This window comes from Ictalurus punctatus, unplaced genomic scaffold, assembly GCF_001660625.3.
Source record: "Ictalurus punctatus breed USDA103 unplaced genomic scaffold, Coco_2.0 tig00064117, whole genome shotgun sequence".
Taxonomy (NCBI): Eukaryota; Metazoa; Chordata; class Actinopteri; order Siluriformes; family Ictaluridae; genus Ictalurus; species Ictalurus punctatus.
The window spans coordinates 61,135-125,770 of NW_026521159.1; the positions used below are offsets into that span (position 1 = coordinate 61,135).

The following is a 64,636-nucleotide window of genomic DNA, read 5'->3' on the forward strand; positions in this document are numbered from 1 at the left end:
AGTCTTCTCCAGAATGGGCCAGTGTGGTTGCAGGTTGTCATTCTAACCAAGCAGAAGCCACACTTTAGTCTATTGAAAGCCAAGATCAGCGGAGCCAACAATTGGAATCAGGTGTGGCTCCTGCTAGATTGGAACCAAAAGCTGAAGATTGGACAACGCTGCTTAAGACCAATCAGCATATAGACATATTTGCTTATTAAATATAAAACATTGACTATATAGATGGCTGATCGCGGAAAATGGACACCTCTCATCACAGTTTGCATGCTAGCTTGTCGCTAACAAGAGACAGACACGGAGAGACCGCATGTTCTCACCTTTTCGCCCCTGTTCACGGGTCAAACGTGCCCTGTTGCATAATGACGTGTTTACAAACAGCAAAGAGAGCACTAAGAACTCAAGTGGGAAGCAGAAAGAGTCGTAGGAGGCCTGCAGAGAAGCCTATGGCACATTCTGTTGACCAACTCATTCTCAGGTAGGTGATTCCTTCCTTTTGTGCCAACTACCATAAAGTACCTGGAGAAGCTCCAAGCCGTGGACGGGCCAAGAATTGGAGCCGGGTCAACTGCTTGGACTGGAGCTATGCTCACCACTATACCACCAATGCCACGCTGCACCATTCAGCTCTGGTGAACAAAGTGTACGTATGTGCACCACCAAAGTGCCACCGCACCGTGGTTTCTGTAGTGTAGTGGTTATCACGTTTGCCTCACACGCAAAAGGTCCCTGGTTCGAGACCGGGCAGAAACAAGCTAGAAATTCTGAACTTTGCTTTAATGACTGAGCGGTTGTCATCACTGTAGGATCAGGTCCTCTAGGAACAGCCAGAAAGCGAGACCTCCTTTACAGAGGAGATTTCCTTCTTTTGTAGCAAAGCAGTTAATATTTGCTTACCAAATGAAAGGGAGTCTCTGGTTTTCCCCAGAAAGTGGAAGCCTGGCTCTTTCGTTGCTCAACAAGACTCTGTGCGTGACTGGAAAATTTTCCGTAAAGTACTGCTCGCCGAGTTCACCTCGAGAGGTCTGCAAGAGGTCTGCGGCCGAAAAAGGCTGGGAGCGGTTTCCCTTCCATTGAGCTTTTGTAGCAAGGCAGATAACAGTTGCTTGCAAAATCACGGGCAGTCTCTGCTTTTCCACTGAATGTGGAAGCCTGGCTCTTTCCTTCATCAAGAAGACAAGAGTAATGATGCGCTTGACTCGAGGTTGCGACTTGTAATTCCCCACCCCAAGCGGGAAAACGCAAAGCAAACGTACCCTCAACCTGAAATTGCCATTCCTCAACCGTGGGAAGTCTTCTCATCTCCGGGTTCCTTCCCTGTTCATCGAGTGACGTCGAGCCGGCATGACGGATTCAGAACTCACAAAGTGGCACTTACCTCGGTGGTTATTTGCTTTAGATCAGGGTTGTCCAGTCTTCTCCAGAATGGGCCAGTGTGGTTGCAGGTTGTCATTCTAACCAAGCAGAAGCCACACTTTAGTCTATTGAAAGCCAAGATCAGCGGAGCCAACAATTGGAATCAGGTGTGGCTCCTGCTAGATTGGAACCAAAAGCTGAAGATTGGACAACGCTGCTTAAGACCAATCAGCATATAGACATATTTGCTTATAAAATATAAAACATTGACTATATAGATGGCTGATCGCGGAAAATGTACACCTCTCATCACAGTTTGCATGCTAGCTTGTCGCTAACAAGAGACAGACACGGAGAGACCGCATGTTCTCACCTTTTCGCCCCTGTTCACGGGTCAAACGTGCCCTGTTGCATAATGACGTGTTTACAAACAGCAAAGAGAGCACTAAGAACTCAAGTGGGAAGCAGAAAGAGTCGTAGGAGGCCTGCAGAGAAGCCCATGGCACATTCTGTTGACCAACTCATTCTCAGGCAGGTGATTCCTTCCTTATCCGCCAACTACCATGAAATACCACGAGACGCTCCAAGTTACAATCGGTGCATTGGCCGGGAATCGAACCCAGGTCAACTGGGAGCGGTTTCCCTTCCATTGAGCTTTTGTAGCAAGGCAGATAACAGTTGCTTGCAAAATCACGGGCAGTCTCTGCTTTTCCACTGAATGTGGAAGCCTGGCTCTTTCCTTCATCAAGAAGACAAGAGTAATGATGCGCTTGACTCGAGGTTGCGACTTGTAATTCCCCACCTCCAAGCGGGAAAACGCAAAGCAAACGTACCCTCAACCTGAAATTGCCATTCCTCAACCGTGGGAAGTCTTCTCATCTCCCGGTTCCTTCCCTGTTCATCGAGTGACGTCGAGCCGGCATGACGGATTCAGAACTCACAAAGTGGCACTTACCTCGGTGGTTATTTGCTTTAGATCAGGGTTGTCCAGTCTTCTCCAGAATGGGCCAGTGTGGTTGCAGGTTGTCATTCTAACCAAGCAGAAGCCACACTTTAGTCTATTGAAAGCCAAGATCAGCGGAGCCAACAATTGGAATCAGGTGTGGCTCCTGCTAGATTGGAACCAAAAGCTGAAGATTGGACAACGCTGCTTAAGACCAATCAGCATATAGACATATTTGCTTATAAAATATAAAACATTGACTATATAGATGGCTGATCGCGGAAAATGTACACCTCTCATCACAGTTTGCATGCTAGCTTGTCGCTAACAAGAGACAGACACGGAGAGACCGCATGTTCTCACCTTTTCGCCCCTGTTCACGGGTCAAACGTGCCCTGTTGCATAATGACGTGTTTACAAACAGCAAAGAGAGCACTAAGAACTCAAGTGGGAAGCAGAAAGAGTCGTAGGAGGCCTGCAGAGAAGCCCATGGCACATTCTGTTGACCAACTCATTCTCAGGCAGGTGATTCCTTCCTTATCCGCCAACTACCATGAAATACCACGAGACGCTCCAAGTTACAATCGGTGCATTGGCCGGGAATCGAACCCAGGTCAACTGGGAGCGGTTTCCCTTCCATTGAGCTTTTGTAGCAAGGCAGATAACAGTTGCTTGCAAAATCACGGGCAGTCTCTGCTTTTCCACTGAATGTGGAAGCCTGGCTCTTTCCTTCATCAAGAAGACAAGAGTAATGATGCGCTTGACTCGAGGTTGCGACTTGTAATTCCCCACCTCCAAGCGGGAAAACGCAAAGCAAACGTACCCTCAACCTGAAATTGCCATTCCTCAACCGTGGGAAGTCTTCTCATCTCCGGGTTCCTTCCCTGTTCATCGAGTGACGTCGAGCCGGCATGACGGATTCAGAACTCACAAAGTGGCACTTACCTCGGTGGTTATTTGCTTTAGATCAGGGTTGTCCAGTCTTCTCCAGAATGGGCCAGTGTGGTTGCAGGTTGTCATTCTAACCAAGCAGAAGCCACACTTTAGTCTATTGAAAGCCAAGATCAGCGGAGCCAACAATTGGAATCAGGTGTGGCTCCTGCTAGATTGGAACCAAAAGCTGAAGATTGGACAACGCTGCTTAAGACCAATCAGCATATAGACATATTTGCTTATAAAATATAAAACATTGACTATATAGATGGCTGATCGCGGAAAATGTACACCTCTCATCACAGTTTGCATGCTAGCTTGTCGCTAACAAGAGACAGACACGGAGAGACCGCATGTTCTCACCTTTTCGCCCCTGTTCACGGGTCAAACGTGCCCTGTTGCATAATGACGTGTTTACAAACAGCAAAGAGAGCACTAAGAACTCAAGTGGGAAGCAGAAAGAGTCGTAGGAGGCCTGCAGAGAAGCCCATGGCACATTCTGTTGACCAACTCATTCTCAGGCAGGTGATTCCTTCCTTATCCGCCAACTACCATGAAATACCACGAGACGCTCCAAGTTACAATCGGTGCATTGGCCGGGAATCGAACCCAGGTCAACTGGGAGCGGTTTCCCTTCCATTGAGCTTTTGTAGCAAGGCAGATAACAGTTGCTTGCAAAATCACGGGCAGTCTCTGCTTTTCCACTGAATGTGGAAGCCTGGCTCTTTCCTTCATCAAGAAGACAAGAGTAATGATGCGCTTGACTCGAGGTTGCGACTTGTAATTCCCCACCTCCAAGCGGGAAAACGCAAAGCAAACGTACCCTCAACCTGAAATTGCCATTCCTCAACCGTGGGAAGTCTTCTCATCTCCCGGTTCCTTCCCTGTTCATCGAGTGACGTCGAGCCGGCATGACGGATTCAGAACTCACAAAGTGGCACTTACCTCGGTGGTTATTTGCTTTAGATCAGGGTTGTCCAGTCTTCTCCAGAATGGGCCAGTGTGGTTGCAGGTTGTCATTCTAACCAAGCAGAAGCCACACTTTAGTCTATTGAAAGCCAAGATCAGCGGAGCCAACAATTGGAATCAGGTGTGGCTCCTGCTAGATTGGAACCAAAAGCTGAAGATTGGACAACGCTGCTTAAGACCAATCAGCATATAGACATATTTGCTTATTAAATATAAAACATTGACTATATAGATGGCTGATCGCGGAAAATGTACACCTCTCATCACAGTTTGCATGCTAGCTTGTCGCTAACAAGAGACAGACACGGAGAGACCGCATGTTCTCACCTTTTCGCCCCTGTTCACGGGTCAAACGTGCCCTGTTGCATAATGACGTGTTTACAAACAGCAAAGAGAGCACTAAGAACTCAAGTGGGAAGCAGAAAGAGTCGTAGGAGGCCTGCAGAGAAGCCCATGGCACATTCTGTTGACCAACTCATTCTCAGGCAGGTGATTCCTTCCTTATCCGCCAACTACCATGAAATACCACGAGACGCTCCAAGTTACAATCGGTGCATTGGCCGGGAATCGAACCCAGGTCAACTGGGAGCGGTTTCCCTTCCATTGAGCTTTTGTAGCAAGGCAGATAACAGTTGCTTGCAAAATCACGGGCAGTCTCTGCTTTTCCACTGAATGTGGAAGCCTGGCTCTTTCCTTCATCAAGAAGACAAGAGTAATGATGCGCTTGACTCGAGGTTGCGACTTGTAATTCCCCACCTCCAAGCGGGAAAACGCAAAGCAAACGTACCCTCAACCTGAAATTGCCATTCCTCAACCGTGGGAAGTCTTCTCATCTCCCGGTTCCTTCCCTGTTCATCGAGTGACGTCGAGCCGGCATGACGGATTCAGAACTCACAAAGTGGCACTTACCTCGGTGGTTATTTGCTTTAGATCAGGGTTGTCCAGTCTTCTCCAGAATGGGCCAGTGTGGTTGCAGGTTGTCATTCTAACCAAGCAGAAGCCACACTTTAGTCTATTGAAAGCCAAGATCAGCGGAGCCAACAATTGGAATCAGGTGTGGCTCCTGCTAGATTGGAACCAAAAGCTGAAGATTGGACAACGCTGCTTAAGACCAATCAGCATATAGACATATTTGCTTATAAAATATAAAACATTGACTATATAGATGGCTGATCGCGGAAAATGTACACCTCTCATCACAGTTTGCATGCTAGCTTGTCGCTAACAAGAGACAGACACGGAGAGACCGCATGTTCTCACCTTTTCGCCCCTGTTCACGGGTCAAACGTGCCCTGTTGCATAATGACGTGTTTACAAACAGCAAAGAGAGCACTAAGAACTCAAGTGGGAAGCAGAAAGAGTCGTAGGAGGCCTGCAGAGAAGCCCATGGCACATTCTGTTGACCAACTCATTCTCAGGCAGGTGATTCCTTCCTTATCCGCCAACTACCATGAAATACCACGAGACGCTCCAAGTTACAATCGGTGCATTGGCCGGGAATCGAACCCAGGTCAACTGGGAGCGGTTTCCCTTCCATTGAGCTTTTGTAGCAAGGCAGATAACAGTTGCTTGCAAAATCACGGGCAGTCTCTGCTTTTCCACTGAATGTGGAAGCCTGGCTCTTTCCTTCATCAAGAAGACAAGAGTAATGATGCGCTTGACTCGAGGTTGCGACTTGTAATTCCCCACCCCCAAGCGGGAAAACGCAAAGCAAACGTACCCTCAACCTGAAATTGCCATTCCTCAACCGTGGGAAGTCTTCTCATCTCCGGGTTCCTTCCCTGTTCATCGAGTGACGTCGAGCCGGCATGACGGATTCAGAACTCACAAAGTGGCACTTACCTCGGTGGTTATTTGCTTTAGATCAGGGTTGTCCAGTCTTCTCCAGAATGGGCCAGTGTGGTTGCAGGTTGTCATTCTAACCAAGCAGAAGCCACACTTTAGTCTATTGAAAGCCAAGATCAGCGGAGCCAACAATTGGAATCAGGTGTGGCTCCTGCTAGATTGGAACCAAAAGCTGAAGATTGGACAACGCTGCTTAAGACCAATCAGCATATAGACATATTTGCTTATAAAATATAAAACATTGACTATATAGATGGCTGATCGCGGAAAATGTACACCTCTCATCACAGTTTGCATGCTAGCTTGTCGCTAACAAGAGACAGACACGGAGAGACCGCATGTTCTCACCTTTTCGCCCCTGTTCACGGGTCAAACGTGCCCTGTTGCATAATGACGTGTTTACAAACAGCAAAGAGAGCACTAAGAACTCAAGTGGGAAGCAGAAAGAGTCGTAGGAGGCCTGCAGAGAAGCCCATGGCACATTCTGTTGACCAACTCATTCTCAGGCAGGTGATTCCTTCCTTATCCGCCAACTACCATGAAATACCACGAGACGCTCCAAGTTACAATCGGTGCATTGGCCGGGAATCGAACCCAGGTCAACTGGGAGCGGTTTCCCTTCCATTGAGCTTTTGTAGCAAGGCAGATAACAGTTGCTTGCAAAATCACGGGCAGTCTCTGCTTTTCCACTGAATGTGGAAGCCTGGCTCTTTCCTTCATCAAGAAGACAAGAGTAATGATGCGCTTGACTCGAGGTTGCGACTTGTAATTCCCCACCTCCAAGCGGGAAAACGCAAAGCAAACGTACCCTCAACCTGAAATTGCCATTCCTCAACCGTGGGAAGTCTTCTCATCTCCCGGTTCCTTCCCTGTTCATCGAGTGACGTCGAGCCGGCATGACGGATTCAGAACTCACAAAGTGGCACTTACCTCGGTGGTTATTTGCTTTAGATCAGGGTTGTCCAGTCTTCTCCAGAATGGGCCAGTGTGGTTGCAGGTTGTCATTCTAACCAAGCAGAAGCCACACTTTAGTCTATTGAAAGCCAAGATCAGCGGAGCCAACAATTGGAATCAGGTGTGGCTCCTGCTAGATTGGAACCAAAAGCTGAAGATTGGACAACGCTGCTTAAGACCAATCAGCATATAGACATATTTGCTTATTAAATATAAAACATTGACTATATAGATGGCTGATCGCGGAAAATGGACACCTCTCATCACAGTTTGCATGCTAGCTTGTCGCTAACAAGAGACAGACACGGAGAGACCGCATGTTCTCACCTTTTCGCCCCTGTTCACGGGTCAAACGTGCCCTGTTGCATAATGACGTGTTTACAAACAGCAAAGAGAGCACTAAGAACTCAAGTGGGAAGCAGAAAGAGTCGTAGGAGGCCTGCAGAGAAGCCTATGGCACATTCTGTTGACCAACTCATTCTCAGGTAGGTGATTCCTTCCTTTTGTGCCAACTACCATAAAGTACCTGGAGAAGCTCCAAGCCGTGGACGGGCCAAGAATTGAAGCCGGGTCAACTGCTTGGACTGGAGCTATGCTCACCACTATACCACCAATGCCACGCTGCACCATTCAGCTCTGGTGAACAAAGTGTACGTATGTGCACCACCAAAGTGCCACCGCACCGTGGTTTCTGTAGTGTAGTGGTTATCACGTTTGCCTCACACGCAAAAGGTCCCTGGTTCGAGACCGGGCAGAAACAAGCTAGAAATTCTGAACTTTGCTTTAATGACTGAGCGGTTGTCATCACTGTAGGATCAGGTCCTCTAGGAACAGCCAGAAAGCGAGACCTCCTTTACAGAGGAGATTTCCTTCTTTTGTAGCAAAGCAGTTAATATTTGCTTACCAAATGAAAGGGAGTCTCTGGTTTTCCCCAGAAAGTGGAAGCCTGGCTCTTTCGTTGCTCAACAAGACTCTGTGCGTGACTGGAAAATTTTCCGTAAAGTACTGCTCGCCGAGTTCACCTCGAGAGGTCTGCAAGAGGTCTGCGGCCGAAAAAGGCTGGGAGCGGTTTCCCTTCCATTGAGCTTTTGTAGCAAGGCAGATAACAGTTGCTTGCAAAATCACGGGCAGTCTCTGCTTTTCCACTGAATGTGGAAGCCTGGCTCTTTCCTTCATCAAGAAGACAAGAGTAATGATGCGCTTGACCTCGAGGTTGCAACTTGTAATTCCCCACCTCCAAGCGGGAAAACGCAAAGCAAACGTACCCTCAACCTGAAATTGCCATTCCTCAACCGTGGGAAGTCTTCTCATCTCCCGGTTCCTTCCCTGTTCATCGAGTGACGTCGAGCCGGCATGACGGATTCAGAACTCACAAAGTGGCACTTACCTCGGTGGTTATTTGCTTTAGATCAGGGTTGTCCAGTCTTCTCCAGAATGGGCCAGTGTGGTTGCAGGTTGTCATTCTAACCAAGCAGAAGCCACACTTTAGTCTATTGAAAGCCAAGATCAGCGGAGCCAACAATTGGAATCAGGTGTGGCTCCTGCTAGATTGGAATCAAAAGCTGAAGATTGGACACGCTGCTTAAGACCAATCAGCATATAGACATATTTGCTTATTAAATATAAAACATTGACTATATAGATGGCTGATCGCGGAAAATGGACACCTCTCATCACAGTTTGCATGCTAGCTTGTCGCTAACAAGAGACAGACACGGAGAGACCGCATGTTCTCACCTTTTCGCCCCTGTTCACGGGTCAAACGTGCCCTGTTGCATAATGACGTGTTTACAAACAGCAAAGAGAGCACTAAGACTCAAGTGGGAAGCAGAAAGAGTCCGTAGGAGGCCTGCAGAGAAGCCCATGGCACATTCTGTTGACCAACTCATTCTCAGGCAGGTGATTCCTTCCTTATCCGCCAACTACCATGAAAATACCACGAGACGCTCCAAGTTACAATCGGTGCATTGGCCGGGAATCGAACCCAGGTCAACTGGGAGCGGTTTCCCTTCCATTGAGCTTTTGTAGCAAGGCAGATAACAGTTGCTTGCAAAATCACGGGCAGTCTCTGCTTTTCCACTGAATGTGGAAGCCTGGCTCTTTCCTTCATCAAGAAGACAAGAGTAATGATGCGCTTGACTCGAGGTTGCGACTTGTAATTCCCCACCCCCAAGCGGGAAAACGCAAAGCAAACGTACGCCTCAACCTGAAATTGCCATTCCTCAACCGTGGGAAGTCTTCTCATCTCCGGGTTCCTTCCCTGTTCATCGAGTGACGTCGAGCCGGCATGACGGATTCAGAACCCACAAAGTGGCACTTACCTCGGTGGTTATTTGCTTTAGATCATGGTTGTCCAGTCTTCTCCAGAATGGGCCAGTGTGGTTGCAGGTTGTCATTCTAACCAAGCAGAAGCCACACTTTAGTCTATTGAAAGGCAAGATCAGCGGAGCCAACAATTGGAATCAGGTGTGGCTCCTGCTAGATTGGAACCAAAAGCTGAAGATTGGACAACGCTGCTTAAGACCAATCAGCATATAGACATATTTGCTTATAAATATAAAACATTGACTATATAGATGGCTGATCGCGGAAAATGTACACCTCTCATCACAGTTTGCATGCTAGCTTGTCGCTAACAAGAGACAGACACGGAGAGACCGCATGTTCTCACCTTTTCGCCCCTGTTCACGGGTCAAACGTGCCCTGTTGCATAATGACGTGTTTACAAAACAGCAAAGAGAGCACTAAGAACTCAAGTGGGAAGCAGAAAGAGTCGTAGGAGGCCTGCAGAGAAGCCCATGGCACATTCTGTTGACCAACTCATTCTCAGGCAGGTGATTCCTTCCTTATCCGCCAACTACCATGAAATACCACGAGACGCTCCAAGTTACAATCGGTGCATTGGCCGGGAATCGAACCCAGGTCAACTGGGGAGCGGTTTCCCTTCCATTGAGCTTTTGTAGGCAAGGCAGATAACAGTTGCTTGCAAAATCACGGGCAGTCTCTGCTTTTCCACTGAATGTGGAAGCCTGGCTCTTTCCTTCATCAAGAAGACAAGAGTAATGATGCGCTTGACCTCGAGGTTGCGACTTGTAATTCCCACCTCCCAAGCGGGAAAACGCAAAGCAAACGTACCCTCAACCTGAAATTGCCATTCCTCAACCGTGGGAAGTCTTCTCATCTCCCGGTTCCTTCCCTGTTCATCGAGTGACGTCGAGCCGGCATGACGGATTCAGAACTCACAAAGTGCACTTACCTCGGTGGTTATTTGCTTTAGATCAGGGTTGTCCAGTCTTCTCCAGAATGGGCCAGTGTGGGTTGCAGGTTGTCATTCTAACCAAGCAGAAGCCACACTTTAGTCTATTGAAAGCCAAGATCAGCGGAGCCAACAATTGGAATCAGGTGTGGCTCCTGCTAGATTGGAACCAAAAGCTGAAGATTGGACAACGCTGCTTAAGACCAATCAGCATATAGACATATTTGCTTATAAAATATAAAACATTGACTATATAGATGGCTGATGGCGGAAAATGTACACCTCTCATCACAGTTTGCATGCTAGCTTGTCGCTAACAAGAGACAGACACGGAGAGACCGCATGTTCTCACCTTTTCGCCCCTGTTCACGGGGTCAAACGTGCCCTGTTGCATAATGACGTGTTTACAAACAGCAAAGAGAGCACTAGAACTCAAGTGGGAAGCAGAAAGAGTCGTAGGAGGCCTGCAGAGAAGCCCATGGCACATTCTGTTGACCAACTCATTCTCAGGCAGGTGATTCCTTCCTTATCCGCCAACTACCATGAAATACCACGAGACGCTCCAAGTTACAATCGGTGCATTGGCCGGGAATCGAACCCAGGTCAACTGGGAGCGGTTTCCCTTCCATTGAGCTTTTGTAGCAAGGCAGATAACAGTTGCTTGCAAAATCACGGGCAGTCTCTGCTTTTCCACTGAATGTGGAAGCCTGGCTCTTTCCTTCATCAAGAAGACAAGAGTAATGATGCGCTTGACTCGAGGTTGCGACTTGTAATTCCCCACCTCCAAGCGGGAAAACGCAAAGCAAACGTACCCTCAACCTGAAATTGCCATTCCTCAACCGTGGGAAGTCTTCTCATCTCCCGGTTCCTTCCCTGTTCATCGAGTGACGTCGAGCCGGCATGACGGATTCAGAACTCACAAAGTGGCACTTACCTCGGTGGTTATTTGCTTTAGATCAGGGTTGTCCAGTCTTCTCCAGAATGGGCCAGTGTGGTTGCAGGTTGTCATTCTAACCAAGCAGAAGCCACACTTTAGTCTATTGAAAGCCAAGATCAGCGGAGCCAACAATTGGAATCAGGTGTGGCTCCTGCTAGATTGGAACCAAAAGCTGAAGATTGGACAACGCTGCTTAAGACCAATCAGCATATAGACATATTTGCTTATTAAATATAAAACATTGACTATATAGATGGCTGATCGCGGAAAATGGACACCTCTCATCACAGTTTGCATGCTAGCTTGTCGCTAACAAGAGACAGACACGGAGAGACCGCATGTTCTCACCTTTTCGCCCCTGTTCACGGGTCAAACGTGCCCTGTTGCATAATGACGTGTTTACAAACAGCAAAGAGAGCACTAAGAACTCAAGTGGGAAGCAGAAAGAGTCGTAGGAGGCCTGCAGAGAAGCCTATGGCACATTCTGTTGACCAACTCATTCTCAGGTAGGTGATTCCTTCCTTTTGTGCCAACTACCATAAAGTACCTGGAGAAGCTCCAAGCCGTGGACGGGCCAAGAATTGGAGCCGGGTCAACTGCTTGGACTGGAGCTATGCTCACCACTATACCACCAATGCCACGCTGCACCATTCAGCTCTGGTGAACAAAGTGTACGTATGTGCACCACCAAAGTGCCACCGCACCGTGGTTTCTGTAGTGTAGTGGTTATCACGTTTGCCTCACACGCAAAAGGTCCCTGGTTCGAGACCGGGCAGAAACAAGCTAGAAATTCTGAACTTTGCTTTAATGACTGAGCGGTTGTCATCACTGTAGGATCAGGTCCTCTAGGAACAGCTAGAAAGCGAGACCTCCTTTACAGAGGAGATTTCCTTCTTTTGTAGCAAAGCAGTTAATATTTGCTTACCAAATGAAGGGAGTCTCTGGTTTTCCCCAGAAAGTGGAAGCCTGGCTCTTTCGTTGCTCAACAAGACTCTGTGCGTGACTGGAAAATTTTCCGTAAAGTACTGCTCGCCGAGTTCACCTCGAGAGGTCTGCAAGAGGTCTGCGGCCGAAAAAGGCTGGGAGCGGTTTCCCTTCCATTGAGCTTTTGTAGCAAGGCAGATAACAGTTGCTTGCAAAATCACGGGCAGTCTCTGCTTTTCCACTGAATGTGGAAGCCTGGCTCTTTCCTTCATCAAGAAGACAAGAGTAATGATGCGCTTGACTCGAGGTTGCGACTTGTAATTCCCCACCCCCAAGCGGGAAAACGCAAAGCAAACGTACCCTCAACCGTGAAATTGCCATTCCTCAACCGTGGGAAGTCTTCTCATCTCCGGGTTCCTTCCCTGTTCATCGAGTGACGTCGAGCCGGCATGACGGATTCAGAACTCACAAAGTGGCACTTACCTCGGTGGTTATTTGCTTTAGATCAGGGTTGTCCAGTCTTCTCCAGAATGGGCCAGTGTGGTTGCAGGTTGTCATTCTAACCAAGCAGAAGCCACACTTTAGTCTATTGAAAGCCAAGATCAGCGGAGCCAACAATTGGAATCAGGTGTGGCTCCTGCTAGATTGGAATCAAAAGCTGAAGATTGGACAACGCTGCTTAAGACCAATCAGCATATAGACATATTTGCTTATTAAATATAAAACATTGACTATATAGATGGCTGATCGCGGAAAATGGACACCTCTCATCACAGTTTGCATGCTAGCTTGTCGCTAACAAGAGACAGACACGGAGAGACCGCATGTTCTCACCTTTTCGCCCCTGTTCACGGGTCAAACGTGCCCTGTTGCATAATGACGTGTTTACAAACAGCAAAGAGAGCACTAAGAACTCAAGTGGGAAGCAGAAAGAGTCGTAGGAGGCCTGCAGAGAAGCCCATGGCACATTCTGTTGACCAACTCATTCTCAGGCAGGTGATTCCTTCCTTATCCGCCAACTACCATGAAATACCACGAGACGCTCCAAGTTACAATCGGTGCATTGGCCGGGAATCGAACCCAGGTCAACTGGGAGCGGTTTCCCTTCCATTGAGCTTTTGTAGCAAGGCAGATAACAGTTGCTTGCAAAATCACGGGCAGTCTCTGCTTTTCCACTGAATGTGGAAGCCTGGCTCTTTCCTTCATCAAGAAGACAAGAGTAATGATGCGCTTGACTCGAGGTTGCGACTTGTAATTCCCCACCCCCAAGCGGGAAAACGCAAAGCAAACGTACCCTCAACCTGAAATTGCCATTCCTCAACCGTGGGAAGTCTTCTCATCTCCGGGTTCCTTCCCTGTTCATCGAGTGACGTCGAGCCGGCATGACGGATTCAGAACTCACAAAGTGGCACTTACCTCGGTGGTTATTTGCTTTAGATCAGGGTTGTCCAGTCTTCTCCAGAATGGGCCAGTGTGGTTGCAGGTTGTCATTCTAACCAAGCAGAAGCCACACTTTAGTCTATTGAAAGCCAAGATCAGCGGAGCCAACAATTGGAATCAGGTGTGGCTCCTGCTAGATTGGAACCAAAAGCTGAAGATTGGACAACGCTGCTTAAGACCAATCAGCATATAGACATATTTGCTTATAAAATATAAAACATTGACTATATAGATGGCTGATCGCGGAAAATGTACACCTCTCATCACAGTTTGCATGCTAGCTTGTCGCTAACAAGAGACAGACACGGAGAGACCGCATGTTCTCACCTTTTCGCCCCTGTTCACGGGTCAAACAGTGCCCTGTTGCATAATGACGTGTTTACAAACAGCAAAGAGAGCACTAAGAACTCAAGTGGGAAGCAGAAAGAGTCGTAGGAGGCCTGCAGAGAAGCCCATGGCACATTCTGTTGACCAACTCATTCTCAGGCAGGTGATTCCTTCCTTATCCGCCAACTACCATGAAATACCACGAGACGCTCCAAGTTACAATCGGTGCATTGGCCGGGAATCGAACCCAGGTCAACTGGGAGCGGTTTCCCTTCCATTGAGCTTTTGTAGCAAGGCAGATAACAGTTGCTTGCAAAATCACGGGCAGTCTCTGCTTTTCCACTGAATGTGGAAGCCTGGCTCTTTCCTTCATCAAGAAGACAAGAGTAATGATGCGCTTGACTCGAGGTTGCGACTTGTAATTCCCCACCTCCAAGCGGGAAAACGCAAAGCAAACGTACCCTCAACCTGAAATTGCCATTCCTCAACCGTGGGAAGTCTTCTCATCTCCCGGTTCCTTCCCTGTTCATCGAGTGACGTCGAGCCGGCATGACGGATTCAGAACTCACAAAGTGGCACTTACCTCGGTGGTTATTTGCTTTAGATCAGGGTTGTCCAGTCTTCTCCAGAATGGGCCAGTGTGGTTGCAGGTTGTCATTCTAACCAAGCAGAAGCCACACTTTAGTCTATTGAAAGCCAAGATCAGCGGAGCCAACAATTGGAATCAGGTGTGGCTCCTGCTAGATTGGAATCAAAAGCTGAAGATTGGACAACGCTGCTTAAGACCAATCAGCATATAGACATATTTGCTTATAAAATATAAAACATTGACTATATAGATGGCTGATCGCGGAAAATGGACACCTCTCATCACAGTTTGCATGCTAGCTTGTCGCTAACAAGAGACAGACACGGAGAGACCGCATGTTCTCACCTTTTCGCCCCTGTTCACGGGTCAAACGTGCCCTGTTGCATAATGACGGGTTTACAAACAGCAAAGAGAGCACTAAGAACTCAAGTGGGAAGCAGAAAGAGTCGTAGGAGGCCTGCAGAGAAGCCCATGGCACATTCTGTTGACCAACTCATTCTCAGGCAGGTGATTCCTTCCTTATCCGCCAACTACCATGAAATACCACGAGACGCTCCAAGTTACAATCGGTGCATTGGCCGGGAATCGAACCCAGGTCAACTGGGAGCGGTTTCCCTTCCATTGAGCTTTTGTAGCAAGGCAGATAACAGTTGCTTGCAAAATCACGGGCAGTCTCTGCTTTTCCACTGAATGTGGAAGCCTGGCTCTTTCCTTCATCAAGAAGACAAGAGTAATGATGCGCTTGACTCGAGGTTGCGACTTGTAATTCCCCACCTCCAAGCGGGAAAACGCAAAGCAAACGTACCCTCAACCTGAAATTGCCATTCCTCAACCGTGGGAAGTCTTCTCATCTCCCGGTTCCTTCCCTGTTCATCGAGTGACGTCGAGCCGGCATGACGGATTCAGAACTCACAAAGTGGCACTTACCTCGGTGGTTATTTGCTTTAGATCAGGGTTGTCCAGTCTTCTCCAGAATGGGCCAGTGTGGTTGCAGGTTGTCATTCTAACCAAGCAGAAGCCACACTTTAGTCTATTGAAAGCCAAGATCAGCGGAGCCAACAATTGGAATCAGGTGTGGCTCCTGCTAGATTGGAACCAAAAGCTGAAGATTGGACAACGCTGCTTAAGACCAATCAGCATATAGACATATTTGCTTATAAAATATAAAACATTGACTATATAGATGGCTGATCGCGGAAAATGTACACCTCTCATCACAGTTTGCATGCTAGCTTGTCGCTAACAAGAGACAGACACGGAGAGACCGCATGTTCTCACCTTTTCGCCCCTGTTCACGGGTCAAACATGCCCTGTTGCATAATGACGTGTTTACAAACAGCAAAGAGAGCACTAAGAACTCAAGTGGGAAGCAGAAAGAGTCGTAGGAGGCCTGCAGAGAAGCCCATGGCACATTCTGTTGACCAACTCATTCTCAGGCAGGTGATTCCTTCCTTATCCGCCAACTACCATGAAATACCACGAGACGCTCCAAGTTACAATCGGTGCATTGGCCGGGAATCGAACCCAGGTCAACTGGGAGCGGTTTCCCTTCCATTGAGCTTTTGTAGCAAGGCAGATAACAGTTGCTTGCAAAATCACGGGCAGTCTCTGCTTTTCCACTGAATGTGGAAGCCTGGCTCTTTCCTTCATCAAGAAGACAAGAGTAATGATGCGCTTGACTCGAGGTTGCGACTTGTAATTCCCCACCTCCAAGCGGGAAAACGCAAAGCAAACGTACCCTCAACCTGAAATTGCCATTCCTCAACCGTGGGAAGTCTTCTCATCTCCCGGTTCCTTCCCTGTTCATCGAGTGACGTCGAGCCGGCATGACGGATTCAGAACTCACAAAGTGGCACTTACCTCGGTGGTTATTTGCTTTAGATCAGGGTTGTCCAGTCTTCTCCAGAATGGGCCAGTGTGGTTGCAGGTTGTCATTCTAACCAAGCAGAAGCCACACTTTAGTCTATTGAAAGCCAAGATCAGCGGAGCCAACAATTGGAATCAGGTGTGGCTCCTGCTAGATTGGAACCAAAAGCTGAAGATTGGACAACGCTGCTTAAGACCAATCAGCATATAGACATATTTGCTTATAAAATATAAAACATTGACTATATAGATGGCTGATCGCGGAAAATGTACACCTCTCATCACAGTTTGCATGCTAGCTTGTCGCTAACAAGAGACAGACACGGAGAGACCGCATGTTCTCACCTTTTCGCCCCTGTTCACGGGTCAAACGTGCCCTGTTGCATAATGACGGGTTTACAAACAGCAAAGAGAGCACTAAGAACTCAAGTGGGAAGCAGAAAGAGTCGTAGGAGGCCTGCAGAGAAGCCCATGGCACATTCTGTTGACCAACTCATTCTCAGGCAGGTGATTCCTTCCTTATCCGCCAACTACCATGAAATACCACGAGACGCTCCAAGTTACAATCGGTGCATTGGCCGGGAATCGAACCCAGGTCAACTGGGAGCGGTTTCCCTTCCATTGAGCTTTTGTAGCAAGGCAGATAACAGTTGCTTGCAAAATCACGGGCAGTCTCTGCTTTTCCACTGAATGTGGAAGCCTGGCTCTTTCCTTCATCAAGAAGACAAGAGTAATGATGCGCTTGACTCGAGGTTGCGACTTGTAATTCCCCACCTCCAAGCGGGAAAACGCAAAGCAAACGTACCCTCAACCTGAAATTGCCATTCCTCAACCGTGGGAAGTCTTCTCATCTCCCGGTTCCTTCCCTGTTCATCGAGTGACGTCGAGCCGGCATGACGGATTCAGAACTCACAAAGTGGCACTTACCTCGGTGGTTATTTGCTTTAGATCAGGGTTGTCCAGTCTTCTCCAGAATGGGCCAGTGTGGTTGCAGGTTGTCATTCTAACCAAGCAGAAGCCACACTTTAGTCTATTGAAAGCCAAGATCAGCGGAGCCAACAATTGGAATCAGGTGTGGCTCCTGCTAGATTGGAACCAAAAGCTGAAGATTGGACAACGCTGCTTAAGACCAATCAGCATATAGACATATTTGCTTATTAAATATAAAACATTGACTATATAGATGGCTGATCGCGGAAAATGGACACCTCTCATCACAGTTTGCATGCTAGCTTGTCGCTAACAAGAGACAGACACGGAGAGACCGCATGTTCTCACCTTTTCGCCCCTGTTCACGGGTCAAACGTGCCCTGTTGCATAATGACGTGTTTACAAACAGCAAAGAGAGCACTAAGAACTCAAGTGGGAAGCAGAAAGAGTCGTAGGAGGCCTGCAGAGAAGCCTATGGCACATTCTGTTGACCAACTCATTCTCAGGTAGGTGATTCCTTCCTTTTGTGCCAACTACCATAAAGTACCTGGAGAAGCTCCAAGCCGTGGACGGGCCAAGAATTGGAGCCGGGTCAACTGCTTGGACTGGAGCTATGCTCACCACTATACCACCAATGCCACGCTGCACCATTCAGCTCTGGTGAACAAAGTGTACGTATGTGCACCACCAAAGTGCCACCTGCACCGTGGTTTCTGTAGTGTAGTGGTTATCACGTTTGCCTCACACGCAAAAGGTCCCTGGTTCGAGACCGGGCAGAAACAAGCTAGAAATTCTGAACTTTGCTTTAATGACTGAGCGGTTGTCATCACTGTAGGATCAGGTTCTCTAGGAACAGCCAGAAAGCGAGACCTCCTTTACAGAGGAGATTTCCTTCTTTTGTAGCAAAGCAGTTAGTATTTGCTTACCAAATGAAAGGGAGTCTCTGGTTTTCCCCAGAAAGTGGAAGCCTGGCTCTTTCGTTGCTCAACAAGACTCTGTGCGTGACTGGAAAATTTTCCGTAAAGTACTGCTCGCCGAGTTCACCTCGAGAGGTCTGCAAGAGGTCTGCGGCCGAAAAAGGCTGGGAGCGGTTTCCCTTCCATTGAGCTTTTGTAGCAAGGCAGATAACAGTTGCTTGCAAAATCACGGGCAGTCTCTGCTTTTCCACTGAATGTGGAAGCCTGGCTCTTTCCTTCATCAAGAAGACAAGAGTAATGATGCGCTTGACTCGAGGTTGCGACTTGTAATTCCCCACCCCTAAGCGGGAAAACGCAAAGCAAACGTACCCTCAACCTGAAATTGCCATTCCTCAACCATGGGAAGTCTTCTCATCTCCGGGTTCCTTCCCTGTTCATCGAGTGACGTCGAGCCGGCATGACGGATTCAGAACTCACAAAGTGGCACTTACCTCAGTGGTTATTTGCTTTAGATCAGGGTTGTCCAGTCTTCTCCAGAATGGGCCAGTGTGGTTGCAGGTTGTCATTCTAACCAAGCAGAAGCCACACTTTAGTCTATTGAAAGCCAAGATCAGCGGAGCCAACAATTGGAATCAGGTGTGGCTCCTGCTAGATTGGAACCAAAAGCTGAAGATTGGACAACGCTGCTTAAGACCAATCAGCATATAGACATATTTGCTTATAAAATATAAAACATTGACTATATAGATGGCTGATCGCGGAAAATGTACACCTCTCATCACAGTTTGCATGCTAGCTTGTCGCTAACAAGAGACAGACACGGAGAGACCGCATGTTCTCACCTTTTCGCCCCTGTTCACGGGTCAACGTGCACTGTTGCATAATGACGTGTTTACAAACAGCAAAGAGAGCACTAAGAACTCAAGTGGGAAGCAGAAAGAGTCGTAGGAGGCCTGCAGAGAAGCCCATGGCACATTCTGTTGACCAACTCATTCTCAGGCAGGTGATTCCTTCCTTATCTGCCAACTACCATGAAATACCACGAGACGCTCCAAGTTACAATCGGTGCATTGGCCGGGAATCGAACCCAGGTCAACTGGGAGCGGTTTCCCTTCCATTGAGCTTTTGTAGCAAGGCAGATAACAGTTGCTTGCAAAATCACGGGCAGTCTCTGCTTTTCCACTGAATGTGGAAGCCTGGCTCTTTCCTTCATCAAGAAGACAAGAGTAATGATGCGCTTGACTCGAGGTTGCAACTTGTAATTCCCCACCTCCAAGCGGGAAAACGCAAAGCAAACGTACCCTCAACCTGAAATTGCCATTCCTCAACCGTGGGAAGTCTTCTCATCTCCCGGTTCCTTCCCTGTTCATCGAGTGACGTCGAGCCGGCATGACGGATTCAGAACTCACAAAGTGGCACTTACCTCGGTGGTTATTTGCTTTAGATCAGGGTTGTCCAGTCTTCTCCAGAATGGGCCAGTGTGGTTGCAGGTTGTCATTCTAACCAAGCAGAAGCCACACTTTAGTCTATTGAAAGCCAAGATCAGCGGAGCCAACAATTGGAATCAGGTGTGGCTCCTGCTAGATTGGAATCAAAAGCTGAAGATTGGACAACGCTGCTTAAGACCAATCAGCATATAGACATATTTGCTTATAAATATAAAACATTGACTATATAGATGGCTGATCGCGGAAAATGGACACCTCTCATCACAGTTTGCATGCTAGCTTGTCGCTAACAAGAGACAGACACGGAGAGACCGCATGTTCTCACCTTTTCGCCCCTGTTCACGGGTCAAACGTGCCCTGTTGCATAATGACGTGTTTACAAACAGCAAAGAGAGCACTAAGAACTCAAGTGGGAAGCAGAAAGAGTCGTAGGAGGCCTGCAGAGAAGCCCATGGCACATTCTGTTGACCAACTCATTCTCAGGCAGGTGATTCCTTCCTTATCCGCCAACTACCATGAAATACCACGAGACGCTCCAAGTTACAATCGGTGCATTGGCCGGGAATCGAACCCAGGTCAACTGGGAGCGGTTTCCCTTCCATTGAGCTTTTGTAGCAAGGCAGATAACAGTTGCTTGCAAAATCACGGGCAGTCTCTGCTTTTCCACTGAATGTGGAAGCCTGGCTCTTTCCTTCATCAAGAAGACAAGAGTAATGATGCGCTTGACTCGAGGTTGCGACTTGTAATTCCCCACCCCCAAGCGGGAAAACGCAAAGCAAACGTACCCTCAACCTGAAATTGCCATTCCTCAACCGTGGGAAGTCTTCTCATCTCCGGGTTCCTTCCCTGTTCATCGAGTGACGTCGAGCCGGCATGACGGATTCAGAACTCACAAAGTGGCACTTACCTCGGTGGTTATTTGCTTTAGATCAGGGTTGTCCAGTCTTCTCCAGAATGGGCCAGTGTGGTTGCAGGTTGTCATTCTAACCAAGCAGAAGCCACACTTTAGTCTATTGAAAGCCAAGATCAGCGGAGCCAACAATTGGAATCAGGTGTGGCTCCTGCTAGATTGGAACCAAAAGCTGAAGATTGGACAACGCTGCTTAAGACCAATCAGCATATAGACATATTTGCTTATAAAATATAAAACATTGACTATATAGATGGCTGATGGCGGAAAATGTACACCTCTCATCACAGTTTGCATGCTAGCTTGTCGCTAACAAGAGACAGACACGGAGAGACCGCATGTTCTCACCTTTTCGCCCCTGTTCACGGGTCAAACGTGCCCTGTTGCATAATGACGTGTTTACAAACAGCAAAGAGAGCACTAAGAACTCAAGTGGGAAGCAGAAAGAGTCGTAGGAGGCCTGCAGAGAAGCCCATGGCACATTCTGTTGACCAACTCATTCTCAGGCAGGTGATTCCTTCCTTATCCGCCAACTACCATGAAATACCACGAGACGCTCCAAGTTACAATCGGTGCATTGGCCGGGAATCGAACCCAGGTCAACTGGGAGCGGTTTCCCTTCCATTGAGCTTTTGTAGCAAGGCAGATAACAGTTGCTTGCAAAATCACGGGCAGTCTCTGCTTTTCCACTGAATGTGGAAGCCTGGCTCTTTCCTTCATCAAGAAGACAAGAGTAATGATGCGCTTGACTCGAGGTTGCGACTTGTAATTCCCCACCTCCAAGCGGGAAAACGCAAAGCAAACGTACCCTCAACCTGAAATTGCCATTCCTCAACCGTGGGAAGTCTTCTCATCTCCCGGTTCCTTCCCTGTTCATCGAGTGACGTCGAGCCGGCATGACGGATTCAGAACTCACAAAGTGGCACTTACCTCGGTGGTTATTTGCTTTAGATCAGGGTTGTCCAGTCTTCTCCAGAATGGGCCAGTGTGGTTGCAGGTTGTCATTCTAACCAAGCAGAAGCCACACTTTAGTCTATTGAAAGCCAAGATCAGCGGAGCCAACAATTGGAATCAGGTGTGGCTCCTGCTAGATTGGAACCAAAAGCTGAAGATTGGACAACGCTGCTTAAGACCAATCAGCATATAGACATATTTGCTTATTAAATATAAAACATTGACTATATAGATGGCTGATCGCGGAAAATGGACACCTCTCATCACAGTTTGCATGCTAGCTTGTCGCTAACAAGAGACAGACACGGAGAGACCGCATGTTCTCACCTTTTCGCCCCTGTTCACGGGTCAAACGTGCCCTGTTGCATAATGACGTGTTTACAAACAGCAAAGAGAGCACTAAGAACTCAAGTGGGAAGCAGAAAGAGTCGTAGGAGGCCTGCAGAGAAGCCCATGGCACATTCTGTTGACCAACTCATTCTCAGGCAGGTGATTCCTTCCTTATCCGCCAACTACCATGAAATACCACGAGACGCTCCAAGTTACAATCGGTGCATTGGCCGGGAATCGAACCCAGGTCAACTGGGAGCGGTTTCCCTTCCATTGAGCTTTTGTAGCAAGGCAGATAACAGTTGCTTGCAAAATCACGGGCAGTCTCTGCTTTTCCACTGAATGTGGAAGCCTGGCTCTTTCCTTCATCAAGAAGACAAGAGTAATGATGCGCTTGACTCGAGGTTGCGACTTGTAATTCCCCACCTCCAAGCGGGAAAACGCAAAGCAAACGTACCCTCAACCTGAAATTGCCATTCCTCAACCGTGGGAAGTCTTCTCATCTCCCGGTTCCTTCCCTGTTCATCGAGTGACGTCGAGCCGGCATGACGGATTCAGAACTCACAAAGTGGCACTTACCTCGGTGGTTATTTGCTTTAGATCAGGGTTGTCCAGTCTTCTCCAGAATGGGCCAGTGTGGTTGCAGGTTGTCATTCTAACCAAGCAGAAGCCACACTTTAGTCTATTGAAAGCCAAGATCAGCGGAGCCAACAATTGGAATCAGGTGTGGCTCCTGCTAGATTGGAACCAAAAGCTGAAGATTGGACAACGCTGCTTAAGACCAATCAGCATATAGACATATTTGCTTATAAAATATAAAACATTGACTATATAGATGGCTGATCGCGGAAAATGTACACCTCTCATCACAGTTTGCATGCTAGCTTGTCGCTAACAAGAGACAGACACGGAGAGACCGCATGTTCTCACCTTTTCGCCCCTGTTCACGGGTCAAACGTGCCCTGTTGCATAATGACGTGTTTACAAACAGCAAAGAGAGCACTAAGAACTCAAGTGGGAAGCAGAAAGAGTCGTAGGAGGCCTGCAGAGAAGCCCATGGCACATTCTGTTGACCAACTCATTCTCAGGCAGGTGATTCCTTCCTTATCCGCCAACTACCATGAAATACCACGAGACGCTCCAAGTTACAATCGGTGCATTGGCCGGGAATCGAACCCAGGTCAACTGGGAGCGGTTTCCCTTCCATTGAGCTTTTGTAGCAAGGCAGATAACAGTTGCTTGCAAAATCACGGGCAGTCTCTGCTTTTCCACTGAATGTGGAAGCCTGGCTCTTTCCTTCATCAAGAAGACAAGAGTAATGATGCGCTTGACTCGAGGTTGCGACTTGTAATTCCCCACCCCCAAGCGGGAAAACGCAAAGCAAACGTACCCTCAACCTGAAATTGCCATTCCTCAACCGTGGGAAGTCTTCTCATCTCCGGGTTCCTTCCCTGTTCATCGAGTGACGTCGAGCCGGCATGACGGATTCAGAACTCACAAAGTGGCACTTACCTCGGTGGTTATTTGCTTTAGATCAGGGTTGTCCAGTCTTCTCCAGAATGGGCCAGTGTGGTTGCAGGTTGTCATTCTAACCAAGCAGAAGCCACACTTTAGTCTATTGAAAGCCAAGATCAGCGGAGCCAACAATTGGAATCAGGTGTGGCTCCTGCTAGATTGGAACCAAAAGCTGAAGATTGGACAACGCTGCTTAAGACCAATCAGCATATAGACATATTTGCTTATAAAATATAAAACATTGACTATATAGATGGCTGATCGCGGAAAATGTACACCTCTCATCACAGTTTGCATGCTAGCTTGTCGCTAACAAGAGACAGACACGGAGAGACCGCATGTTCTCACCTTTTCGCCCCTGTTCACGGGTCAAACAGTGCCCTGTTGCATAATGACGTGTTTACAAACAGCAAAGAGAGCACTAAGAACTCAAGTGGGAAGCAGAAAGAGTCGTAGGAGGCCTGCAGAGAAGCCCATGGCACATTCTGTTGACCAACTCATTCTCAGGCAGGTGATTCCTTCCTTATCCGCCAACTACCATGAAATACCACGAGACGCTCCAAGTTACAATCGGTGCATTGGCCGGGAATCGAACCCAGGTCAACTGGGAGCGGTTTCCCTTCCATTGAGCTTTTGTAGCAAGGCAGATAACAGTTGCTTGCAAAATCACGGGCAGTCTCTGCTTTTCCACTGAATGTGGAAGCCTGGCTCTTTCCTTCATCAAGAAGACAAGAGTAATGATGCGCTTGACTCGAGGTTGCGACTTGTAATTCCCCACCTCCAAGCGGGAAAACGCAAAGCAAACGTACCCTCAACCTGAAATTGCCATTCCTCAACCGTGGGAAGTCTTCTCATCTCCCGGTTCCTTCCCTGTTCATCGAGTGACGTCGAGCCGGCATGACGGATTCAGAACTCACAAAGTGGCACTTACCTCGGTGGTTATTTGCTTTAGATCAGGGTTGTCCAGTCTTCTCCAGAATGGGCCAGTGTGGTTGCAGGTTGTCATTCTAACCAAGCAGAAGCCACACTTTAGTCTATTGAAAGCCAAGATCAGCGGAGCCAACAATTGGAATCAGGTGTGGCTCCTGCTAGATTGGAACCAAAAGCTGAAGATTGGACAACGCTGCTTAAGACCAATCAGCATATAGACATATTTGCTTATAAAATATAAAACATTGACTATATAGATGGCTGATCGCGGAAAATGTACACCTCTCATCACAGTTTGCATGCTAGCTTGTCGCTAACAAGAGACAGACACGGAGAGACCGCATGTTCTCACCTTTTCGCCCCTGTTCACGGGTCAAACGTGCCCTGTTGCATAATGACGGGTTTACAAACAGCAAAGAGAGCACTAAGAACTCAAGTGGGAAGCAGAAAGAGTCGTAGGAGGCCTGCAGAGAAGCCCATGGCACATTCTGTTGACCAACTCATTCTCAGGCAGGTGATTCCTTCCTTATCCGCCAACTACCATGAAATACCACGAGACGCTCCAAGTTACAATCGGTGCATTGGCCGGGAATCGAACCCAGGTCAACTGGGAGCGGTTTCCCTTCCATTGAGCTTTTGTAGCAAGGCAGATAACAGTTGCTTGCAAAATCACGGGCAGTCTCTGCTTTTCCACTGAATGTGGAAGCCTGGCTCTTTCCTTCATCAAGAAGACAAGAGTAATGATGCGCTTGACTCGAGGTTGCGACTTGTAATTCCCCACCTCCAAGCGGGAAAACGCAAAGCAAACGTACCCTCAACCTGAAATTGCCATTCCTCAACCGTGGGAAGTCTTCTCATCTCCCGGTTCCTTCCCTGTTCATCGAGTGACGTCGAGCCGGCATGACGGATTCAGAACTCACAAAGTGGCACTTACCTCGGTGGTTATTTGCTTTAGATCAGGGTTGTCCAGTCTTCTCCAGAATGGGCCAGTGTGGTTGCAGGTTGTCATTCTAACCAAGCAGAAGCCACACTTTAGTCTATTGAAAGCCAAGATCAGCGGAGCCAACAATTGGAATCAGGTGTGGCTCCTGCTAGATTGGAACCAAAAGCTGAAGATTGGACAACGCTGCTTAAGACCAATCAGCATATAGACATATTTGCTTATTAAATATAAAACATTGACTATATAGATGGCTGATCGCGGAAAATGGACACCTCTCATCACAGTTTGCATGCTAGCTTGTCGCTAACAAGAGACAGACACGGAGAGACCGCATGTTCTCACCTTTTCGCCCCTGTTCACGGGTCAAACGTGCCCTGTTGCATAATGACGTGTTTACAAACAGCAAAGAGAGCACTAAGAACTCAAGTGGGAAGCAGAAAGAGTCGTAGGAGGCCTGCAGAGAAGCCTATGGCACATTCTGTTGACCAACTCATTCTCAGGTAGGTGATTCCTTCCTTTTGTGCCAACTACCATAAAGTACCTGGAGAAGCTCCAAGCCGTGGACGGGCCAAGAATTGGAGCCGGGTCAACTGCTTGGACTGGAGCTATGCTCACCACTATACCACCAATGCCACGCTGCACCATTCAGCTCTGGTGAACAAAGTGTACGTATGTGCACCACCAAAGTGCCACTGCACCGTGGTTTCTGTAGTGTAGTGGTTATCACGTTTGCCTCACACGCAAAAGGTCCCTGGTTCGAGACCGGGCAGAAACAAGCTAGAAATTCTGAACTTTGCTTTAATGACTGAGCGGTTGTCATCACTGTAGGATCAGGTTCTCTAGGAACAGCCAGAAAGCGAGACCTCCTTTACAGAGGAGATTTCCTTCTTTTGTAGCAAAGCAGTTAGTATTTGCTTACCAAATGAAAGGGAGTCTCTGGTTTTCCCCAGAAAGTGGAAGCCTGGCTCTTTCGTTGCTCAACAAGACTCTGTGCGTGACTGGAAAATTTTCCGTAAAGTACTGCTCGCCGAGTTCACCTCGAGAGGTCTGCAAGAGGTCTGCGGCCGAAAAAGGCTGGGAGCGGTTTCCCTTCCATTGAGCTTTTGTAGCAAGGCAGATAACAGTTGCTTGCAAAATCACGGGCAGTCTCTGCTTTTCCACTGAATGTGGAAGCCTGGCTCTTTCCTTCATCAAGAAGACAAGAGTAATGATGCGCTTGACTCGAGGTTGCGACTTGTAATTCCCCACCCCTAAGCGGGAAAACGCAAAGCAAACGTACCCTCAACCTGAAATTGCCATTCCTCAACCATGGGAAGTCTTCTCATCTCCGGGTTCCTTCCCTGTTCATCGAGTGACGTCGAGCCGGCATGACGGATTCAGAACTCACAAAGTGGCACTTACCTCAGTGGTTATTTGCTTTAGATCAGGGTTGTCCAGTCTTCTCCAGAATGGGCCAGTGTGGTTGCAGGTTGTCATTCTAACCAAGCAGAAGCCACACTTTAGTCTATTGAAAGCCAAGATCAGCGGAGCCAACAATTGGAATCAGGTGTGGCTCCTGCTAGATTGGAACCAAAAGCTGAAGATTGGACAACGCTGCTTAAGACCAATCAGCATATAGACATATTTGCTTATAAAATATAAAACATTGACTATATAGATGGCTGATCGCGGAAAATGTACACCTCTCATCACAGTTTGCATGCTAGCTTGTCGCTAACAAGAGACAGACACGGAGAGACCGCATGTTCTCACCTTTTCGCCCCTGTTCACGGGTCAACGTGCACTGTTGCATAATGACGTGTTTACAAACAGCAAAGAGAGCACTAAGAACTCAAGTGGGAAGCAGAAAGAGTCGTAGGAGGCCTGCAGAGAAGCCCATGGCACATTCTGTTGACCAACTCATTCTCAGGCAGGTGATTCCTTCCTTATCTGCCAACTACCATGAAATACCACGAGACGCTCCAAGTTACAATCGGTGCATTGGCCGGGAATCGAACCCAGGTCAACTGGGAGCGGTTTCCCTTCCATTGAGCTTTTGTAGCAAGGCAGATAACAGTTGCTTGCAAAATCACGGGCAGTCTCTGCTTTTCCACTGAATGTGGAAGCCTGGCTCTTTCCTTCATCAAGAAGACAAGAGTAATGATGCGCTTGACTCGAGGTTGCAACTTGTAATTCCCCACCTCCAAGCGGGAAAACGCAAAGCAAACGTACCCTCAACCTGAAATTGCCATTCCTCAACCGTGGGAAGTCTTCTCATCTCCCGGTTCCTTCCCTGTTCATCGAGTGACGTCGAGCCGGCATGACGGATTCAGAACTCACAAAGTGGCACTTACCTCGGTGGTTATTTGCTTTAGATCAGGGTTGTCCAGTCTTCTCCAGAATGGGCCAGTGTGGTTGCAGGTTGTCATTCTAACCAAGCAGAAGCCACACTTTAGTCTATTGAAAGCCAAGATCAGCGGAGCCAACAATTGGAATCAGGTGTGGCTCCTGCTAGATTGGAATCAAAAGCTGAAGATTGGACAACGCTGCTTAAGACCAATCAGCATATAGACATATTTGCTTATAAAATATAAAACATTGACTATATAGATGGCTGATCGCGGAAAATGGACACCTCTCATCACAGTTTGCATGCTAGCTTGTCGCTAACAAGAGACAGACACGGAGAGACCGCATGTTCTCACCTTTTCGCCCCTGTTCACGGGTCAAACGTGCCCTGTTGCATAATGACGTGTTTACAAACAGCAAAGAGAGCACTAAGAACTCAAGTGGGAAGCAGAAAGAGTCGTAGGAGGCCTGCAGAGAAGCCCATGGCACATTCTGTTGACCAACTCATTCTCAGGCAGGTGATTCCTTCCTTATCCGCCAACTACCATGAAATACCACGAGACGCTCCAAGTTACAATCGGTGCATTGGCCGGGAATCGAACCCAGGTCAACTGGGAGCGGTTTCCCTTCCATTGAGCTTTTGTAGCAAGGCAGATAACAGTTGCTTGCAAAATCACGGGCAGTCTCTGCTTTTCCACTGAATGTGGAAGCCTGGCTCTTTCCTTCATCAAGAAGACAAGAGTAATGATGCGCTTGACTCGAGGTTGCGACTTGTAATTCCCCACCCCCAAGCGGGAAAACGCAAAGCAAACGTACCCTCAACCTGAAATTGCCATTCCTCAACCGTGGGAAGTCTTCTCATCTCCGGGTTCCTTCCCTGTTCATCGAGTGACGTCGAGCCGGCATGACGGATTCAGAACTCACAAAGTGGCACTTACCTCGGTGGTTATTTGCTTTAGATCAGGGTTGTCCAGTCTTCTCCAGAATGGGCCAGTGTGGTTGCAGGTTGTCATTCTAACCAAGCAGAAGCCACACTTTAGTCTATTGAAAGCCAAGATCAGCGGAGCCAACAATTGGAATCAGGTGTGGCTCCTGCTAGATTGGAACCAAAAGCTGAAGATTGGACAACGCTGCTTAAGACCAATCAGCATATAGACATATTTGCTTATAAAATATAAAACATTGACTATATAGATGGCTGATCGGCGGAAAATGTACACCTCTCATCACAGTTTGCATGCTAGCTTGTCGCTAACAAGAGACAGACACGGAGAGACCGCATGTTCTCACCTTTTCGCCCCTGTTCACGGGTCAAACGTGCCCTGTTGCATAATGACGTGTTTACAAACAGCAAAGAGAGCACTAAGAACTCAAGTGGGAAGCAGAAAGAGTCGTAGGAGGCCTGCAGAGAAGCCCATGGCACATTCTGTTGACCAACTCATTCTCAGGCAGGTGATTCCTTCCTTATCCGCCAACTACCATGAAATACCACGAGACGCTCCAAGTTACAATCGGTGCATTGGCCGGGAATCGAACCCAGGTCAACTGGGAGCGGTTTCCCTTCCATTGAGCTTTTGTAGCAAGGCAGATAACAGTTGCTTGCAAAATCACGGGCAGTCTCTGCTTTTCCACTGAATGTGGAAGCCTGGCTCTTTCCTTCATCAAGAAGACAAGAGTAATGATGCGCTTGACTCGAGGTTGCGACTTGTAATTCCCCACCTCCAAGCGGGAAAACGCAAAGCAAACGTACCCTCAACCTGAAATTGCCATTCCTCAACCGTGGGAAGTCTTCTCATCTCCCGGTTCCTTCCCTGTTCATCGAGTGACGTCGAGCCGGCATGACGGATTCAGAACTCACAAAGTGGCACTTACCTCGGTGGTTATTTGCTTTAGATCAGGGTTGTCCAGTCTTCTCCAGAATGGGCCAGTGTGGTTGCAGGTTGTCATTGCTAACCAAGCAGAAGCCACACTTTAGTCTATTGAAAGCCAAGATCAGCGGAGCCAACAATTGGAATCAGGTGTGGCTCCTGCTAGATTGGAACCAAAAGCTGAAGATTGGACAACGCTGCTTAAGACCAATCAGCATATAGACATATTTGCTTATTAAATATAAAACATTGACTATATAGATGGCTGATCGCGGAAAATGGACACCTCTCATCACAGTTTGCATGCTAGCTTGTCGCTAACAAGAGACAGACACGGAGAGACCGCATGTTCTCACCTTTTCGCCCCTGTTCACGGGTCAAACGTGCCCTGTTGCATAATGACGTGTTTACAAACAGCAAAGAGAGCACTAAGAACTCAAGTGGGAAGCAGAAAGAGTCGTAGGAGGCCTGCAGAGAAGCCCATGGCACATTCTGTTGACCAACTCATTCTCAGGCAGGTGATTCCTTCCTTATCCGCCAACTACCATGAAATACCACGAGACGCTCCAAGTTACAATCGGTGCATTGGCCGGGAATCGAACCCAGGTCAACTGGGAGCGGTTTCCCTTCCATTGAGCTTTTGTAGCAAGGCAGATAACAGTTGCTTGCAAAATCACGGGCAGTCTCTGCTTTTCCACTGAATGTGGAAGCCTGGCTCTTTCCTTCATCAAGAAGACAAGAGTAATGATGCGCTTGACTCGAGGTTGCGACTTGTAATTCCCCACCTCCAAGCGGGAAAACGCAAAGCAAACGTACCCTCAACCTGAAATTGCCATTCCTCAACCGTGGGAAGTCTTCTCATCTCCCGGTTCCTTCCCTGTTCATCGAGTGACGTCGAGCCGGCATGACGGATTCAGAACTCACAAAGTGGCACTTACCTCGGTGGTTATTTGCTTTAGATCAGGGTTGTCCAGTCTTCTCCAGAATGGGCCAGTGTGGTTGCAGGTTGTCATTCTAACCAAGCAGAAGCCACACTTTAGTCTATTGAAAGCCAAGATCAGCGGAGCCAACAATTGGAATCAGGTGTGGCTCCTGCTAGATTGGAACCAAAAGCTGAAGATTGGACAACGCTGCTTAAGACCAATCAGCATATAGACATATTTGCTTATAAAATATAAAACATTGACTATATAGATGGCTGATCGCGGAAAATGTACACCTCTCATCACAGTTTGCATGCTAGCTTGTCGCTAACAAGAGACAGACACGGAGAGACCGCATGTTCTCACCTTTTCGCCCCTGTTCACGGGTCAAACGTGCCCTGTTGCATAATGACGTGTTTACAAACAGCAAAGAGAGCACTAAGAACTCAAGTGGGAAGCAGAAAGAGTCGTAGGAGGCCTGCAGAGAAGCCCATGGCACATTCTGTTGACCAACTCATTCTCAGGCAGGTGATTCCTTCCTTATCCGCCAACTACCATGAAATACCACGAGACGCTCCAAGTTACAATCGGTGCATTGGCCGGGAATCGAACCCAGGTCAACTGGGAGCGGTTTCCCTTCCATTGAGCTTTTGTAGCAAGGCAGATAACAGTTGCTTGCAAAATCACGGGCAGTCTCTGCTTTTCCACTGAATGTGGAAGCCTGGCTCTTTCCTTCATCAAGAAGACAAGAGTAATGATGCGCTTGACTCGAGGTTGCGACTTGTAATTCCCCACCTCCAAGCGGGAAAACGCAAAGCAAACGTACCCTCAACCTGAAATTGCCATTCCTCAACCGTGGGAAGTCTTCTCATCTCCCGGTTCCTTCCCTGTTCATCGAGTGACGTCGAGCCGGCATGACGGATTCAGAACTCACAAAGTGGCACTTACCTCGGTGGTTATTTGCTTTAGATCAGGGTTGTCCAGTCTTCTCCAGAATGGGCCAGTGTGGTTGCAGGTTGTCATTCTAACCAAGCAGAAGCCACACTTTAGTCTATTGAAAGCCAAGATCAGCGGAGCCAACAATTGGAATCAGGTGTGGCTCCTGCTAGATTGGAACCAAAAGCTGAAGATTGGACAACGCTGCTTAAGACCAATCAGCATATAGACATATTTGCTTATAAAATATAAAACATTGACTATATAGATGGCTGATCGCGGAAAATGGACACCTCTCATCACAGTTTGCATGCTAGCTTGTCGCTAACAAGAGACAGACACGGAGAGACCGCATGTTCTCACCTTTTCGCCCCTGTTCACGGGTCAAACGTGCCCTGTTGCATAATGACGTGTTTACAAACAGCAAAGAGAGCACTAAGAACTCAAGTGGGAAGCAGAAAGAGTCGTAGGAGGCCTGCAGAGAAGCCCATGGCACATTCTGTTGACCAACTCATTCTCAGGCAGGTGATTCCTTCCTTATCCGCCAACTACCATGAAATACCACGAGACGCTCCAAGTTACAATCGGTGCATTGGCCGGGAATCGAACCCAGGTCAACTGGGAGCGGTTTCCCTTCCATTGAGCTTTTGTAGCAAGGCAGATAACAGTTGCTTGCAAAATCACGGGCAGTCTCTGCTTTTCCACTGAATGTGGAAGCCTGGCTCTTTCCTTCATCAAGAAGACAAGAGTAATGATGCGCTTGACTCGAGGTTGCGACTTGTAATTCCCCACCTCCAAGCGGGAAAACGCAAAGCAAACGTACCCTCAACCTGAAATTGCCATTCCTCAACCGTGGGAAGTCTTCTCATCTCCCGGTTCCTTCCCTGTTCATCGAGTGACGTCGAGCCGGCATGACGGATTCAGAACTCACAAAGTGGCACTTACCTCGGTGGTTATTTGCTTTAGATCAGGGTTGTCCAGTCTTCTCCAGAATGGGCCAGTGTGGTTGCAGGTTGTCATTCTAACCAAGCAGAAGCCACACTTTAGTCTATTGAAAGCCAAGATCAGCGGAGCCAACAATTGGAATCAGGTGTGGCTCCTGCTAGATTGGAACCAAAAGCTGAAGATTGGACAACGCTGCTTAAGACCAATCAGCATATAGACATATTTGCTTATAAAATATAAAACATTGACTATATAGATGGCTGATCGCGGAAAATGTACACCTCTCATCACAGTTTGCATGCTAGCTTGTCGCTAACAAGAGACAGACACGGAGAGACCGCATGTTCTCACCTTTTCGCCCCTGTTCACGGGTCAAACGTGCCCTGTTGCATAATGACGGGTTTACAAACAGCAAAGAGAGCACTAAGAACTCAAGTGGGAAGCAGAAAGAGTCGTAGGAGGCCTGCAGAGAAGCCCATGGCACATTCTGTTGACCAACTCATTCTCAGGCAGGTGATTCCTTCCTTATCCGCCAACTACCATGAAATACCACGAGACGCTCCAAGTTACAATCGGTGCATTGGCCGGGAATCGAACCCAGGTCAACTGGGAGCGGTTTCCCTTCCATTGAGCTTTTGTAGCAAGGCAGATAACAGTTGCTTGCAAAATCACGGGCAGTCTCTGCTTTTCCACTGAATGTGGAAGCCTGGCTCTTTCCTTCATCAAGAAGACAAGAGTAATGATGCGCTTGACTCGAGGTTGCGACTTGTAATTCCCCACCTCCAAGCGGGAAAACGCAAAGCAAACGTACCCTCAACCTGAAATTGCCATTCCTCAACCGTGGGAAGTCTTCTCATCTCCCGGTTCCTTCCCTGTTCATCGAGTGACGTCGAGCCGGCATGACGGATTCAGAACTCACAAAGTGGCACTTACCTCGGTGGTTATTTGCTTTAGATCAGGGTTGTCCAGTCTTCTCCAGAATGGGCCAGTGTGGTTGCAGGTTGTCATTCTAACCAAGCAGAAGCCACACTTTAGTCTATTGAAAGCCAAGATCAGCGGAGCCAACAATTGGAATCAGGTGTGGCTCCTGCTAGATTGGAACCAAAAGCTGAAGATTGGACAACGCTGCTTAAGACCAATCAGCATATAGACATATTTGCTTATTAAATATAAAACATTGACTATATAGATGGCTGATCGCGGAAAATGGACACCTCTCATCACAGTTTGCATGCTAGCTTGTCGCTAACAAGAGACAGACACGGAGAGACCGCATGTTCTCACCTTTTCGCCCCTGTTCACGGGTCAAACGTGCCCTGTTGCATAATGACGTGTTTACAAACAGCAAAGAGAGCACTAAGAACTCAAGTGGGAAGCAGAAAGAGTCGTAGGAGGCCTGCAGAGAAGCCTATGGCACATTCTGTTGACCAACTCATTCTCAGGTAGGTGATTCCTTCCTTTTGTGCCAACTACCATAAAGTACCTGGAGAAGCTCCAAGCCGTGGACGGGCCAAGAATTGGAGCCGGGTCAACTGCTTGGACTGGAGCTATGCTCACCACTATACCACCAATGCCACGCTGCACCATTCAGCTCTGGTGAACAAAGTGTACGTATGTGCACCACCAAAGTGCCACTGCACCGTGGTTTCTGTAGTGTAGTGGTTATCACGTTTGCCTCACACGCAAAAGGTCCCTGGTTCGAGACCGGGCAGAAACAAGCTAGAAATTCTGAACTTTGCTTTAAATGACTGAGCGGTTGTCATCACTGTAGGATCAGGTTCTCTAGGAACAGCCAGAAAGCGAGACCTCCTTTACAGAGGAGATTTCCTTCTTTTGTAGCAAAGCAGTTAGTATTTGCTTACCAAATGAAAGGGAGTCTCTGGTTTTCCCCAGAAAGTGGAAGCCTGGCTCTTTCGTTGCTCAACAAGACTCTGTGCGTGACTGGAAAATTTTCCGTAAAGTACTGCTCGCCGAGTTCACCTCGAGAGGTCTGCAAGAGGTCTGCGGCCGAAAAAGGCTGGGAGCGGTTTCCCTTCCATTGAGCTTTTGTAGCAAGGCAGATAACAGTTGCTTGCAAAATCACGGGCAGTCTCTGCTTTTCCACTGAATGTGGAAGCCTGGCTCTTTCCTTCATCAAGAAGACAAGAGTAATGATGCGCTTGACTCGAGGTTGCGACTTGTAATTCCCCACCCCTAAGCGGGAAAACGCAAAGCAAACGTACCCTCAACCTGAAATTGCCATTCCTCAACCATGGGAAGTCTTCTCATCTCCGGGTTCCTTCCCTGTTCATCGAGTGACGTCGAGCCGGCATGACGGATTCAGAACTCACAAAGTGGCACTTACCTCAGTGGTTATTTGCTTTAGATCAGGGTTGTCCAGTCTTCTCCAGAATGGGCCAGTGTGGTTGCAGGTTGTCATTCTAACCAAGCAGAAGCCACACTTTAGTCTATTGAAAGCCAAGATCAGCGGAGCCAACAATTGGAATCAGGTGTGGCTCCTGCTAGATTGGAACCAAAAGCTGAAGATTGGACACGCTGCTTAAGACCAATCAGCATATAGACATATTTGCTTATAAAATATAAAACATTGACTATATAGATGGCTGATCGCGGAAAATGTACACCTCTCATCACAGTTTGCATGCTAGCTTGTCGCTAACAAGAGACAGACACGGAGAGACCGCATGTTCTCACCTTTTCGCCCCTGTTCACGGGTCAACGTGCACTGTTGCATAATGACGTGTTTACAAACAGCAAAGAGAGCACTAAGAACTCAAGTGGGAAGCAGAAAGAGTCGTAGGAGGCCTGCAGAGAAGCCCATGGCACATTCTGTTGACCAACTCATTCTCAGGCAGGTGATTCCTTCCTTATCTGCCAACTACCATGAAATACCACGAGACGCTCCAAGTTACAATCGGTGCATTGGCCGGGAATCGAACCCAGGTCAACTGGGAGCGGTTTCCCTTCCATTGAGCTTTTGTAGCAAGGCAGATAACAGTTGCTTGCAAAATCACGGGCAGTCCTCTGCTTTTCCACTGAATGTGGAAGCCTGGCTCTTTCCTTCATCAAGAAGACAAGAGTAATGATGCGCTTGACTCGAGGTTGCAACTTGTAATTCCCCACCTCCAAGCGGGAAAACGCAAAGCAAACGTACCCTCAACCTGAAATTGCCATTCCTCAAACCGTGGGAAGTCTTCTCATCTCCCGGTTTCCTTCCCTGTTCATCGAGTGACGTCGAGCCGGCATGACGGATTCAGAACTCACAAAGTGGCACTTACCTCGGTGGTTATTTGCTTTAGATCAGGGTTGTCCAGTCTTCTCCAGAATGGGCCAGTGTGGTTGCAGGTTGTCATTCTAACCAAGCAGAAGCCACACTTTAGTCTATTGAAAGCCAAGATCAGCGGAGCCAACAATTGGAATCAGGTGTGGCTCCTGCTAGATTGGAATCAAAGCTGAAGATTGGACAACGCTGCTTAAGACCAATCAGCATATAGACATATTTTGCTTATAAAATATAAAACATTGACTATATAGATGCTGATCGCGGAAAATGGACACCTCTCATCACAGTTTGCATGCTAGCTTGTCGCTAACAAGAGACAGACACGGAGAGACCGCATGTTCTCACCTTTTCGCCCCTGTTCACGGGTCAAACGTGCCCTGTTGCATAATGACGTGTTTACAAACAGCAAAGAGAGCACTAAGAACTCAAGTGGGAAGCAGAAAGAGTCGTAGGAGGCCTGCAGAGAAGCCCATGGCACATTCTGTTGACCAACTCATTCTCAGGCAGGTGATTCCTTCCTTATCCGCCAACTACCATGAAATACCACGAGACGCTCCAAGTTACAATCGGTGCATTGGCCGGGAATCGAACCCAGGTCAACTGGGAGCGGTTTCCCTTCCATTGAGCTTTTGTAGCAAGGCAGATAACAGTTGCTTGCAAAATCACGGGCAGTCTCTGCTTTTCCACTGAATGTGGAAGCCTGGCTCTTTCCTTCATCAAGAAGACAAGAGTAATGATGCGCTTGACTCGAGGTTGCGACTTGTAATTCCCCACCCCCAAGCGGGAAAACGCAAAGCAAACGTACCCTCAACCTGAAATTGCCATTCCTCAACCGTGGGAAGTCTTCTCATCTCCGGGTTCCTTCCCTGTTCATCGAGTGACGTCGAGCCGGCATGACGGATTCAGAACTCACAAAGTGGCACTTACCTCGGTGGTTATTTGCTTTAGATCAGGGTTGTCCAGTCTTCTCCAGAATGGGCCAGTGTGGTTGCAGGTTGTCATTCTAACCAAGCAGAAGCCACACTTTAGTCTATTGAAAGCCAAGATCAGCGGAGCCAACAATTGGAATCAGGTGTGGCTCCTGCTAGATTGGAACCAAAAGCTGAAGATTGGACAACGCTGCTTAAGACCAATCAGCATATAGACATATTTGCTTATAAAATATAAAACATTGACTATATAGATGGCTGATCGCGGAAAATGTACACCTCTCATCACAGTTTGCATGCTAGCTTGTCGCTAACAAGAGACAGACACGGAGAGACCGCATGTTCTCACCTTTTCGCCCCTGTTCACGGGTCAAACGTGCCCTGTTGCATAATGACGTGTTTACAAACAGCAAAGAGAGCACTAAGAACTCAAGTGGGAAGCAGAAAGAGTCGTAGGAGGCCTGCAGAGAAGCCCATGGCACATTCTGTTGACCAACTCATTCTCAGGCAGGTGATTCCTTCCTTATCCGCCAACTACCATGAAATACCACGAGACGCTCCAAGTTACAATCGGTGCATTGGCCGGGAATCGAACCCAGGTCAACTGGGAGCGGTTTCCCTTCCATTGAGCTTTTGTAGCAAGGCAGATAACAGTTGCTTGCAAAATCACGGGCAGTCTCTGCTTTTCCACTGAATGTGGAAGCCTGGCTCTTTCCTTCATCAAGAAGACAAGAGTAATGATGCGCTTGACTCGAGGTTGCGACTTGTAATTCCCCACCTCCAAGCGGGAAAACGCAAAGCAAACGTACCCTCAACCTGAAATTGCCATTCCTCAACCGTGGGAAGTCTTCTCATCTCCCGGTTCCTTCCCTGTTCATCGAGTGACGTCGAGCCGGCATGACGGATTCAGAACTCACAAAGTGGCACTTACCTCGGTGGTTATTTGCTTTAGATCAGGGTTGTCCAGTCTTCTCCAGAATGGGCCAGTGTGGTTGCAGGTTGTCATTCTAACCAAGCAGAAGCCACACTTTAGTCTATTGAAAGCCAAGATCAGCGGAGCCAACAATTGGAATCAGGTGTGGCTCCTGCTAGATTGGAACCAAAAGCTGAAGATTGGACAACGCTGCTTAAGACCAATCAGCATATAGACATATTTGCTTATTAAATATAAAACATTGACTATATAGATGGCTGATCGCGGAAAATGGACACCTCTCATCACAGTTTGCATGCTAGCTTGTCGCTAACAAGAGACAGACACGGAGAGACCGCATGTTCTCACCTTTTCGCCCCTGTTCACGGGTCAAACGTGCCCTGTTGCATAATGACGTGTTTACAAACAGCAAAGAGAGCACTAAGAACTCAAGTGGGAAGCAGAAAGAGTCGTAGGAGGCCTGCAGAGAAGCCCATGGCACATTCTGTTGACCAACTCATTCTCAGGCAGGTGATTCCTTCCTTATCCGCCAACTACCATGAAATACCACGAGACGCTCCAAGTTACAATCGGTGCATTGGCCGGGAATCGAACCCAGGTCAACTGGGAGCGGTTTCCCTTCCATTGAGCTTTTGTAGCAAGGCAGATAACAGTTGCTTGCAAAATCACGGGCAGTCTCTGCTTTTCCACTGAATGTGGAAGCCTGGCTCTTTCCTTCATCAAGAAGACAAGAGTAATGATGCGCTTGACTCGAGGTTGCGACTTGTAATTCCCCACCTCCAAGCGGGAAAACGCAAAGCAAACGTACCCTCAACCTGAAATTGCCATTCCTCAACCGTGGGAAGTCTTCTCATCTCCCGGTTCCTTCCCTGTTCATCGAGTGACGTCGAGCCGGCATGACGGATTCAGAACTCACAAAGTGGCACTTACCTCGGTGGTTATTTGCTTTAGATCAGGGTTGTCCAGTCTTCTCCAGAATGGGCCAGTGTGGTTGCAGGTTGTCATTCTAACCAAGCAGAAGCCACACTTTAGTCTATTGAAAGCCAAGATCAGCGGAGCCAACAATTGGAATCAGGTGTGGCTCCTGCTAGATTGGAACCAAAAGCTGAAGATTGGACAACGCTGCTTAAGACCAATCAGCATATAGACATATTTGCTTATAAAATATAAAACATTGACTATATAGATGGCTGATCGCGGAAAATGTACACCTCTCATCACAGTTTGCATGCTAGCTTGTCGCTAACAAGAGACAGACACGGAGAGACCGCATGTTCTCACCTTTTCGCCCCTGTTCACGGGTCAAACGTGCCCTGTTGCATAATGACGTGTTTACAAACAGCAAAGAGAGCACTAAGAACTCAAGTGGGAAGCAGAAAGAGTCGTAGGAGGCCTGCAGAGAAGCCCATGGCACATTCTGTTGACCAACTCATTCTCAGGCAGGTGATTCCTTCCTTATCCGCCAACTACCATGAAATACCACGAGACGCTCCAAGTTACAATCGGTGCATTGGCCGGGAATCGAACCCAGGTCAACTGGGAGCGGTTTCCCTTCCATTGAGCTTTTGTAGCAAGGCAGATAACAGTTGCTTGCAAAATCACGGGCAGTCTCTGCTTTTCCACTGAATGTGGAAGCCTGGCTCTTTCCTTCATCAAGAAGACAAGAGTAATGATGCGCTTGACTCGAGGTTGCGACTTGTAATTCCCCACCTCCAAGCGGGAAAACGCAAAGCAAACGTACCCTCAACCTGAAATTGCCATTCCTCAACCGTGGGAAGTCTTCTCATCTCCCGGTTCCTTCCCTGTTCATCGAGTGACGTCGAGCCGGCATGACGGATTCAGAACTCACAAAGTGGCACTTACCTCGGTGGTTATTTGCTTTAGATCAGGGTTGTCCAGTCTTCTCCAGAATGGGCCAGTGTGGTTGCAGGTTGTCATTCTAACCAAGCAGAAGCCACACTTTAGTCTATTGAAAGCCAAGATCAGCGGAGCCAACAATTGGAATCAGGTGTGGCTCCTGCTAGATTGGAACCAAAAGCTGAAGATTGGACAACGCTGCTTAAGACCAATCAGCATATAGACATATTTGCTTATAAAATATAAAACATTGACTATATAGATGGCTGATCGCGGAAAATGTACACCTCTCATCACAGTTTGCATGCTAGCTTGTCGCTAACAAGAGACAGACACGGAGAGACCGCATGTTCTCACCTTTTCGCCCCTGTTCACGGGTCAAACGTGCCCTGTTGCATAATGACGTGTTTACAAACAGCAAAGAGAGCACTAAGAACTCAAGTGGGAAGCAGAAAGAGTCGTAGGAGGCCTGCAGAGAAGCCCATGGCACATTCTGTTGACCAACTCATTCTCAGGCAGGTGATTCCTTCCTTATCCGCCAACTACCATGAAATACCACGAGACGCTCCAAGTTACAATCGGTGCATTGGCCGGGAATCGAACCCAGGTCAACTGGGAGCGGTTTCCCTTCCATTGAGCTTTTGTAGCAAGGCAGATAACAGTTGCTTGCAAAATCACGGGCAGTCTCTGCTTTTCCACTGAATGTGGAAGCCTGGCTCTTTCCTTCATCAAGAAGACAAGAGTAATGATGCGCTTGACTCGAGGTTGCGACTTGTAATTCCCCACCTCCAAGCGGGAAAACGCAAAGCAAACGTACCCTCAACCTGAAATTGCCATTCCTCAACCGTGGGAAGTCTTCTCATCTCCCGGTTCCTTCCCTGTTCATCGAGTGACGTCGAGCCGGCATGACGGATTCAGAACTCACAAAGTGGCACTTACCTCGGTGGTTATTTGCTTTAGATCAGGGTTGTCCAGTCTTCTCCAGAATGGGCCAGTGTGGTTGCAGGTTGTCATTCTAACCAAGCAGAAGCCACACTTTAGTCTATTGAAAGCCAAGATCAGCGGAGCCAACAATTGGAATCAGGTGTGGCTCCTGCTAGATTGGAACCAAAAGCTGAAGATTGGACAACGCTGCTTAAGACCAATCAGCATATAGACATATTTGCTTATAAAATATAAAACATTGACTATATAGATGGCTGATCGCGGAAAATGTACACCTCTCATCACAGTTTGCATGCTAGCTTGTCGCTAACAAGAGACAGACACGGAGAGACCGCATGTTCTCACCTTTTCGCCCCTGTTCACGGGTCAAACGTGCCCTGTTGCATAATGACGTGTTTACAAACAGCAAAGAGAGCACTAAGAACTCAAGTGGGAAGCAGAAAGAGTCGTAGGAGGCCTGCAGAGAAGCCCATGGCACATTCTGTTGACCAACTCATTCTCAGGCAGGTGATTCCTTCCTTATCCGCCAACTACCATGAAATACCACGAGACGCTCCAAGTTACAATCGGTGCATTGGCCGGGAATCGAACCCAGGTCAACTGGGAGCGGTTTCCCTTCCATTGAGCTTTTGTAGCAAGGCAGATAACAGTTGCTTGCAAAATCACGGGCAGTCTCTGCTTTTCCACTGAATGTGGAAGCCTGGCTCTTTCCTTCATCAAGAAGACAAGAGTAATGATGCGCTTGACTCGAGGTTGCGACTTGTAATTCCCCACCTCCAAGCGGGAAAACGCAAAGCAAACGTACCCTCAACCTGAAATTGCCATTCCTCAACCGTGGGAAGTCTTCTCATCTCCCGGTTCCTTCCCTGTTCATCGAGTGACGTCGAGCCGGCATGACGGATTCAGAACTCACAAAGTGGCACTTACCTCGGTGGTTATTTGCTTTAGATCAGGGTTGTCCAGTCTTCTCCAGAATGGGCCAGTGTGGTTGCAGGTTGTCATTCTAACCAAGCAGAAGCCACACTTTAGTCTATTGAAAGCCAAGATCAGCGGAGCCAACAATTGGAATCAGGTGTGGCTCCTGCTAGATTGGAACCAAAAGCTGAAGATTGGACAACGCTGCTTAAGACCAATCAGCATATAGACATATTTGCTTATTAAATATAAAACATTGACTATATAGATGGCTGATCGCGGAAAATGGACACCTCTCATCACAGTTTGCATGCTAGCTTGTCGCTAACAAGAGACAGACACGGAGAGACCGCATGTTCTCACCTTTTCGCCCCTGTTCACGGGTCAAACGTGCCCTGTTGCATAATGACGTGTTTACAAACAGCAAAGAGAGCACTAAGAACTCAAGTGGGAAGCAGAAAGAGTCGTAGGAGGCCTGCAGAGAAGCCCATGGCACATTCTGTTGACCAACTCATTCTCAGGCAGGTGATTCCTTCCTTATCCGCCAACTACCATGAAATACCACGAGACGCTCCAAGTTACAATCGGTGCATTGGCCGGGAATCGAACCCAGGTCAACTGGGAGCGGTTTCCCTTCCATTGAGCTTTTGTAGCAAGGCAGATAACAGTTGCTTGCAAAATCACGGGCAGTCTCTGCTTTTCCACTGAATGTGGAAGCCTGGCTCTTTCCTTCATCAAGAAGACAAGAGTAATGATGCGCTTGACTCGAGGTTGCGACTTGTAATTCCCCACCTCCAAGCGGGAAAACGCAAAGCAAACGTACCCTCAACCTGAAATTGCCATTCCTCAACCGTGGGAAGTCTTCTCATCTCCCGGTTCCTTCCCTGTTCATCGAGTGACGTCGAGCCGGCATGACGGATTCAGAACTCACAAAGTGGCACTTACCTCGGTGGTTATTTGCTTTAGATCAGGGTTGTCCAGTCTTCTCCAGAATGGGCCAGTGTGGTTGCAGGTTGTCATTCTAACCAAGCAGAAGCCACACTTTAGTCTATTGAAAGCCAAGATCAGCGGAGCCAACAATTGGAATCAGGTGTGGCTCCTGCTAGATTGGAACCAAAAGCTGAAGATTGGACAACGCTGCTTAAGACCAATCAGCATATAGACATATTTGCTTATAAAATATAAAACATTGACTATATAGATGGCTGATCGCGGAAAATGTACACCTCTCATCACAGTTTGCATGCTAGCTTGTCGCTAACAAGAGACAGACACGGAGAGACCGCATGTTCTCACCTTTTCGCCCCTGTTCACGGGTCAAACGTGCCCTGTTGCATAATGACGTGTTTACAAACAGCAAAGAGAGCACTAAGAACTCAAGTGGGAAGCAGAAAGAGTCGTAGGAGGCCTGCAGAGAAGCCCATGGCACATTCTGTTGACCAACTCATTCTCAGGCAGGTGATTCCTTCCTTATCCGCCAACTACCATGAAATACCACGAGACGCTCCAAGTTACAATCGGTGCATTGGCCGGGAATCGAACCCAGGTCAACTGGGAGCGGTTTCCCTTCCATTGAGCTTTTGTAGCAAGGCAGATAACAGTTGCTTGCAAAATCACGGGCAGTCTCTGCTTTTCCACTGAATGTGGAAGCCTGGCTCTTTCCTTCATCAAGAAGACAAGAGTAATGATGCGCTTGACTCGAGGTTGCGACTTGTAATTCCCCACCTCCAAGCGGGAAAACGCAAAGCAAACGTACCCTCAACCTGAAATTGCCATTCCTCAACCGTGGGAAGTCTTCTCATCTCCCGGTTCCTTCCCTGTTCATCGAGTGACGTCGAGCCGGCATGACGGATTCAGAACTCACAAAGTGGCACTTACCTCGGTGGTTATTTGCTTTAGATCAGGGTTGTCCAGTCTTCTCCAGAATGGGCCAGTGTGGTTGCAGGTTGTCATTCTAACCAAGCAGAAGCCACACTTTAGTCTATTGAAAGCCAAGATCAGCGGAGCCAACAATTGGAATCAGGTGTGGCTCCTGCTAGATTGGAACCAAAAGCTGAAGATTGGACAACGCTGCTTAAGACCAATCAGCATATAGACATATTTGCTTATAAAATATAAAACATTGACTATATAGATGGCTGATCGCGGAAAATGGACACCTCTCATCACAGTTTGCATGCTAGCTTGTCGCTAACAAGAGACAGACACGGAGAGACCGCATGTTCTCACCTTTTCGCCCCTGTTCACGGGTCAAACGTGCCCTGTTGCATAATGACGTGTTTACAAACAGCAAAGAGAGCACTAAGAACTCAAGTGGGAAGCAGAAAGAGTCGTAGGAGGCCTGCAGAGAAGCCCATGGCACATTCTGTTGACCAACTCATTCTCAGGCAGGTGATTCCTTCCTTATCCGCCAACTACCATGAAATACCACGAGACGCTCCAAGTTACAATCGGTGCATTGGCCGGGAATCGAACCCAGGTCAACTGGGAGCGGTTTCCCTTCCATTGAGCTTTTGTAGCAAGGCAGATAACAGTTGCTTGCAAAATCACGGGCAGTCTCTGCTTTTCCACTGAATGTGGAAGCCTGGCTCTTTCCTTCATCAAGAAGACAAGAGTAATGATGCGCTTGACTCGAGGTTGCGACTTGTAATTCCCCACCCCCAAGCGGGAAAACGCAAAGCAAACGTACCCTCAACCTGAAATTGCCATTCCTCAACCGTGGGAAGTCTTCTCATCTCCGGGTTCCTTCCCTGTTCATCGAGTGACGTCGAGCCGGCATGACGGATTCAGAACTCACAAAGTGGCACTTACCTCGGTGGTTATTTGCTTTAGATCAGGGTTGTCCAGTCTTCTCCAGAATGGGCCAGTGTGGTTGCAGGTTGTCATTCTAACCAAGCAGAAGCCACACTTTAGTCTATTGAAAGCCAAGATCAGCGGAGCCAACAATTGGAATCAGGTGTGGCTCCTGCTAGATTGGAACCAAAAGCTGAAGATTGGACAACGCTGCTTAAGACCAATCAGCATATAGACATATTTGCTTATAAAATATAAAACATTGACTATATAGATGGCTGATCGCGGAAAATGTACACCTCTCATCACAGTTTGCATGCTAGCTTGTCGCTAACAAGAGACAGACACGGAGAGACCGCATGTTCTCACCTTTTCGCCCCTGTTCACGGGTCAAACGTGCCCTGTTGCATAATGACGTGTTTACAAACAGCAAAGAGAGCACTAAGAACTCAAGTGGGAAGCAGAAAGAGTCGTAGGAGGCCTGCAGAGAAGCCCATGGCACATTCTGTTGACCAACTCATTCTCAGGCAGGTGATTCCTTCCTTATCCGCCAACTACCATGAAATACCACGAGACGCTCCAAGTTACAATCGGTGCATTGGCCGGGAATCGAACCCAGGTCAACTGGGAGCGGTTTCCCTTCCATTGAGCTTTTGTAGCAAGGCAGATAACAGTTGCTTGCAAAATCACGGGCAGTCTCTGCTTTTCCACTGAATGTGGAAGCCTGGCTCTTTCCTTCATCAAGAAGACAAGAGTAATGATGCGCTTGACTCGAGGTTGCGACTTGTAATTCCCCACCTCCAAGCGGGAAAACGCAAAGCAAACGTACCCTCAACCTGAAATTGCCATTCCTCAACCGTGGGAAGTCTTCTCATCTCCCGGTTCCTTCCCTGTTCATCGAGTGACGTCGAGCCGGCATGACGGATTCAGAACTCACAAAGTGGCACTTACCTCGGTGGTTATTTGCTTTAGATCAGGGTTGTCCAGTCTTCTCCAGAATGGGCCAGTGTGGTTGCAGGTTGTCATTCTAACCAAGCAGAAGCCACACTTTAGTCTATTGAAAGCCAAGATCAGCGGAGCCAACAATTGGAATCAGGTGTGGCTCCTGCTAGATTGGAACCAAAAGCTGAAGATTGGACAACGCTGCTTAAGACCAATCAGCATATAGACATATTTGCTTATAAATATAAAACATTGACTATATAGATGGCTGATCGCGGAAAATGGACACCTCTCATCACAGTTTGCATGCTAGCTTGTCGCTAACAAGAGACAGACACGGAGAGACCGCATGTTCTCACCTTTTCGCCCCTGTTCACGGGTCAAACGTGCCCTGTTGCATAATGACGTGTTTACAAACAGCAAAGAGAGCACTAAGAACTCAAGTGGGAAGCAGAAAGAGTCGTAGGAGGCCTGCAGAGAAGCCCATGGCACATTCTGTTGACCAACTCATTCTCAGGCAGGTGATTCCTTCCTTATCCGCCAACTACCATGAAATACCACGAGACGCTCCAAGTTACAATCGGTGCATTGGCCGGGAATCGAACCCAGGTCAACTGGGAGCGGTTTCCCTTCCATTGAGCTTTTGTAGCAAGGCAGATAACAGTTGCTTGCAAAATCACGGGCAGTCTCTGCTTTTCCACTGAATGTGGAAGCCTGGCTCTTTCCTTCATCAAGAAGACAAGAGTAATGATGCGCTTGACTCGAGGTTGCGACTTGTAATTCCCCACCTCCAAGCGGGAAAACGCAAAGCAAACGTACCCTCAACCTGAAATTGCCATTCCTCAACCGTGGGAAGTCTTCTCATCTCCCGGTTCCTTCCCTGTTCATCGAGTGACGTCGAGCCGGCATGACGGATTCAGAACTCACAAAGTGGCACTTACCTCGGTGGTTATTTGCTTTAGATCAGGGTTGTCCAGTCTTCTCCAGAATGGGCCAGTGTGGTTGCAGGTTGTCATTCTAACCAAGCAGAAGCCACACTTTAGTCTATTGAAAGCCAAGATCAGCGGAGCCAACAATTGGAATCAGGTGTGGCTCCTGCTAGATTGGAACCAAAAGCTGAAGATTGGACAACGCTGCTTAAGACCAATCAGCATATAGACATATTTGCTTATAAAATATAAAACATTGACTATATAGATGGCTGATCGCGGAAAATGTACACCTCTCATCACAGTTTGCATGCTAGCTTGTCGCTAACAAGAGACAGACACGGAGAGACCGCATGTTCTCACCTTTTCGCCCCTGTTCACGGGTCAAACGTGCCCTGTTGCATAATGACGTGTTTACAAACAGCAAAGAGAGCACTAAGAACTCAAGTGGGAAGCAGAAAGAGTCGTAGGAGGCCTGCAGAGAAGCCCATGGCACATTCTGTTGACCAACTCATTCTCAGGCAGGTGATTCCTTCCTTATCCGCCAACTACCATGAAATACCACGAGACGCTCCAAGTTACAATCGGTGCATTGGCCGGGAATCGAACCCAGGTCAACTGGGAGCGGTTTCCCTTCCATTGAGCTTTTGTAGCAAGGCAGATAACAGTTGCTTGCAAAATCACGGGCAGTCTCTGCTTTTCCACTGAATGTGGAAGCCTGGCTCTTTCCTTCATCAAGAAGACAAGAGTAATGATGCGCTTGACTCGAGGTTGCGACTTGTAATTCCCCACCTCCAAGCGGGAAAACGCAAAGCAAACGTACCCTCAACCTGAAATTGCCATTCCTCAACCGTGGGAAGTCTTCTCATCTCCCGGTTCCTTCCCTGTTCATCGAGTGACGTCGAGCCGGCATGACGGATTCAGAACTCACAAAGTGGCACTTACCTCGGTGGTTATTTGCTTTAGATCAGGGTTGTCCAGTCTTCTCCAGAATGGGCCAGTGTGGTTGCAGGTTGTCATTCTAACCAAGCAGAAGCCACACTTTAGTCTATTGAAAGCCAAGATCAGCGGAGCCAACAATTGGAATCAGGTGTGGCTCCTGCTAGATTGGAACCAAAAGCTGAAGATTGGACAACGCTGCTTAAGACCAATCAGCATATAGACATATTTGCTTATAAAATATAAAACATTGACTATATAGATGGCTGATCGCGGAAAATGTACACCTCTCATCACAGTTTGCATGCTAGCTTGTCGCTAACAAGAGACAGACACGGAGAGACCGCATGTTCTCACCTTTTCGCCCCTGTTCACGGGTCAAACGTGCCCTGTTGCATAATGACGTGTTTACAAACAGCAAAGAGAGCACTAAGAACTCAAGTGGGAAGCAGAAAGAGTCGTAGGAGGCCTGCAGAGAAGCCCATGGCACATTCTGTTGACCAACTCATTCTCAGGCAGGTGATTCCTTCCTTATCCGCCAACTACCATGAAATACCACGAGACGCTCCAAGTTACAATCGGTGCATTGGCCGGGAATCGAACCCAGGTCAACTGGGAGCGGTTTCCCTTCCATTGAGCTTTTGTAGCAAGGCAGATAACAGTTGCTTGCAAAATCACGGGCAGTCTCTGCTTTTCCACTGAATGTGGAAGCCTGGCTCTTTCCTTCATCAAGAAGACAAGAGTAATGATGCGCTTGACTCGAGGTTGCGACTTGTAATTCCCCACCTCCAAGCGGGAAAACGCAAAGCAAACGTACCCTCAACCTGAAATTGCCATTCCTCAACCGTGGGAAGTCTTCTCATCTCCCGGTTCCTTCCCTGTTCATCGAGTGACGTCGAGCCGGCATGACGGATTCAGAACTCACAAAGTGGCACTTACCTCGGTGGTTATTTGCTTTAGATCAGGGTTGTCCAGTCTTCTCCAGAATGGGCCAGTGTGGTTGCAGGTTGTCATTCTAACCAAGCAGAAGCCACACTTTAGTCTATTGAAAGCCAAGATCAGCGGAGCCAACAATTGGAATCAGGTGTGGCTCCTGCTAGATTGGAACCAAAAGCTGAAGATTGGACAACGCTGCTTAAGACCAATCAGCATATAGACATATTTGCTTATAAAATATAAAACATTGACTATATAGATGGCTGATCGCGGAAAATGTACACCTCTCATCACAGTTTGCATGCTAGCTTGTCGCTAACAAGAGACAGACACGGAGAGACCGCATGTTCTCACCTTTTCGCCCCTGTTCACGGGTCAAACGTGCCCTGTTGCATAATGACGTGTTTACAAACAGCAAAGAGAGCACTAAGAACTCAAGTGGGAAGCAGAAAGAGTCGTAGGAGGCCTGCAGAGAAGCCCATGGCACATTCTGTTGACCAACTCATTCTCAGGCAGGTGATTCCTTCCTTATCCGCCAACTACCATGAAATACCACGAGACGCTCCAAGTTACAATCGGTGCATTGGCCGGGAATCGAACCCAGGTCAACTGGGAGCGGTTTCCCTTCCATTGAGCTTTTGTAGCAAGGCAGATAACAGTTGCTTGCAAAATCACGGGCAGTCTCTGCTTTTCCACTGAATGTGGAAGCCTGGCTCTTTCCTTCATCAAGAAGACAAGAGTAATGATGCGCTTGACTCGAGGTTGCGACTTGTAATTCCCCACCTCCAAGCGGGAAAACGCAAAGCAAACGTACCCTCAACCTGAAATTGCCATTCCTCAACCGTGGGAAGTCTTCTCATCTCCCGGTTCCTTCCCTGTTCATCGAGTGACGTCGAGCCGGCATGACGGATTCAGAACTCACAAAGTGGCACTTACCTCGGTGGTTATTTGCTTTAGATCAGGGTTGTCCAGTCTTCTCCAGAATGGGCCAGTGTGGTTGCAGGTTGTCATTCTAACCAAGCAGAAGCCACACTTTAGTCTATTGAAAGCCAAGATCAGCGGAGCCAACAATTGGAATCAGGTGTGGCTCCTGCTAGATTGGAACCAAAAGCTGAAGATTGGACAACGCTGCTTAAGACCAATCAGCATATAGACATATTTGCTTATAAAATATAAAACATTGACTATATAGATGGCTGATCGCGGAAAATGTACACCTCTCATCACAGTTTGCATGCTAGCTTGTCGCTAACAAGAGACAGACACGGAGAGACCGCATGTTCTCACCTTTTCGCCCCTGTTCACGGGTCAAACGTGCCCTGTTGCATAATGACGTGTTTACAAACAGCAAAGAGAGCACTAAGAACTCAAGTGGGAAGCAGAAAGAGTCGTAGGAGGCCTGCAGAGAAGCCCATGGCACATTCTGTTGACCAACTCATTCTCAGGCAGGTGATTCCTTCCTTATCCGCCAACTACCATGAAATACCACGAGACGCTCCAAGTTACAATCGGTGCATTGGCCGGGAATCGAACCCAGGTCAACTGGGAGCGGTTTCCCTTCCATTGAGCTTTTGTAGCAAGGCAGATAACAGTTGCTTGCAAAATCACGGGCAGTCTCTGCTTTTCCACTGAATGTGGAAGCCTGGCTCTTTCCTTCATCAAGAAGACAAGAGTAATGATGCGCTTGACTCGAGGTTGCGACTTGTAATTCCCCACCTCCAAGCGGGAAAACGCAAAGCAAACGTACCCTCAACCTGAAATTGCCATTCCTCAACCGTGGGAAGTCTTCTCATCTCCCGGTTCCTTCCCTGTTCATCGAGTGACGTCGAGCCGGCATGACGGATTCAGAACTCACAAAGTGGCACTTACCTCGGTGGTTATTTGCTTTAGATCAGGGTTGTCCAGTCTTCTCCAGAATGGGCCAGTGTGGTTGCAGGTTGTCATTCTAACCAAGCAGAAGCCACACTTTAGTCTATTGAAAGCCAAGATCAGCGGAGCCAACAATTGGAATCAGGTGTGGCTCCTGCTAGATTGGAACCAAAAGCTGAAGATTGGACAACGCTGCTTAAGACCAATCAGCATATAGACATATTTGCTTATAAAATATAAAACATTGACTATATAGATGGCTGATCGCGGAAAATGTACACCTCTCATCACAGTTTGCATGCTAGCTTGTCGCTAACAAGAGACAGACACGGAGAGACCGCATGTTCTCACCTTTTCGCCCCTGTTCACGGGTCAAACGTGCCCTGTTGCATAATGACGTGTTTACAAACAGCAAAGAGAGCACTAAGAACTCAAGTGGGAAGCAGAAAGAGTCGTAGGAGGCCTGCAGAGAAGCCCATGGCACATTCTGTTGACCAACTCATTCTCAGGCAGGTGATTCCTTCCTTATCCGCCAACTACCATGAAATACCACGAGACGCTCCAAGTTACAATCGGTGCATTGGCCGGGAATCGAACCCAGGTCAACTGGGAGCGGTTTCCCTTCCATTGAGCTTTTGTAGCAAGGCAGATAACAGTTGCTTGCAAAATCACGGGCAGTCTCTGCTTTTCCACTGAATGTGGAAGCCTGGCTCTTTCCTTCATCAAGAAGACAAGAGTAATGATGCGCTTGACTCGAGGTTGCGACTTGTAATTCCCCACCTCCAAGCGGGAAAACGCAAAGCAAACGTACCCTCAACCTGAAATTGCCATTCCTCAACCGTGGGAAGTCTTCTCATCTCCCGGTTCCTTCCCTGTTCATCGAGTGACGTCGAGCCGGCATGACGGATTCAGAACTCACAAAGTGGCACTTACCTCGGTGGTTATTTGCTTTAGATCAGGGTTGTCCAGTCTTCTCCAGAATGGGCCAGTGTGGTTGCAGGTTGTCATTCTAACCAAGCAGAAGCCACACTTTAGTCTATTGAAAGCCAAGATCAGCGGAGCCAACAATTGGAATCAGGTGTGGCTCCTGCTAGATTGGAACCAAAAGCTGAAGATTGGACAACGCTGCTTAAGACCAATCAGCATATAGACATATTTGCTTATAAAATATAAAACATTGACTATATAGATGGCTGATCGCGGAAAATGTACACCTCTCATCACAGTTTGCATGCTAGCTTGTCGCTAACAAGAGACAGACACGGAGAGACCGCATGTTCTCACCTTTTCGCCCCTGTTCACGGGTCAAACGTGCCCTGTTGCATAATGACGTGTTTACAAACAGCAAAGAGAGCACTAAGAACTCAAGTGGGAAGCAGAAAGAGTCGTAGGAGGCCTGCAGAGAAGCCCATGGCACATTCTGTTGACCAACTCATTCTCAGGCAGGTGATTCCTTCCTTATCCGCCAACTACCATGAAATACCACGAGACGCTCCAAGTTACAATCGGTGCATTGGCCGGGAATCGAACCCAGGTCAACTGGGAGCGGTTTCCCTTCCATTGAGCTTTTGTAGCAAGGCAGATAACAGTTGCTTGCAAAATCACGGGCAGTCTCTGCTTTTCCACTGAATGTGGAAGCCTGGCTCTTTCCTTCATCAAGAAGACAAGAGTAATGATGCGCTTGACTCGAGGTTGCGACTTGTAATTCCCCACCTCCAAGCGGGAAAACGCAAAGCAAACGTACCCTCAACCTGAAATTGCCATTCCTCAACCGTGGGAAGTCTTCTCATCTCCCGGTTCCTTCCCTGTTCATCGAGTGACGTCGAGCCGGCATGACGGATTCAGAACTCACAAAGTGGCACTTACCTCGGTGGTTATTTGCTTTAGATCAGGGTTGTCCAGTCTTCTCCAGAATGGGCCAGTGTGGTTGCAGGTTGTCATTCTAACCAAGCAGAAGCCACACTTTAGTCTATTGAAAGCCAAGATCAGCGGAGCCAACAATTGGAATCAGGTGTGGCTCCTGCTAGATTGGAACCAAAAGCTGAAGATTGGACAACGCTGCTTAAGACCAATCAGCATATAGACATATTTGCTTATAAATATAAAACATTGACTATATAGATGGCTGATCGCGGAAAATGTACACCTCTCATCACAGTTTGCATGCTAGCTTGTCGCTAACAAGAGACAGACACGGAGAGACCGCATGTTCTCACCTTTTCGCCCCTGTTCACGGGTCAAACGTGCCCTGTTGCATAATGACGTGTTTACAAACAGCAAAGAGAGCACTAAGAACTCAAGTGGGAAGCAGAAAGAGTCGTAGGAGGCCTGCAGAGAAGCCCATGGCACATTCTGTTGACCAACTCATTCTCAGGCAGGTGATTCCTTCCTTATCCGCCAACTACCATGAAATACCACGAGACGCTCCAAGTTACAATCGGTGCATTGGCCGGGAATCGAACCCAGGTCAACTGGGAGCGGTTTCCCTTCCATTGAGCTTTTGTAGCAAGGCAGATAACAGTTGCTTGCAAAATCACGGGCAGTCTCTGCTTTTCCACTGAATGTGGAAGCCTGGCTCTTTCCTTCATCAAGAAGACAAGAGTAATGATGCGCTTGACTCGAGGTTGCGACTTGTAATTCCCCACCTCCAAGCGGGAAAACGCAAAGCAAACGTACCCTCAACCTGAAATTGCCATTCCTCAACCGTGGGAAGTCTTCTCATCTCCCGGTTCCTTCCCTGTTCATCGAGTGACGTCGAGCCGGCATGACGGATTCAGAACTCACAAAGTGGCACTTACCTCGGTGGTTATTTGCTTTAGATCAGGGTTGTCCAGTCTTCTCCAGAATGGGCCAGTGTGGTTGCAGGTTGTCATTCTAACCAAGCAGAAGCCACACTTTAGTCTATTGAAAGCCAAGATCAGCGGAGCCAACAATTGGAATCAGGTGTGGCTCCTGCTAGATTGGAACCAAAAGCTGAAGATTGGACAACGCTGCTTAAGACCAATCAGCATATAGACATATTTGCTTATAAAATATAAAACATTGACTATATAGATGGCTGATCGCGGAAAATGGACACCTCTCATCACAGTTTGCATGCTAGCTTGTCGCTAACAAGAGACAGACACGGAGAGACCGCATGTTCTCACCTTTTCGCCCCTGTTCACGGGTCAAACGTGCCCTGTTGCATAATGACGTGTTTACAAACAGCAAAGAGAGCACTAAGAACTCAAGTGGGAAGCAGAAAGAGTCGTAGGAGGCCTGCAGAGAAGCCCATGGCACATTCTGTTGACCAACTCATTCTCAGGCAGGTGATTCCTTCCTTATCCGCCAACTACCATGAAATACCACGAGACGCTCCAAGTTACAATCGGTGCATTGGCCGGGAATCGAACCCAGGTCAACTGGGAGCGGTTTCCCTTCCATTGAGCTTTTGTAGCAAGGCAGATAACAGTTGCTTGCAAAATCACGGGCAGTCTCTGCTTTTCCACTGAATGTGGAAGCCTGGCTCTTTCCTTCATCAAGAAGACAAGAGTAATGATGCGCTTGACTCGAGGTTGCGACTTGTAATTCCCCACCTCCAAGCGGGAAAACGCAAAGCAAACGTACCCTCAACCTGAAATTGCCATTCCTCAACCGTGGGAAGTCTTCTCATCTCCGGTTCCTTCCCTGTTCATCGAGTGACGTCGAGCCGGCATGACGGATTCAGAACTCACAAAGTGGCACTTACCTCGGTGGTTATTTGCTTTAGATCAGGGTTGTCCAGTCTTCTCCAGAATGGGCCAGTGTGGTTGCAGGTTGTCATTCTAACCAAGCAGAAGCCACACTTTAGTCTATTGAAAGCCAAGATCAGCGGAGCCAACAATTGGAATCAGGTGTGGCTCCTGCTAGATTGGAACCAAAAGCTGAAGATTGGACAACGCTGCTTAAGACCAATCAGCATATAGACATATTTGCTTATAAAATATAAAACATTGACTATATAGATGGCTGATCGCGGAAAATGTACACCTCTCATCACAGTTTGCATGCTAGCTTGTCGCTAACAAGAGACAGACACGGAGAGACCGCATGTTCTCACCTTTTCGCCCCTGTTCACGGGTCAAACGTGCCCTGTTGCATAATGACGTGTTTACAAACAGCAAAGAGAGCACTAAGAACTCAAGTGGGAAGCAGAAAGAGTCGTAGGAGGCCTGCAGAGAAGCCCATGGCACATTCTGTTGACCAACTCATTCTCAGGCAGGTGATTCCTTCCTTATCCGCCAACTACCATGAAATACCACGAGACGCTCCAAGTTACAATCGGTGCATTGGCCGGGAATCGAACCCAGGTCAACTGGGAGCGGTTTCCCTTCCATTGAGCTTTTGTAGCAAGGCAGATAACAGTTGCTTGCAAAATCACGGGCAGTCTCTGCTTTTCCACTGAATGTGGAAGCCTGGCTCTTTCCTTCATCAAGAAGACAAGAGTAATGATGCGCTTGACTCGAGGTTGCGACTTGTAATTCCCCACCTCCAAGCGGGAAAACGCAAAGCAAACGTACCCTCAACCTGAAATTGCCATTCCTCAACCGTGGGAAGTCTTCTCATCTCCCGGTTCCTTCCCTGTTCATCGAGTGACGTCGAGCCGGCATGACGGATTCAGAACTCACAAAGTGGCACTTACCTCGGTGGTTATTTGCTTTAGATCAGGGTTGTCCAGTCTTCTCCAGAATGGGCCAGTGTGGTTGCAGGTTGTCATTCTAACCAAGCAGAAGCCACACTTTAGTCTATTGAAAGCCAAGATCAGCGGAGCCAACAATTGGAATCAGGTGTGGCTCCTGCTAGATTGGAACCAAAAGCTGAAGATTGGACAACGCTGCTTAAGACCAATCAGCATATAGACATATTTGCTTATAAAATATAAAACATTGACTATATAGATGGCTGATCGCGGAAAATGTACACCTCTCATCACAGTTTGCATGCTAGCTTGTCGCTAACAAGAGACAGACACGGAGAGACCGCATGTTCTCACCTTTTCGCCCCTGTTCACGGGTCAAACGTGCCCTGTTGCATAATGACGTGTTTACAAACAGCAAAGAGAGCACTAAGAACTCAAGTGGGAAGCAGAAAGAGTCGTAGGAGGCCTGCAGAGAAGCCCATGGCACATTCTGTTGACCAACTCATTCTCAGGCAGGTGATTCCTTCCTTATCCGCCAACTACCATGAAATACCACGAGACGCTCCAAGTTACAATCGGTGCATTGGCCGGGAATCGAACCCAGGTCAACTGGGAGCGGTTTCCCTTCCATTGAGCTTTTGTAGCAAGGCAGATAACAGTTGCTTGCAAAATCACGGGCAGTCTCTGCTTTTCCACTGAATGTGGAAGCCTGGCTCTTTCCTTCATCAAGAAGACAAGAGTAATGATGCGCTTGACTCGAGGTTGCGACTTGTAATTCCCCACCTCCAAGCGGGAAAACGCAAAGCAAACGTACCCTCAACCTGAAATTGCCATTCCTCAACCGTGGGAAGTCTTCTCATCTCCCGGTTCCTTCCCTGTTCATCGAGTGACGTCGAGCCGGCATGACGGATTCAGAACTCACAAAGTGGCACTTACCTCGGTGGTTATTTGCTTTAGATCAGGGTTGTCCAGTCTTCTCCAGAATGGGCCAGTGTGGTTGCAGGTTGTCATTCTAACCAAGCAGAAGCCACACTTTAGTCTATTGAAAGCCAAGATCAGCGGAGCCAACAATTGGAATCAGGTGTGGCTCCTGCTAGATTGGAACCAAAAGCTGAAGATTGGACAACGCTGCTTAAGACCAATCAGCATATAGACATATTTGCTTATAAAATATAAAACATTGACTATATAGATGGCTGATCGCGGAAAATGTACACCTCTCATCACAGTTTGCATGCTAGCTTGTCGCTAACAAGAGACAGACACGGAGAGACCGCATGTTCTCACCTTTTCGCCCCTGTTCACGGGTCAAACGTGCCCTGTTGCATAATGACGTGTTTACAAACAGCAAAGAGAGCACTAAGAACTCAAGTGGGAAGCAGAAAGAGTCGTAGGAGGCCTGCAGAGAAGCCCATGGCACATTCTGTTGACCAACTCATTCTCAGGCAGGTGATTCCTTCCTTATCCGCCAACTACCATGAAATACCACGAGACGCTCCAAGTTACAATCGGTGCATTGGCCGGGAATCGAACCCAGGTCAACTGGGAGCGGTTTCCCTTCCATTGAGCTTTTGTAGCAAGGCAGATAACAGTTGCTTGCAAAATCACGGGCAGTCTCTGCTTTTCCACTGAATGTGGAAGCCTGGCTCTTTCCTTCATCAAGAAGACAAGAGTAATGATGCGCTTGACTCGAGGTTGCGACTTGTAATTCCCCACCTCCAAGCGGGAAAACGCAAAGCAAACGTACCCTCAACCTGAAATTGCCATTCCTCAACCGTGGGAAGTCTTCTCATCTCCCGGTTCCTTCCCTGTTCATCGAGTGACGTCGAGCCGGCATGACGGATTCAGAACTCACAAAGTGGCACTTACCTCGGTGGTTATTTGCTTTAGATCAGGGTTGTCCAGTCTTCTCCAGAATGGGCCAGTGTGGTTGCAGGTTGTCATTCTAACCAAGCAGAAGCCACACTTTAGTCTATTGAAAGCCAAGATCAGCGGAGCCAACAATTGGAATCAGGTGTGGCTCCTGCTAGATTGGAACCAAAAGCTGAAGATTGGACAACGCTGCTTAAGACCAATCAGCATATAGACATATTTGCTTATAAAATATAAAACATTGACTATATAGATGGCTGATCGCGGAAAATGGACACCTCTCATCACAGTTTGCATGCTAGCTTGTCGCTAACAAGAGACAGACACGGAGAGACCGCATGTTCTCACCTTTTCGCCCCTGTTCACGGGTCAAACGTGCCCTGTTGCATAATGACGTGTTTACAAACAGCAAAGAGAGCACTAAGAACTCAAGTGGGAAGCAGAAAGAGTCGTAGGAGGCCTGCAGAGAAGCCCATGGCACATTCTGTTGACCAACTCATTCTCAGGCAGGTGATTCCTTCCTTATCCGCCAACTACCATGAAATACCACGAGACGCTCCAAGTTACAATCGGTGCATTGGCCGGGAATCGAACCCAGGTCAACTGGGAGCGGTTTCCCTTCCATTGAGCTTTTGTAGCAAGGCAGATAACAGTTGCTTGCAAAATCACGGGCAGTCTCTGCTTTTCCACTGAATGTGGAAGCCTGGCTCTTTCCTTCATCAAGAAGACAAGAGTAATGATGCGCTTGACTCGAGGTTGCGACTTGTAATTCCCCACCCCAAGCGGGAAAACGCAAAGCAAACGTACCCTCAACCTGAAATTGCCATTCCTCAACCGTGGGAAGTCTTCTCATCTCCCGGTTCCTTCCCTGTTCATCGAGTGACGTCGAGCCGGCATGACGGATTCAGAACTCACAAAGTGGCACTTACCTCGGTGGTTATTTGCTTTAGATCAGGGTTGTCCAGTCTTCTCCAGAATGGGCCAGTGTGGTTGCAGGTTGTCATTCTAACCAAGCAGAAGCCACACTTTAGTCTATTGAAAGCCAAGATCAGCGGAGCCAACAATTGGAATCAGGTGTGGCTCCTGCTAGATTGGAACCAAAAGCTGAAGATTGGACAACGCTGCTTAAGACCAATCAGCATATAGACATATTTGCTTATAAAATATAAAACATTGACTATATAGATGGCTGATCGCGGAAAATGTACACCTCTCATCACAGTTTGCATGCTAGCTTGTCGCTAACAAGAGACAGACACGGAGAGACCGCATGTTCTCACCTTTTCGCCCCTGTTCACGGGTCAAACGTGCCCTGTTGCATAATGACGTGTTTACAAACAGCAAAGAGAGCACTAAGAACTCAAGTGGGAAGCAGAAAGAGTCGTAGGAGGCCTGCAGAGAAGCCCATGGCACATTCTGTTGACCAACTCATTCTCAGGCAGGTGATTCCTTCCTTATCCGCCAACTACCATGAAATACCACGAGACGCTCCAAGTTACAATCGGTGCATTGGCCGGGAATCGAACCCAGGTCAACTGGGAGCGGTTTCCCTTCCATTGAGCTTTTGTAGCAAGGCAGATAACAGTTGCTTGCAAAATCACGGGCAGTCTCTGCTTTTCCACTGAATGTGGAAGCCTGGCTCTTTCCTTCATCAAGAAGACAAGAGTAATGATGCGCTTGACTCGAGGTTGCGACTTGTAATTCCCCACCTCCAAGCGGGAAAACGCAAAGCAAACGTACCCTCAACCTGAAATTGCCATTCCTCAACCGTGGGAAGTCTTCTCATCTCCCGGTTCCTTCCCTGTTCATCGAGTGACGTCGAGCCGGCATGACGGATTCAGAACTCACAAAGTGGCACTTACCTCGGTGGTTATTTGCTTTAGATCAGGGTTGTCCAGTCTTCTCCAGAATGGGCCAGTGTGGTTGCAGGTTGTCATTCTAACCAAGCAGAAGCCACACTTTAGTCTATTGAAAGCCAAGATCAGCGGAGCCAACAATTGGAATCAGGTGTGGCTCCTGCTAGATTGGAACCAAAAGCTGAAGATTGGACAACGCTGCTTAAGACCAATCAGCATATAGACATATTTGCTTATTAAATATAAAACATTGACTATATAGATGGCTGATCGCGGAAAATGGACACCTCTCATCACAGTTTGCATGCTAGCTTGTCGCTAACAAGAGACAGACACGGAGAGACCGCATGTTCTCACCTTTTCGCCCCTGTTCACGGGTCAAACGTGCCCTGTTGCATAATGACGTGTTTACAAACAGCAAAGAGAGCACTAAGAACTCAAGTGGGAAGCAGAAAGAGTCGTAGGAGGCCTGCAGAGAAGCCCATGGCACATTCTGTTGACCAACTCATTCTCAGGCAGGTGATTCCTTCCTTATCCGCCAACTACCATGAAATACCACGAGACGCTCCAAGTTACAATCGGTGCATTGGCCGGGAATCGAACCCAGGTCAACTGGGAGCGGTTTCCCTTCCATTGAGCTTTTGTAGCAAGGCAGATAACAGTTGCTTGCAAAATCACGGGCAGTCTCTGCTTTTCCACTGAATGTGGAAGCCTGGCTCTTTCCTTCATCAAGAAGACAAGAGTAATGATGCGCTTGACTCGAGGTTGCGACTTGTAATTCCCCACCTCCAAGCGGGAAAACGCAAAGCAAACGTACCCTCAACCTGAAATTGCCATTCCTCAACCGTGGGAAGTCTTCTCATCTCCCGGTTCCTTCCCTGTTCATCGAGTGACGTCGAGCCGGCATGACGGATTCAGAACTCACAAAGTGGCACTTACCTCGGTGGTTATTTGCTTTAGATCAGGGTTGTCCAGTCTTCTCCAGAATGGGCCAGTGTGGTTGCAGGTTGTCATTCTAACCAAGCAGAAGCCACACTTTAGTCTATTGAAAGCCAAGATCAGCGGAGCCAACAATTGGAATCAGGTGTGGCTCCTGCTAGATTGGAACCAAAAGCTGAAGATTGGACAACGCTGCTTAAGACCAATCAGCATATAGACATATTTGCTTATAAAATATAAAACATTGACTATATAGATGGCTGATCGCGGAAAATGTACACCTCTCATCACAGTTTGCATGCTAGCTTGTCGCTAACAAGAGACAGACACGGAGAGACCGCATGTTCTCACCTTTTCGCCCCTGTTCACGGGTCAAACGTGCCCTGTTGCATAATGACGTGTTTACAAACAGCAAAGAGAGCACTAAGAACTCAAGTGGGAAGCAGAAAGAGTCGTAGGAGGCCTGCAGAGAAGCCCATGGCACATTCTGTTGACCAACTCATTCTCAGGCAGGTGATTCCTTCCTTATCCGCCAACTACCATGAAATACCACGAGACGCTCCAAGTTACAATCGGTGCATTGGCCGGGAATCGAACCCAGGTCAACTGGGAGCGGTTTCCCTTCCATTGAGCTTTTGTAGCAAGGCAGATAACAGTTGCTTGCAAAATCACGGGCAGTCTCTGCTTTTCCACTGAATGTGGAAGCCTGGCTCTTTCCTTCATCAAGAAGACAAGAGTAATGATGCGCTTGACTCGAGGTTGCGACTTGTAATTCCCCACCTCCAAGCGGGAAAACGCAAAGCAAACGTACCCTCAACCTGAAATTGCCATTCCTCAACCGTGGGAAGTCTTCTCATCTCCCGGTTCCTTCCCTGTTCATCGAGTGACGTCGAGCCGGCATGACGGATTCAGAACTCACAAAGTGGCACTTACCTCGGTGGTTATTTGCTTTAGATCAGGGTTGTCCAGTCTTCTCCAGAATGGGCCAGTGTGGTTGCAGGTTGTCATTCTAACCAAGCAGAAGCCACACTTTAGTCTATTGAAAGCCAAGATCAGCGGAGCCAACAATTGGAATCAGGTGTGGCTCCTGCTAGATTGGAACCAAAAGCTGAAGATTGGACAACGCTGCTTAAGACCAATCAGCATATAGACATATTTGCTTATTAAATATAAAACATTGACTATATAGATGGCTGATCGCGGAAAATGGACACCTCTCATCACAGTTTGCATGCTAGCTTGTCGCTAACAAGAGACAGACACGGAGAGACCGCATGTTCTCACCTTTTCGCCCCTGTTCACGGGTCAAACGTGCCCTGTTGCATAATGACGTGTTTACAAACAGCAAAGAGAGCACTAAGAACTCAAGTGGGAAGCAGAAAGAGTCGTAGGAGGCCTGCAGAGAAGCCCATGGCACATTCTGTTGACCAACTCATTCTCAGGCAGGTGATTCCTTCCTTATCCGCCAACTACCATGAAATACCACGAGACGCTCCAAGTTACAATCGGTGCATTGGCCGGGAATCGAACCCAGGTCAACTGGGAGCGGTTTCCCTTCCATTGAGCTTTTGTAGCAAGGCAGATAACAGTTGCTTGCAAAATCACGGGCAGTCTCTGCTTTTCCACTGAATGTGGAAGCCTGGCTCTTTCCTTCATCAAGAAGACAAGAGTAATGATGCGCTTGACTCGAGGTTGCGACTTGTAATTCCCCACCTCCAAGCGGGAAAACGCAAAGCAAACGTACCCTCAACCTGAAATTGCCATTCCTCAACCGTGGGAAGTCTTCTCATCTCCCGGTTCCTTCCCTGTTCATCGAGTGACGTCGAGCCGGCATGACGGATTCAGAACTCACAAAGTGGCACTTACCTCGGTGGTTATTTGCTTTAGATCAGGGTTGTCCAGTCTTCTCCAGAATGGGCCAGTGTGGTTGCAGGTTGTCATTCTAACCAAGCAGAAGCCACACTTTAGTCTATTGAAAGCCAAGATCAGCGGAGCCAACAATTGGAATCAGGTGTGGCTCCTGCTAGATTGGAACCAAAAGCTGAAGATTGGACAACGCTGCTTAAGACCAATCAGCATATAGACATATTTGCTTATAAAATATAAAACATTGACTATATAGATGGCTGATCGCGGAAAATGTACACCTCTCATCACAGTTTGCATGCTAGCTTGTCGCTAACAAGAGACAGACACGGAGAGACCGCATGTTCTCACCTTTTCGCCCCTGTTCACGGGTCAAACGTGCCCTGTTGCATAATGACGTGTTTACAAACAGCAAAGAGAGCACTAAGAACTCAAGTGGGAAGCAGAAAGAGTCGTAGGAGGCCTGCAGAGAAGCCCATGGCACATTCTGTTGACCAACTCATTCTCAGGCAGGTGATTCCTTCCTTATCCGCCAACTACCATGAAATACCACGAGACGCTCCAAGTTACAATCGGTGCATTGGCCGGGAATCGAACCCAGGTCAACTGGGAGCGGTTTCCCTTCCATTGAGCTTTTGTAGCAAGGCAGATAACAGTTGCTTGCAAAATCACGGGCAGTCTCTGCTTTTCCACTGAATGTGGAAGCCTGGCTCTTTCCTTCATCAAGAAGACAAGAGTAATGATGCGCTTGACTCGAGGTTGCGACTTGTAATTCCCCACCTCCAAGCGGGAAAACGCAAAGCAAACGTACCCTCAACCTGAAATTGCCATTCCTCAACCGTGGGAAGTCTTCTCATCTCCCGGTTCCTTCCCTGTTCATCGAGTGACGTCGAGCCGGCATGACGGATTCAGAACTCACAAAGTGGCACTTACCTCGGTGGTTATTTGCTTTAGATCAGGGTTGTCCAGTCTTCTCCAGAATGGGCCAGTGTGGTTGCAGGTTGTCATTCTAACCAAGCAGAAGCCACACTTTAGTCTATTGAAAGCCAAGATCAGCGGAGCCAACAATTGGAATCAGGTGTGGCTCCTGCTAGATTGGAACCAAAAGCTGAAGATTGGACAACGCTGCTTAAGACCAATCAGCATATAGACATATTTGCTTATAAAATATAAAACATTGACTATATAGATGGCTGATCGCGGAAAATGTACACCTCTCATCACAGTTTGCATGCTAGCTTGTCGCTAACAAGAGACAGACACGGAGAGACCGCATGTTCTCACCTTTTCGCCCCTGTTCACGGGTCAAACGTGCCCTGTTGCATAATGACGTGTTTACAAACAGCAAAGAGAGCACTAAGAACTCAAGTGGGAAGCAGAAAGAGTCGTAGGAGGCCTGCAGAGAAGCCCATGGCACATTCTGTTGACCAACTCATTCTCAGGCAGGTGATTCCTTCCTTATCCGCCAACTACCATGAAATACCACGAGACGCTCCAAGTTACAATCGGTGCATTGGCCGGGAATCGAACCCAGGTCAACTGGGAGCGGTTTCCCTTCCATTGAGCTTTTGTAGCAAGGCAGATAACAGTTGCTTGCAAAATCACGGGCAGTCTCTGCTTTTCCACTGAATGTGGAAGCCTGGCTCTTTCCTTCATCAAGAAGACAAGAGTAATGATGCGCTTGACTCGAGGTTGCGACTTGTAATTCCCCACCTCCAAGCGGGAAAACGCAAAGCAAACGTACCCTCAACCTGAAATTGCCATTCCTCAACCGTGGGAAGTCTTCTCATCTCCCGGTTCCTTCCCTGTTCATCGAGTGACGTCGAGCCGGCATGACGGATTCAGAACTCACAAAGTGGCACTTACCTCGGTGGTTATTTGCTTTAGATCAGGGTTGTCCAGTCTTCTCCAGAATGGGCCAGTGTGGTTGCAGGTTGTCATTCTAACCAAGCAGAAGCCACACTTTAGTCTATTGAAAGCCAAGATCAGCGGAGCCAACAATTGGAATCAGGTGTGGCTCCTGCTAGATTGGAACCAAAAGCTGAAGATTGGACAACGCTGCTTAAGACCAATCAGCATATAGACATATTTGCTTATAAAATATAAAACATTGACTATATAGATGGCTGATCGCGGAAAATGGACACCTCTCATCACAGTTTGCATGCTAGCTTGTCGCTAACAAGAGACAGACACGGAGAGACCGCATGTTCTCACCTTTTCGCCCCTGTTCACGGGTCAAACGTGCCCTGTTGCATAATGACGTGTTTACAAACAGCAAAGAGAGCACTAAGAACTCAAGTGGGAAGCAGAAAGAGTCGTAGGAGGCCTGCAGAGAAGCCCATGGCACATTCTGTTGACCAACTCATTCTCAGGCAGGTGATTCCTTCCTTATCCGCCAACTACCATGAAATACCACGAGACGCTCCAAGTTACAATCGGTGCATTGGCCGGGAATCGAACCCAGGTCAACTGGGAGCGGTTTCCCTTCCATTGAGCTTTTGTAGCAAGGCAGATAACAGTTGCTTGCAAAATCACGGGCAGTCTCTGCTTTTCCACTGAATGTGGAAGCCTGGCTCTTTCCTTCATCAAGAAGACAAGAGTAATGATGCGCTTGACTCGAGGTTGCGACTTGTAATTCCCCACCTCCAAGCGGGAAAACGCAAAGCAAACGTACCCTCAACCTGAAATTGCCATTCCTCAACCGTGGGAAGTCTTCTCATCTCCCGGTTCCTTCCCTGTTCATCGAGTGACGTCGAGCCGGCATGACGGATTCAGAACTCACAAAGTGGCACTTACCTCGGTGGTTATTTGCTTTAGATCAGGGTTGTCCAGTCTTCTCCAGAATGGGCCAGTGTGGTTGCAGGTTGTCATTCTAACCAAGCAGAAGCCACACTTTAGTCTATTGAAAGCCAAGATCAGCGGAGCCAACAATTGGAATCAGGTGTGGCTCCTGCTAGATTGGAACCAAAAGCTGAAGATTGGACAACGCTGCTTAAGACCAATCAGCATATAGACATATTTGCTTATAAAATATAAAACATTGACTATATAGATGGCTGATCGCGGAAAATGTACACCTCTCATCACAGTTTGCATGCTAGCTTGTCGCTAACAAGAGACAGACACGGAGAGACCGCATGTTCTCACCTTTTCGCCCCTGTTCACGGGTCAAACGTGCCCTGTTGCATAATGACGTGTTTACAAACAGCAAAGAGAGCACTAAGAACTCAAGTGGGAAGCAGAAAGAGTCGTAGGAGGCCTGCAGAGAAGCCCATGGCACATTCTGTTGACCAACTCATTCTCAGGCAGGTGATTCCTTCCTTATCCGCCAACTACCATGAAATACCACGAGACGCTCCAAGTTACAATCGGTGCATTGGCCGGGAATCGAACCCAGGTCAACTGGGAGCGGTTTCCCTTCCATTGAGCTTTTGTAGCAAGGCAGATAACAGTTGCTTGCAAAATCACGGGCAGTCTCTGCTTTTCCACTGAATGTGGAAGCCTGGCTCTTTCCTTCATCAAGAAGACAAGAGTAATGATGCGCTTGACTCGAGGTTGCGACTTGTAATTCCCCACCTCCAAGCGGGAAAACGCAAAGCAAACGTACCCTCAACCTGAAATTGCCATTCCTCAACCGTGGGAAGTCTTCTCATCTCCCGGTTCCTTCCCTGTTCATCGAGTGACGTCGAGCCGGCATGACGGATTCAGAACTCACAAAGTGGCACTTACCTCGGTGGTTATTTGCTTTAGATCAGGGTTGTCCAGTCTTCTCCAGAATGGGCCAGTGTGGTTGCAGGTTGTCATTCTAACCAAGCAGAAGCCACACTTTAGTCTATTGAAAGCCAAGATCAGCGGAGCCAACAATTGGAATCAGGTGTGGCTCCTGCTAGATTGGAACCAAAAGCTGAAGATTGGACAACGCTGCTTAAGACCAATCAGCATATAGACATATTTGC

General features: G+C 48.0%; 6 non-coding genes across 6 annotated transcripts; all 6 read left to right on the forward strand.

Moving 5' to 3' along the window:
• Positions 1-677: 677 nt before the first annotated feature.
• Positions 678-750, forward strand: trnav-cac (transfer RNA valine (anticodon CAC)). Its single transcript has one exon. It is a non-coding gene; the product is annotated as a tRNA-Val (tRNA).
• A 6,934-nt stretch (positions 751-7,684) lies between these two features.
• trnav-cac (transfer RNA valine (anticodon CAC)) lies at positions 7,685-7,757 on the forward strand. The gene has a single exon. It is a non-coding gene; the product is annotated as a tRNA-Val (tRNA).
• A 4,141-nt stretch (positions 7,758-11,898) lies between these two features.
• trnav-cac (transfer RNA valine (anticodon CAC)) lies at positions 11,899-11,971 on the forward strand. The gene has a single exon. It is a non-coding gene; the product is annotated as a tRNA-Val (tRNA).
• A 6,004-nt stretch (positions 11,972-17,975) lies between these two features.
• trnav-cac (transfer RNA valine (anticodon CAC)) lies at positions 17,976-18,048 on the forward strand. The gene has a single exon. It is a non-coding gene; the product is annotated as a tRNA-Val (tRNA).
• A 7,867-nt stretch (positions 18,049-25,915) lies between these two features.
• Positions 25,916-25,988, forward strand: trnav-cac (transfer RNA valine (anticodon CAC)). Its single transcript has one exon. It is a non-coding gene; the product is annotated as a tRNA-Val (tRNA).
• A 7,869-nt stretch (positions 25,989-33,857) lies between these two features.
• On the forward strand, positions 33,858-33,930 carry trnav-cac (transfer RNA valine (anticodon CAC)). The gene has a single exon. It is a non-coding gene; the product is annotated as a tRNA-Val (tRNA).
• The last annotated feature ends 30,706 nt before the right edge of the window (positions 33,931-64,636 follow it).